The sequence below is a fragment of the Bos mutus genome, chromosome 4 (assembly GCF_027580195.1).
Source record: "Bos mutus isolate GX-2022 chromosome 4, NWIPB_WYAK_1.1, whole genome shotgun sequence".
Classification (NCBI taxonomy): domain Eukaryota; kingdom Metazoa; phylum Chordata; class Mammalia; order Artiodactyla; family Bovidae; genus Bos; species Bos mutus.
Window position 1 is genome coordinate 27,489,700 of NC_091620.1, and position 72,089 is coordinate 27,561,788.

Sequence of the window (72,089 nt, forward strand, 5' to 3'; positions counted from 1 at the left end):
TCAGTATGTGAACCATGAAATTCCAGATGTTAAAGCCAGATTTAGAAAAGGCAGAGGAACCAGAGATCAAATTGCCAACATCCATTGGATCACTGGAAAACCAAGAGAGTTCCAGAAAAACATCTACTTCTGCTTTATTGACTATGCCAAAGCCTTTGACTATGTGGATACAGCAAACTGTGGAAAATTCTTCAAGAGATGGAAATACCAGACCACCTGACCTGTCTCCTGAGAAATCTATATGCAGGTCAAGAAGTATCAGTTAGAACTGGACATGGAACAACAGACTGGTTCCAAACTTGGGTGAGGAGTACATCAAGGCTGTATATTGTCACCTTGCTTATTTAACTTACATGCAGAGTACATATGTGAAATGCTGGGCTACATGAAGCACAAGCTGGAATCAAGATTGCCAGAAATATCAAAAACCTCGGATATGCAGATGATACCACCCTTATGGCAGAACGTGAAAAACTGAAGAGCCTCTTGATGAAAATGAAAGAGGAGAGTGAAAAAGTTGGCTTAAAGCTCAACATTCAGAAAATGAAGATCATGGCATCCGGTCCCATCACTTCATGGGAAATAGATGGGGAAACAGTGGAAAAAGTGGCTGACTTTATTTTTTTGGGCTCCAAAATCACTGCAGATGGTGATTGCAGCCATTAAGTTAAAAGACGCTTGCTCCTTAGAAGAAAAACTATGACCAACCTAGACAGCATATTAAAAAGCAGAGACATTACTTTGCCAACAAAGGTCCATCTAGTCAAAGCTATGGTTTTTCCAGTAGTCATGTATGGATGTGAGAGTTGGGACTCTAAAGAAAGTTGAGCGCCGAAGAATTGATGCTTTTGAACTGTGGTGTTGGAGAAGACTCTTGAGAGTCCCTTGGACTGCAAGGAGATCCAACCAGTCCATTCTTAGGGAAATCAGTCCTGAATAATATCCACTGGAAGGACTGATGCTGAAGCTGAAACTCCAATCCTTTGACCACCTGACTCATTGTGAAGAAGTGACTCATTTGAAAAGACCCTGATGTTGGGAAAGATTGAAAGTGGGAGGAGAAGGGGATGACAGAGGATGAGGTGGTTGGATAGCATCATCCACTCGATGGACATGAGTTTGAGTATACTCCGGGAGTTGGTGATGGACAGGGAAGCCTGGCATGCTGCAGTCCATGGGGTCTAAGAGTCCAACATGACTGAGCAACTGAACTGAATCATTCTGTGCCTCAGTTTCTCCCCCTGAAGAATGGAGGATAACAAAATCTCATTGGATTGTTGATACAATTAAATGACCTCATGCCTGAGCCTAAAACATTACTCAAAACATATCAGATACTAATATTGTTATTTTATAAAGGGAATGATCTAGGTTCTAGACTCAGTTCTGTTACTATGTGACCTTCAGAAAATCAGTTAACCTCTCTGGGTTTCAGTTTTCTATCTATAAAGTAAGGAATGTTACTAAATAATTTCCATGGCTTCATCTTTAAAATTCTATGATTCAGTGTGTTCAATATTTGTTTTACCCATATGCACATTCCAATTTTGTCTATAATTCTAATTTTTCAGAATATTTAAAACTTATTCTATTAGCAAACAATTTTGAGGACTCTCTAGTGATGGCCATTTTGAAATATAAACATCTTTAATTCACATCTGGTCAGCAAACATTTGTAACTTTCACATATCTGAAGTAATGCCTTTTCATGTTTATGAAAATGTAGAATTGTATATTCATTTTTAAGCCCATGATAAATTTGCTTATTAAAGTAGATCTCCCAAAATTAAAATATTTCACCTCAAATTTTACCAAAGATCTCGTGTTAAATAAAACAAAAATTCCACTGTTAAGGGTCACATTATAAATTTTTTTCTATTGTTTTGCGTAAGCATATTCCTCTGTGGCTCAGTGGTAAAGAAATCACCTGCAGTGCCAGAGCTGCAGGAGATGCAGATTCCCTTCTTGGGTCAGGAAGATTGGAGGAGGCCATGGCAACCTGCTCCAGTATTCTTGCCTAGAGAATCCCATGGACAGAGGAGCCTTGTGGGAAACAGTTCCTTGGGTTGCAAAGAATTGGACAGGACTGACCAACCTAGATAGCATGTTAAAAAGCAGAGACGTTACTTTGCCAACAAAGGTCCATCTAGTCAAGGCTATGGTTTTTCCAGTGGTCACGTATGGATGCAAGAGTTGGACTGTGAAGAAAGCTGAGTGCCCAAGAATTGATGCTTATGAACTGTGGTGTTGGAGAAGACTCTTGAGAGTCCCTTGGACTGCAAGGAGATCCAACCAGCCCATTCTAAAGGAGATCAGCCCTGGAATTTCTTTGGAAGGAATGATGCTAAAGCTGAAACTCCAGTACTTTGGCCACCTCATGCGAAGAGTTGACTCATTGGAAAAGACTCTGATGCTGGGAGGGATTGGGGGCAGGAGGAGGGGACGACAGAGGATGAGATGGCTGGATGGCATCACCGACTCAATGGACATGAGTTTGAGTGAACTCTGGGAGTTGGTGATGGACAGGGAGGCCTGGCATGCTGCAATTCATGGGGTTGCAAAGAGTCGGACACGACTGAGTGACTGAAATGAACTGAAGAGACTTAGCATGAAAATATTAGAAAAATATTTTATTGGTTGTATGACAAACACTATCATGTGGGTGCAGCTTATTTTACTTTTAGAAATTGTGGCATTTCATTTTTAATTGGGATAATAGTTGCTTTACAATGTTGTGTTAGCTTCTGCCATATAACAACCAAGTGAATCAGCTATGTGTGTGTGTATATATATATATACCCACATATCCCCTCTTGGACCGCCCTCACCAACACCTAGATGCATTTCATTTTAGTTTGATGTTTTGTATTGCTTGACAATGGGACAGATAAAAATGACCAAACATACTAAAGTGACCAGTTAAGTGTGCAGAATGAACAGGTGGAATTCCTTTTTAAAAAGATCATTTTTGTATCATTTTCCTGTCACCCGTATTATTAGGCTGCTAAAATCACTCAGACCTATGCAAATGCTCCATTCAGTGTATTTACAGTAACACATTTATTACTGGACCTAATACAAACTCTGAATTTTGAAAATAGATTTCAGTCACTCGTTTGTTCTTCCAAAATACATCAGAACCTGTCTACTAAACGTTTTCACGGATCCGAAAACCAGCAACTTAATCATGAAAGTTTTCAGTGGATCGTGGGGGAGGGCGGGTGATTTTTTAAATGGACTTTTTCTTTCTTAAAATTTTCATTTTTGTTTCTGGAGCCGGGGAGAAGGCGGGGGAGGCGGCTCTCCCACCCCCGAGCACCCGCACACCGGGTTGCAGAATTTGACAGACCACTGCGATCCTGGGGGGTTTTCCAAGCAGGATAAGCGCCTAAGAGAAGAAAAAGTGAGTACTGCCCACGTGACCCAACTTCACCTTCAGATGCCAGACGCCGAGCGCAGCTGCGATCAATACCGATCTTCCCGGACTAGACTGTTTTCCTCCCAGAGACCTGATAAAGCTCTGAGAGGCACACTTCGGAAATTGCTGGGTTAGGAAAAAAAAAAAAAGTTCCACTTGTACCCTTTATAAATGAGCTGACAACTTTTTCGGAATCACCACGATTTACGGCTTACGCATTTGCGAAACCTCTTCCTACAGTTCTTTCCCCTTCTTTTCCAAGCCTCCCGGTTTCGGTTCCACCGAAGAAAGAAAAGCGATAGCAACAGTTTGGTTGCCCAGCAGCCCGTCTCCCGGGCCCAACCACTGCACCAGCGGCCTCGCACCTCTTGGCCCGCGAAGCCCAGGACTTCGGCTCCCCGTCCGCCGGAGACGTTTGAGAGAGCCGCGGGTCGGAGACACCCGGCTGTCGGCCCCCCGCCACCAGCCCGGTCTCCCTCTCCTTGCCCAGCCGCCGCGCGTCGCCTCTCCACCGGCGGGGGCGCCGGGCCGGGCGCATGCGCGCGACGCTCCCGGGCGTGCCGGCCACACTCCCCCCACCCACTCTGAGAGCTTGTCACTTCCTGCCCTCGCCCCATCTCCGTCCGGGGTCAGTCACTCGCTCCCTGTCGCTGCCGGAGAGTCTCTGCTTCCCCCTTCCTACTCGCTCCGCGGCGGTAGCTCAGGCTCTTTGGGGAGGGGGAGACCGAGAAAGCGAGAGACTGACTTAATAAAGTTTCCTGAAACAACAACTACTACCAACAAGGGCCCAAGGTGGGGGGAAACCCCCATCCTTCCCCGCCCCTCTCCAAAAGCCTGAGGGACCGTTGCAGGTGGAGCGACGCTGGGGGGAGCCGGGCTCCGGCGGCAGCCGTTGCCCGGGCGAGGGGCGCCTCAGCTCCTGCCGTCTTCGGGTTCCAGCTCCTTCGGTGGCGGCAGCAGCGGCTGCGGGGCGGTTCCTCCTGTCAACTGCCTGCGCCCGCGCGCCGCCCGCCCGCCCAGTTCCACAGCGCGGAGGGACGCCGTGAGCCGCCGCGTCGCCTCGGGCCGCGGAGGGACGTGGTGAGCTGTGGCGCTTCCGCGTCAGCGCCGGCGGGGACTCTTTGGGAGCGCGTCGGGCCCGAACCCCGGTCCCTTCGCGCGGTTCGCCAAGGCTGCGCCAGGTGGGGCCCGAAGCCGCCTCCCACGCCAGGCTGTCCCCGCGGCCGCCCGGCCTGCTCTCCTTCCTTCCGCCCGCCCGCCGGCCCGCCCCAGGAGTTCAGTAAGTTGGGCGCACTTGGTTGGGGGACCGGGGCTCTGCCAGGGAGACCCCAGCGCACGTGCGTAGCGGGAGGGCCGGTGTGGGCCGGGCGCCGGCGGGAGCAACCCCTCGGCTGCCGCCGCGCCCCAGCCCCGCGGGCCCCGGCGCTGGCCGTGCCCGCTGCGCACCGCGCCTCCATCTCCGCGCGCGCCCGCCCGGGAAGGCGAGGCCGCCGTCGCCGCCCGCGCAGCCGGCCAGGCCCTCGCCCTGCGCTGCGCGCCCGGGGCTGCGTTTCCGGGTAGGGCGATGAACCTGTGCGGGAGTTCGGGCTGGTGAAGCCTTCGTGCGTTTTTATTTTTCAGTTGGAGAGGAAGGTACAGGGCGCTGAAGGGGAAGCGAAGGGTGGGTGAAGGGAACGTTTCTGGAAAATGCAGCGAGAGCCCCCCCAGGAAGTTCAGGGCGAGTGACGGGTTTGTGCTTCTTTCAACAGCCAAGCCGCAATGAAGAGCTTCTTACAGTGAAAGGAAAGTAGGTCGCGCCCACTGAAAATGCCTTTAAGGGACAAATACTGTCAGACTGACCACCATCATCACGGATGCTGTGAACCAGGTATACCCCTTTCTTCTCCAGTGTCTTCGGTCTCCATCAGAGCCACTCTGCTCTCTGTTTTCTTTTCTTCCTCCCCAAGAAGTCATTCCTAACTAAACAGGCTATAATTTCCCCCAGCATAAAACCAGTTATGAAGCTAAAAGCTTGTACAAACAAGAGGTCTCCCTTGCTTGATCCCTTCAAAAAAGTACTGCAGGTGTCACCTTAAATCTTTTCCACAAGATCAATTACTCAATCCCTTTTCCTTCCCTTTCAAGGTAGTTTGTAGCTAGTAGTATACCCTCATGCTCTGTGAATGGGTAAAACTGAAGAGAAAGGAAAAAATAGGTAGTATTAGAATACTAGCATTTATTTTAATGAAACTTTTAAAAACTAGAAATTTCTTCTGCTTAAATAGTGTTGAAAGAGAATAATGCTTAAACCTAAGAATGAGGTTTAAGCTCATTAGTTTGGGCTAAGGAAAGTTTGTCGAAGTGCGACCTCTTAAAGATCATGGACAGAACACAGGATTGCAAAATCTGATTATTTAAGATAAATATTTTTAGGATATTGTTCAGAGGGATATTTTTTGACTATGAAACTAAAAAGGTGTTTTGGGAATCTCACAAGGAGTATTAGAACACTAAGAAAACGTGATATATAAACTATTGATAGTTTTTCTGCTTATTAGAAGTTTGTGCATTATTACAAACATTTAGAGGTACAGCTTAAAAAGAGAATCCTTGAATACACACTGTCACTAAACCAAATAAAGGCTGTTCTGTTAAGTTCAAAGGCAGTTGTTGAGCATTATTTTTGATATAAAAGTTCCAAGTCTTTTTAGTACTTTTGCTTGTTCCTTGTTGGAGTATTTTAACTGCACCCAGTACTTGGTTTTGTCACAGTGAGGTTCATTTAGAGTACATTTTGATTAGTGGGGAAAAAATGGTGGTGTTAAAGGGGAAGAACTTCTATTTTCTGGAAACTTTCGTACATGTTAGAATAAAATTTGTATTATAATCCTATCCCCACCAATTTGCTGAAAATAACAACCTCTGCTAATAAAACAGGCAATCCCAGAGTGGAATCCAGTGTTTATTCAATTGCTCCCTGATCTGCCTACCTTTCATCCTCCTTTCTGCTGCACATTTTATTTGAAGTGAATATATATCCCTTATGTTTTACCAATTGTTGAATGGATTTTGCTAGTTTTGAAGTAGAAAACTGTGAATGACTTCTTATACTTCCACTCTTCCCCGCCCCCCCGTCTTTTTATTCCATTTTTTTTGAGAAGTCGTTTAAGTTGAATTAGTTAATTAAATCATATTAAAGCTTGTTGCTTAGGAAGAAATGTATTTTGTCATTCATTTCTTTCTTTGACAAGTCTTTATTGAGCACCAGTTAGGTGCTAGGCACTGTTCAAGACAACGGGGATATAAGTGGTGAACACAACAGATAAGCGCACTCCTTCACGGAACCTTTGAGTGGAAAGAGATGGATGTAAATAAGTACATGGATAAAGTAATTTGTGACCATACCTTATTTAGTGTATTCTGATAAAGTTTTCTAGATACTTTAAAGATATTTTCCAGAGATGAACTTTTAAATTTGTGTTGAAACTTGTGCTTCTTCTCCTCCCTCATTAACACAAAGTCAGATAAGTCGCTTTAATTTTAAAAATTCAGCTTTATTTTGCCAGAAACTTTTCCCATGCAGTTTATTTTTCAGACTGTTAGGTCAAAAGTGGTTGGTATTTCTTTGCTTTCTTAGTTAGAAGTAAGCACTTTCTGAGGGTTTAGTTCGTTGGAAAGGTAGAAGTGTAACTTATGAGGTAGTTTTAATTGTCATTATTTCACAGGAAGATAATGGACCAAGTGAGAGGATGTTTCCAGTATTGAGAGGAATAGGAATGGTACTTTTAAAAGAGGTTGCTCTCAGATGGAGGGAAGAAGGTGAAGTTATGTTTATGAAGTTCTTTTAATGAACTCTGCGGAGAAATCTGTCCTTTTGAATTATGAATAGTAGGTGAGTTCCTGAATGAGAGAGAGCAGTGTGTTTCTGGGGAGGTCTTAGTACGCTGGATCAATTTGTAGTGAGTGGTGGTGTTATAAGCCTATCAGTGTATGTAAAGTATATTCTTAGTTATGCTTTAAGAAAGTTTTTCTGTTAGAGAAATTTTCAAACATTCAAAGGTAGAATGCTTTAGGAACCTTACGTAACCAACACACAGCTCCATCAGTTATCAGTATGTGAGTACGTGGACAGTTGCTTTTGATCTGTATTCTCCCCTCACCACAGTTCCCTTCTCTATCCTCCAACTGCTTCCCCACTCACTATTAGTTGTAAGCAAATCTCAGACATCTTAGGTTGAAGAATATCTTAAGAGGCTTGTTTTAAGGGAGGAGAGACTCTTAATGCAAGTAGGTGATTCTGGGAAGTGTGTTCTTGGAAGGATGTAAAGAAAGATGTTAACCTCTGAGACATTGGGGTTTTTGGCTGGAGGGAGGTGCTGTTTTTTTTCCTTAATGGTCATGTGACCTGCTCTTGGGAGGCATGATAGGATATGCAAGAAATTTTATAAAATATTGACATACAAAGTTTTTTAGGATTGAGATTATGTTTTCAAATGAAGAAAGAAATGGGACCTACACAGATGTGTATACCAGGTGGATATGTCCACTCATAACAAAAGTAACCCTGGGGTTATTTTGAATGGTGTCTCAGGATGTGTATGTATTCTGGTGGTACCAGTGATGGTGGTGGGTAACAAAATTTTGCTCTAGCTTTAAAATGGTGTTGTCATGTGGAAGTGGAAATTAGTGGAAGGTTTCTGGAGCGTGTACCTAAATGAGGAAAGGGATTGCTGAAGAGAAGTTTCCATTTTTTTCTCATATTTCTCCCTTATTTATTACTCTTTTTTCATTCTTGCTTTACAGAATTCTTGCCAGTTGGAGAGTCAGACCTTGGGACTTTTTAAAATTGTGTAATTTCCATCCTATCTTTTATTAGTTTTTGTAATCAGTTATTGGTTGTTAGAATGTACAAATACTAGAAAGAGATTCATCAAATCCAAATGATATCATCACTCTATTTACAAACATTTGCTGCTGTTTCTCTAAGGGGTTGAATTCTACTTCTCTTAGATTTTGAAAAAGATTTTTCATTTTTGGTGTCAGGAAAGCAGTTGACTTGTAGATGATGTTAATGGTGATAAAACATTTATTGAGTCTTTACTGTATTCCAGGCTCTGATTTAACCAGGAACCTGCATTAGCTAATATAATCCTCACACAACTCTATGATTTAGATACTTTTAATATTCACATTTTGGAGATAAGAATAGAGAAATCAAAGAGTGTAATTTACCCTAGCTGTATCTAGTAAATGGCAAAAAAGGAGTTTCAGCACAGTCAGTCCAGGTCTGGAATCTTTCCTTAACCACTGCGGTTAGTGCCAATGTTAGATGTTCTCAAAATGAGTTGTATTTGTGTGTATGTTTTTTAAAATACCCCCAGAGTGTCTCTTAAAATTGGGAAAATTTTGCTTAATGGAATGATTTGTTCCTGAGACACAGTTTTTCCTGTTTGTGTACACTGAACTTAAGAGTTGAAGCCTAGAAGAGAATCTAAGGGTGTGTCTATACACATAGCACAGCAGGCTTTATCCCCCTTATCAGACAGTTAAGAGCTTTCCAGGCCCAGGCCCTGAAGCAGTAGCAGCACCCATTACTGAAGTAACCCTCCTTATCTTCTCAGCACTGAGCAGATGATGGTAAAACATCATCTGGGTAAAGATGGTAAAACATTATAACATACTGAAAAAAGAAGTGGTTAAAATGACTGCTTTTTCTCCACCACAACTGTCTCTACCTGATGTCTAATGGAAAACTCAGTTTTCTTTTTCAGTTACCTTGTTTCTTATTACTATAACCTTACTTATTATATATTTATACTAATAATCTGAGTGTTGGCAAGCAGGGATGATGTAGACCTCTGTATATTTACAATGGGAATATTATTTTTACTTACTATAAGAAATGCATTCTTTCTAAAATGCATACTTCCAAAAGCCTGGGCTAGTGAAGTGTGAGGCAGAAAGTGAAAATCACCTCTATAAACCTGATCCAACAGAAAGAACCTTTGTTAAGTTTTCTTGGTATCCCACTGTCCCACCAGACATTTTGTGTTTATATTAGCATTTATACATAAACACACATATACATTAAATTTATTTCTGTAGCTATTGAAATATATATTAGTAAATTTGATATCGTATTTTATAACCTGCTTGTGTTGCTTAACAATGTATTATTGACATCCTTTGTTGTCAGTACATGTAGGTCTTGCTCATGCTGTGTAATAGCCGTGAGAGATTCTGTTGTATGGATATTTCATAGTTTATTTAGTCTGGTTCCTTCTGAGCGACTTCTAAGTTGTTTGAAATTTTTCTCAATTATTTATAGTGCTGCAGAGTGCTGCAGTGAACATTCTTATACATCTGTAGTTGTGCACTTGACCAGTTCTTTCCTTAGGCAGTAGTTTTTGAGTTTTGCTCTCATAATTGCCAGAGAGCTGTACTAGATTGTCTGGAGAGTTTTGGAATGGTTTATGAGGGGTGGCAAGGCTATTATTGCCCTAGAATTTTGGTTAAATGTAGTCGCTCTTCTTCAAGGGGAATAAAAAGGCAAATATGACTAATATGTACTAAATAACACCAAAATAGATCTTTGCAGTTGAACTTAATGCATAGGAGGCTTAGTTTTACCTTGAATTGAGAAAAATTGTAGTTATATGTTTACCATTATTTTATTTTGCCTTAAAGCTAATGGTGAAATATGTACAAAAAAGTGTGATTGTCATTTAACATGATTATAGCAAACCATTGTTTTACTTCAATAGTAAATGATTTGAATAACCCTTTTTTGTGGGGATTGGGGTGGGTATTTGTCTTCCATGTAGTTTATATCCTGGAACCTGGAGATGCTCCTTTGTTACAGCAACCACTACAGACATCCAAATCTGGTATTCAGCAAATAATTGAGTGCTTTCGATCAGGTATGAATGTTTTAGGATGTATTTTCAATCTTCACCTTAAAATTACCTAGAAATCCTTAGAAATAATTTTTAAAAAATGAAATATATACATTGATTTTCTTTATAATATACTTTTGTCATTTTAAAAAAGTGGACGAGTAAATATTGCTTGATTAGAAATTCTTTTTCAGTACTATATTATTATATACTAATTTAAAAAGTGTTCAGAATGATTTAAAGAAATATGTGGTATATTTACTGGTAAAGTGTCTCTTAAAGATTCATTGTTATTTTTTGGCATGTTCTTTATAAACTCTCAGAAGACAGTACTAAATTATACGAGGTCTTTATGAGCTTTGGCAGGGTAGATTATTTACTCGGAATGTCTGAGATGTCTCTTGTTCTAGATTAATTACTGTATCATCTCTGTTTATGTAACTCACCATCTCCTACCTAACCCTGGAGTTTCACTGTCTTTAGTAGAGCATGTGATAGAAAAAAGACTTACTCTAGCCCTGATATCTTCACATATATTTGTTTAGCTTTTCTTTCCATTATATTACTATAATAATGGATATATAATAAGTATATTTGTGCAGTTACAATCCAGCACTCTAAAATAGGTATTGCTCACTAAGTATAAGTGGTTGAGAACTATTAGAAGTCCTACCAGTAAGGTCTTAGGTTGTTGTGATTCTTATATCCGCTTGTCCACCACTTGTGGATTTGGCTTCTTTGACATTATAGGGTATTAAATAAAGTATGAACTAGCAAACGCACGTGACTGATGGACACCTAAGTGACGGATATCCTAAGTTTAAGGATTAGAATACCTTTTGTTATTATTTTAAAGGTTACTATATCTTAATGAAAAAATTCTGAGATTCAGAGAATTTATATGAAGCCACTTGTATTGATGAGAAATTTTTTAAGATATTTATTTTTAAATCATTTTAAAGAGAAATAGTATACATTTGATTTATTTTAGGATTCTAAAAAATAGATTGTTCCTTTAAGTTAATTTCTGACTCTTGAGAGTCATTTCTTAACACTTTTCATCTGTAATCCTCATGGCGTTGCTTTTATGTATTTAAATCAGTATTTCATGTATGCTATAACAAATACCTGTGCTCATGCTGGATGGTGGTATAACATATTTTATTGTGTTTTTTTATTGCCTTTTACTTTTGATAATTGCCCTTGGTTAATGGAAATAACTAATAGGTCAAATTCTCCTATGGTAAATACAGTTAAAATTTTACTAATTAGAGGCAACATTTAAGTATGTTTCTGGCATAACAGGAAAATGGTTAGTTTTTAATTGCAGTAAGAGTTTCTGTTAGCTACTTTTAGTACAGAGATAAAAATTCTTTTTGTTCTTTCTCATATCATGGAAATGAAGATAATAACTTCACACTTAGTTATATTCTTCGCCTTAGGTTTCTTTTTTAAAAATTTGCAATTTGAAATTTTACTGTATCAGTTTATTACAATGTTATTTGATTAAGAAGTTAAAATTGTTTCATTTATTTGTGCTTTATCTTGAAAAAAAATTCCTTTTCAACAAGATCTTGTACCCCAAATATATATATTTTTTAACCTTGGAAGGTGAATATTTAAAAATGAAATTATTTGTTTTCTCACTGCGCTGTTGTTGTATTGGTTTTCTGTGTTTGCCATTTCTTTACTAAGATTAAGGAAGGGACTGTGAAATGGATAATGTGCTCTTTCTAAAATGTCTCTGGCAAATTTGCCTTCTGAGCTTTTTTTTTAACAAATTTTGAAAATACTATAAATTCTAAGTACTCAATTATTTAAATTAGAGATGGTTTAGAAATACGCTAAATGGTACAAAGAAACTAATTTTGGATTAAAAAAGACTGTTTTACTTCACTAGTGTATCTCATAGCTAAGTAATTCTGATTTCCTGAGGATAGTAATCTCTTACATATCTGGATAATCTCAGGTCTCCTAAGGTAGCTCTTCTTTAGCACAGAGGTATTTAAGCCTCTGCTGACTGAAACCTTGGGAGGATGAGGTAGAAGTTTGGACCACATGACAGGGTCTAAGATACCTTGTCATTTTGAGACTTGTAGGTTTCTCCCAAGCAGCCCCTCAGTGACTAATCTCTTTCTAGGCTGTTTCCATAATGGCTTGGTTACACACATTTCATTTAAAGAGCTATAGTGGTGTTTTGTATCTGACAGATAATTGAAGATAGAACTTTGAAGTCATGCTTTTGCTCTTGTTAACATTCAGAAGCTCAGCCAGGTTGTGCAGTAATGATGTGTTAGGATATCTCTTAATCTTCAAGCTCAGATAGTTGTCTTCAACTCCTGTATCAGCTCTGTTTAAGGGATTTGTGGTCTCCTGCCTATACCGGGCTCTCTGTGACCTGGTATTAATTCCTACCTAAGCTGGAAGTTCATAAAAGGCTGAGGAAGGAGTTGACTTAACTTTTTAGGTCCACCAGCCTCATGTGTGCTGTACTGATTGGTTGTACTGACTGCTTGACCAGTTTTGACTCATTTTCTTTGCTTCCTACTTCAGCTTTTGCTTTGGACTCTTTCTCTGGCTTTAAATTACAAATACTTCTTGACTTGTAATCTCTACTTTTATCTGCTTGACTTAAAAGTTAATCTGAATAGACTTCTTTTTGGACTAGGTAATATATGTATGTGTGCGTGCTAAGTGGCTTTAGTCATGTCCAATTCTTTGCAACCCTATGGACTATAGCCCACCAGGCTCTGTGCATAGAATTTCCCAGGCAAGAATACTGGAGTGGGTTGCCATTTCCTATTTCAGGGGATCTTCCGATCCAAGAATCGAACCAGTGTCTCCTGCATTGCAGGCAGACTCTGCCAACTGAACCACCTGGGAAGTCCTATGTAATATATACCTGTGGCTTAAAAATAATAATACAGAGATATGAAAGGATATACAGAAATATAGAAATAAGTATCTTTGCTCAGATAGTACTAATAACATGGTTTGTGTCTTCTTCCAGAGACCCTCTACCCATATATGAGAATATATCCCTTAACTTTCTTCCTGATACAAGTGGTAGCTGACTGGGTATTTAGGTATCTTTGGCTTTAAACAGTACATTCTACTGTTGTTTTGACATCTGTCCATATATAAATATCCTATATTTTTTAGAAGGCTGTCTGTTTTGCACCTACCTACAGCTTTTCTACTCTGAAATCTCTGATGCTTGGGTGACTTGAGACAGGCTGTTTGCTCTGAAGCCAGGATTCAGGTACTACCTGGACTATTCCCTGCCTTTTGCTTGAGCTTTTCTGTAGTTCTGTCAGTACTTCTAGGATCATGTCAGTGACTTTTTGTCTTCCAATTTTCCCTCCTTTCTATTAACTTTAAAAAAAAAAATTGAAGGTGAAATATAGTTGATTTATATTGTTATGTTAGTTTCTGGTATACAGCAAAGTGATTCAGTTATATATATGTGTATATATGTATATTCATTCTTTATCATATTCCTTTCCAGTTTGATTTATTATAGGATATTGAATATAATTCCCTGTGCTATACAATAGGATCTTGTTTATCCATTCTTTATATAATAGTTTGTATCTGCTAGTCCCGAACTCCAAATCCATTCCTCCCTCTGTTAACTTTTATTTTAGCTTCCTTCTTTTCCCATCCTCTCTGCCCAAACTAAAACAAAATTTTAAATAACAAAAAGATGTATTTCCATAACATATATAAAAATTGATTTAATTGAAATTAATATTCTTTCTTCGTCTCATAGTCTTCTGGTAGAGGCAAAGAAGCTGTGGTATGCCGTAAGGTTAGAGACAGAAAAATGGGAAGAGGGGAGGATTGTTCAGTATTCAAAACTGGCCCTTAATATGAAGTTGGCATCTTTTTTTTGAGTTTTTGAAATATATCTCTTTTTACAATATTATACAATTGACTTGAACAGCATAGGTGTGAACTGCATAGGTCCACTTTTTGTGGATTTTTTTCGGTAGTAAATATTACAGTACCAGATGATCCTTGGTTGATTGGGTTGAATCCCAGGATGCAGAACTGAAGATATGAAGAAAGGGAGTATAAGGAGGACTGTAAGTTATATGTGGATTTTTGACTGCATGGAGAGTTGGCATCCCTAACTCCTGCATTCCTTCAAAGGTCAACTGTATTATAGAAAAAGACACTACCTATAGAATACACTACTACGATGTGCAAGAAACAGTGTCTTTTTTGAATCTTAGGGAGGAGTAAATTATAGTGAAAAGTGAGAATTGGCTTTGTGTGATGTTTGCTATTGTCGTTATCTAACTAAATTTTAAGTTTGGTCTTTAGTTTCTTAGAGATTTTGTTTGTTTTTTACTGCTAAAGTGACATTTCTCTGAGTTAATGTAAACTGTGACTGGATGGTGATGCCCAAGTCCTGATTCTGTAAGCAAAAGCTTGGGATCAAAGTATGACTTATCAGAGGTACATATCTGCTGTATTACATGATGGATTTTTTTGCTTTTAGTTGATACATAGCAATTGTAGGAAATTTAAAATCAGATTGCATATTTTGGGGATAGATAAGAAAAATGTAGCTTTATTTTATTTGTTATTACATTCATCTTCAAAGCATCTCACCTGAGGCTGTGTTCCTAGGAGAGCAGCCATTCGTGTTGGTTTGGGAATTTCTCAAGGGCATAGATCATATCCTTCACTTTCATGTCTTCAGTGAATAACATTATACCTGGTATTTAATAGGTGTTCAATAAATGTGTGTTAGACTAAACAAATGTTTCACCAGATAGGCACTAAAATAATTTCATTCTGCTTATAAATTTATTGTAGCATGTTGCAGTGTTCATAATTAACTTAGTAATTTTTTTTTTAACCAACCCTTGTAGGTAGTGGTTTTAAGAGAACAATTTTGAAGTTTTCTTATATTAAGGATGGATGATCAGTTAGAAATTCCCTTCATACTGGTCTTGGAATTCAGCAGGTGTGACAGGAATTACAGATTTGCTTGCAGTGCTGGGAATGATATTGTGGTTCAACAGTCATCCTAAAGAAACTGAGTTCATGTGTGAATCAACAATAAAGCATACAGTATACTATTTAAAAACTGTTACTGATGCAACTTAAAACCGTTATTGCTGCAACTGATATGTTGTTCATTGAATGACCAACATATCAGTATATTAAGGGAGAAGAGGAAAGCTTCTCTTTGTTTGGGCTTCCCTGATGAGCTGGCTCTGATGGTAAAACATCTGCCTGCAGTGTGGGACACCCAGGTTCAATCCCTGGCTTGGGAAGATCCCCTGGAGAAGGAAATGGCAACCCACTCCAGTACTCTTGCCTGGAAATTCCCACGGACAGAGGAGCCTGGTAGGCTACAGTCCATGGGGTCACAAAGAGGCTGGACTGAGAGACTTCACTTTCATTTTGTCTTAACTAAACAACTTATATTTTATTAAAAGATGTGGATACTATTTTTGAATGTAAACTATGCTACAGCCTCTTCAGAGGATTGTCTCTTAGCACAGAAGAGTTAGAATTAATATTATGTTACGTCAAGCATCTGACATATAACCTAATGTGAAATTGAATACTGATTCTTTTTGAAAAAAAATTTTTTTTAAACGTTTATATCAGTATATACAGTGTATTTTACTTTAATTGCTAGCACAGGATTAAACCTTCGATGAGGTTTAAATTTTATTGAGCGCGCATTATGTGTGAGAATCTGAAATGTTCATTAATTAGTTACAGGCGTCAAAAGCCTTCTCTTTGGAGGGCTGGTTTCTCAAAAGATACTGAATTGATGATCTACGAAACGGTTTGTAAGTAGTATGTAGTGATTTCTAAGATGATTTAAAAACCTAAGGTGAGAAAGAGAGTTATCAATATAGGAAAAGGAATAATTAGCAGTAAGGCAGCACGGCTCTCTTTCTCTCAGGATTAAAGAGTTGTGGAGGAATTTTTGTTGCTGTCTGGGTGAACTTTGGTTGCTGTCTTGTCTCTTTTTTCAGGTTGTAGTAGGTTTTAACTATTGGCAGAGGCACAGTTGGTTGGCTGTGTCAAACTGTTAGTGAGCAAAGCAATCAGAAAATGGTAGCTGATTAGAATAAAGCCATTATGTCCCCATGGGAAACCAACAAAACCTTAAATGGTAACTGAAACCAACTTAAGGAATAACTTTTACCTGTGTTTATGAAATGAGGGCACATCTTATTTTTCTCATTTGTAATACATATAAGCAGAATTGGAAAATCACTCAGGTCGCATTTTTGACTTTCTGGTTAACTTTATACAGACTTTTAAAAAAATTTATAGGGAAGATTTTCTTAAACCTAGAGAGAGCTCACAAGTATGTCTAACAAATGCCCATCAGGCGTGGTCCTGAAAGCTGTGAATACAGTGGTGAACACCAAAGGTATCTTTTCTGCCCTCTTAGAGTTTCCAGTTTAATGGAGATAAAAGTAACTAATCACAAAATAGTGAGATAATATAGTATAGGTGTACAGGGTACTCCAGGAGTATAGGGGAAGAATTCTTAACAGGAAACAGGAGGGGTCTGAGAAGGCTTCCTGGATGAAATGACACCTAACCTGGAATCTGAAGGATTATTAGAAGTGGGCCACACCAGGGAAATAGGGAGAATGTCATAGGCAGAGAGAAGGAAACATAGAAGGCGTGAACAGTGAGAGAATTTGGTGAATCCAAGGACCTGAAAGAAATTTGGTTTGCTTGGATCAGCACAACTGTGTTTGTGTGTGTGTGTGTGTGCATAAGTGGTGTGAGGGTGGTAGAGTATTTTTTGTGATCTGATAATTAAGATTAATTAGTCAAGGTTAGAATCAAATACCTTTTTTTTTTCTTATGGTTGATTGAGATAACCTGGTAGATGATACCTGATTTAGGGATGCAGTCTTAAGTTTTCACAAGTAACGTTTTTTATGTATAATTTCATGTTGTACTTTCTAGTCATAGCTAAACCTCGTTCAGATTGTTTCTGTGTCCTTCAATCCTTTTAAACAGTGTAGTATCTTTAAAGGCAGAATTGAATTTGTAGTATGGGTCTAGCTGGTTTTTTAATTTAGGATTAAAATATGCAAAATTTTCCCATGTTTTCTTCTGTCTGGTAATACACTCACCTATACTTACTAAGAATTATATGTAGATCAGTTACACAGGTTTATCTAAAGTGTTTTTTATCATCAGCCTACCTCTCATAGTTTGTCCGTCACTTATAAGGTTAACTATGAACTAAATATATTAGCAGTTTATTGCCAATATATTTTGTAATGTGAAATAGACTAGAGAAGTGTACGTGTGTGTGTGAACTTACTTTTACACAATGAATAATATCACAGTTATCTTCTGAATCTTTTAAAATATATGTTTTCTGGTTTTGTGGTAGTATGATCTGGTGAAATAAACTTTGAATTGGATTTAGGAAGTGGTAGAAATTATTTCATTATATATATATTTTTTCCTCAGTAGAAATCTGGATTTATAATTTAATTCTTCTGGAATTTAGGTTCATATTTTCTTTCATATTCTCCGAGATAGGTTTGGTTTGTTTCATAAGATGAATAAACCAAAGTGCACACAGCTTTAAGGTCACACAGCTAGATGATATCAGAATTGGAATCTCTAAAGACTTAGTAAAGTTATGATAATGTGGTAATCTTTTTGCAATAAAAATTTGAAGGCTAACGTCTTCAAAATGATGATAAAATGCAACATGATGAAAATTAAAAATTAAAGGTAAACAAATTGCAAAAGATTGAATCAGAAATGCTTAACTTTTATGGATCCTACAGTATTAATTATGCTACTGAGATTGTGTTTATTCTCTAGTAGTCCCAGAGCTTAATAGTCACTGTGCATCTGGATAGTCTTCATGGTATTTTTCAGGACTCTTCTGCTTTTTTCCTATTTAATTCAATATTTTTATCCTTTTTTTTTTGAAGAAACTGAAGGCTCATTAATTAGTGAACAGAAATCAATTTTGTCCATTTGCCTGTGTCAAAGACCAGTAGGAAGTAGTGACAAAAGAGGTTCTATTTGTGTTTTATTTTAAATACTTCAGGAGTGCTTGTTGCTGTTTATTTTCTGCCTGCCTTTTGATCTTCGGTCATAATGGTTAGATTCTGTAGATAAGTGGTTTTCTTCAATGAATATTTATTCAGTGTTATTAGAGCTGAGAACTTTGTAACTGTAATAAGACAGGCTTGGTCTTGGCCACTTTGGAATTTATAGTCTAGTGGAAGACAGGCTTTAGTAGTTCTGTGAATATTTAATTAATTGCAATTAGGGTGAGTATTTGAGGGAGAAAGGCTTTGGATAAATTTCTAGTAGTATTAAGACACCTAAGCAAAATTCAAAACCATGGACCAAAGATTCTTTACTGTCCACTAAATGATCATAATCCCATCTTGGCCCAGAACCGCAAGTAGTTTGAGCTGAATTTAAAAAGAAAGGCACAGACAATCTTGTGAGACAGTTTTGACCTTCTTTAAGTAATCAGGGGGAAATGTGTTACTTCATGTTTGCTTCGTAGTACAAAAGAGAGCTGGAAGAACCAGCCAAAAACTTGGGTTGAGGTGGCATTTAATTCTTCTGTACCACTCCAGGTCTGTTGCATCAGAATCTCCAGGAGTGGGTCATGTACATTTTTATTACCAGGTCATTGTGATGATCAAGCAGATATTAGAACCATTGTCAAGACATCCCAGGAGTTGATTGGCTGCTGAATTAGAAAAAGACCATCAGTTTCAGGTGTCCTAACATCCAAGTGATAAAATTTTGCTTAGAATGTAGTTTATATTTTTAAGTTTTTTTTTAAATTTTATTTTATTTTTAAACTTTACAAATTGTATTAGTTTTGCCAAATATCAAAATGAATCTGCCACAGGTATACATGTGTTCCCCATCCTGAACCCTCCTCCCTCCCCATACCATCCCTCTGGGTCGTCCCAGTGCACTAGCCCCAAGCATCCAGTATCGTGCATTTAACCTGGACTGGCAACTCGTTTCATACATGATATTTTACATGTTTCAATGCCTTTCTCCCAAATCTTCCCACCCTCTCCCTCTCCCACAGAGTCCATAAGACTGTTCTATACATCGGTGTCTCTTTTGCTGTCTCGTACACAGGGTTGTTGTTACCATCTTTCTAAATTACATATATATGCGTTAGTATACTGTATTGGTATTTTTCTTTCTGGCTTACTTCACTCTGTATAATAGGCTCCAGTTTCATCCACCTCATTAGAACTGATTCCAATGTATTCTTTTTAATGGCTGAGTAATACTCCATTGTGTATATGTACCACAGCTTTCTTATCCATTCATCTGTTGAATGGCATCTAGGTTGCTTCCATGTCCTGGCTATTATAAACAGTGCTGCGATGAACATTGGGGTACACGTGTCTCTTTCCCTTCTGGTTTCCTCAGTGTGATGCCCAGCAGTGGGATTGCTGGATCATAAGGCAGTTCTATTTCCAGTTTTTTAAGGAATCTCCACACTGTTCTCCATAGTGGCTGTACTAGTTTGCATTCCCACCAACAGTGTAAGAGGGTTCCCTTTTCTCCACACCCTCTCCAGCATTTATTACTTGTAGACTTTTGGATCACAGCCATTCTGACTGGCGTGAAATGGTACCTCATAGTGGTTTTGATTTGCATTTCTCTGATAATGAGTGATGTTGAGCGTCTTTTCATGTGTTTGTTAGCCATCTGTATGTCTTCTTTGGAGAAATGTCTATTTAGTTCTTTGGCCCATTTTTTGATTGGGTCATTTATTTTTCTGGAGTTGAGCTGTAGGAGTTGCTTGTATACTTTTGAGATTAGTTGTTTGTCAGTTGCTTCATTTGCTATTATTTTCTCCCATTCTGAAGGCTGCCTTTTCACCTTGCTAATAGTTTCCTTTGATGTGCAGAAGCTTTTAAGGTTAATTAGGTCCCATTTGTTTATTTTTGCTTTTATTTCCAATATTCTGGGAGGTGGGTCATAGAGGATCCTGCTGTGATGTATGTCGGAGAGTGTTTTGCCTATGTTCTCCTCTAGGAGTTTTATAGTTTCTGGTCTTACGTTTAGATCTTTAATCCATTTTGAGTTTATTTTTGTGTATGGTGTTAGAAAGTGTTCTAGTTTCAAAATAAAAAAAAAAGGGTCATACATTATTGAATTTCTCATCTGCAACATTAAACGCTAGAATATGAGAGGAGAAAAGACAGACAGTCTAATATAAATTATTATTCTTATGTGAAGGCATAAGAAAGAAATAGAATGCATGAACCCCTATGTTCATCACAGCACTATTTACTACAGCCAAGACATGAAAGCAATCTAAATGTCCATCGACAGACGAGCAGATAAAGATGTGCATATATACAGTGGGATATTACCCAGCCTTAAGCAAAAGGGACACAGACGTATAGAACAGTCTTTTGGACTCTGTGGGAGAGGGCGAGGGTGGGATGATTTGGGAGAATGGCATTAAAACATGTATTTTACCATATGTGAAATGGATCACCAGTCCAGGTTCGATGCATGATACAGGGAGCTTGGGGCTAGTGCACTTGGATGACCCAGAGGGATGGTAAGGGGAGGGAAGTGGGAGGGGGGTTCAAGATGGGGAACATGTGTACACTCGTGGAGGATTCATATTGATGGTTGGCAAAACCAATACACTATTGTACAGTAATTAGCCTCCAATTAAAATGAATAAATTTATTAAAAAAAAAAAGAATGTAGTTTATAACTTATTTTTGAGTATAGTGTGGTAGATAACTGGCAGTGCCTGCATTTTGTTTTTAAGGTGTAAAACCACACTTTTGGATTGTCAGCAGTGATTTTCCAGTTTAAAAGTACATTTTAAAGTTACCTTTGTGTTCTCTTTTTTTCCTCAGGAACTAAACAACTTAAGCATATTTTATTAAAAGACGTGGACACTATTTTTGAATGTAAACTATGCCGCAGTCTCTTCAGAGGATTGCCAAATTTAATTACCCATAAAAAATTCTACTGCCCACCAAGTCTGCAGATGGATGACAGTAAGTTGTATTCATATGTTCCTTTATGTGTTTACTGTTTGTTCTTACACTGTAGCTGCACATTCAAATTAGAATGGTATCAGTACCTGGTTACAGATGACTTAGTGATGGTGAACAAAATAAAATACTTGATTCAGTGTCATATATTTGGTTTCTTAGAGATAATTTAATATCTATTTTTTAATATCTGTCATTTGGATTTTGCTAAAGACAAATGAAGTTAGATTTTTACTACGTTTATTTGTATTAAAACATTGGGTATTGTTTTTGAATGTTTATGTGAATTACACCGTTTATATTCAGGATTTTTGTAAATTAAAATATTGATGCTTGATAGGGGTGTTTGTATTTTTACTTCTTAGCAGCTTGTTACCAGATATGACTCACTGTTTACTTAGATTCTTCTTAAGTAAATGAGAAGGTTGAAAATAGAGCAAAGAATGAGTAAATAAATTGATTTTTGGGGTATTGTGGAGAGCACTAAAAATATTTGATAATCTTTCTAATGTTTTCTGGGTCTTGAAGATCAGTTTTATTCTCAGTGAAATTGACTTGATATGTCATTTTATCAGAAATTGGATTGTGTTGCAAGCTAACCTGAAATCTGAAATAGCTTTATGTAATGAAGGCAGGTAGTACGCTAATGAAGTTTTTGTGTAACCAAGTGTTTGTTGAGTTAAGTATATTGTCTGTGTATGATTAAGTTGCAGTATATGTAATGATACTATTTTCTTGCTTTAAAGAGCTAACATAAATTCCGTAAAGTGTTTTATTAAGTCATAGATTACTTTCATTGTTTTTTGTTCAGGGATTTAACTCTTGTGGACTTAACAAAACATAGAAGTTATTTAGTCAGTTTGATATTTCAGTTACATTGTGGACTTTGTGCATTTTTCAACTTTACCTTTTGGGGATGGGAATGGAGTGCAAAACTGCAAATAGCAAAAGTACCACTTTAATTATTAGCATGAAGTGATTTAAAATATAGGAAATAGATGAAACAAAAATTTCATATTTGTCTTGAAGTTTTTCTTGCCCCTGTTAGATTTTACTATACTTCTTTTATCCTTGAGATGTAAATGAAAAGGCAGTCTAGAAATTAGTTTCAAATCTAACCTTGCAATTAAGGAACTAGTAGGAATTTAATTAACTTTCTGGTAGTTATTCTGTGTTAGTCTTTGGTGTGGACTAAAGTTTAGTTGAATTTTAGAGGGAAATAGATAAATGGATTTGCTGATTACTGTATATTCTTCTGTAATACTTATTCTAGAAATACTTCTGTGAAAGTATTCTTCTTACAGACACTACTTTATCCATTTTAAAAAGAAAGATTAGTAGACCAGAAGAATGATAAGTCATTTTTTGATTTCTAAGTGGTTATCAGATTTGATACTGTATTTGTAGCTAGATTTTAGCATTGTATGTAGGAACATAACCAATATTAGTCAACTCTGTTACAATAGAAATGTTAGGTTGCCTACAGACAGAGTAATTATATTGCACAATAAAATAAAACTAGCTCTGTTTTTGGAATTAATTTGTAGTTTTTAATCATTGGTTTAATAGAATTGTGCCATGTTAAGACATGTAATAGGACTGAATTTAACAAACACTTCTATACATCATCATTTATGTTTCTAACTTTTCCTATAAAATCTTTTTCATTTTCCATAAGATGTTCAAATGTCCCCATACAATTAGATTAGATTATTATGGATTAAGTTAATAGGAATGCTGTTATGTTTTCTAAAAAAAAAAAATGATTTTTATACTAACATACTTCATGGTATTTTATCCATCTTGGGTTATGAGAACTTTTGACTTTCCTTTGCTAGCCTAAAAATATGAAGTATTATTTTTATTGTTTGGGATACCCATCTGCTTAAATATTTTATATTAAGGGCCCTTAATATAAAATTATATTAGAAGTAGCTCTTCAGATTGTATCTATTCCTTAACATTTGTGTACCATGATGAGATTTTAAATTAAAGCAAATTTTAATTTAATCAGTACTAGTTTTTTAGCCTCATAAAATACTGAGAAGTAGATAATACTCTTGTAAAAATAAATACAAATTAATAATAAATTTTAAGACAGGTTAATAATACATGTAAAAATATTGGAGGACTAGAGCAGGCTAATTATTTCAGATTAAAATGTTGTTTTTTCCTTAACAGACCTTCCTGATGTAAATGATAAACAAAGCCAAGCCATAAACGACCTCCTAGAAGCCATATATCCAAGTGTGGACAAGCGAGAATACATTATTAAGCTAGAACCTATAGAAACTAATCAGAATGCAGTGTTTCAATATATTTCAAGGACCGATAATCCCACTGAAGTCACAGAGTCAAGCAGTACTCCTGAACAGCCTGAAGTTCAAATACAGGAAACTAGCACTGAACAGTCTAAAACAGTTCCAGTTACAGACACAGAGGTGGAAACTGTAGAGCCCCCTCCTGTTGAAATTGTTGCAGATGACGTTGCACCTCCATCTGATGAACAACCGCAGGAATCACAGGCTGACTTGGAAACTTCTGACAATTCTGATTTTGGTCACCAGTTGATATGTTGTCTTTGTAGAAAAGATTTCAATTCCAGACGAGGTGTTCGTCGTCACATTCGAAAAGTACACAAGAAAAAGATGGAAGAACTAAAAAAGTACATTGAAACACGAAAGAATCCAAACCAGTCCACTAAAGGACGCAGTAAGAATGTTCTAGTTCCATTAAGTAGGAGTTGTCCAGTATGTTATAAATCATTTGCTACAAAAGCGAATGTAAGGAGGCATTTTGATGAAGTTCATAGAGGACTAAGGAGGGATTCAATTACTCCTGATATAGCAACAAAGCCTGGGCAACCTTTGTTCCTGGATTCTGTTTCTCCTAAAAAATCTTTTAAGACTCGAAAACAAAAGTCGTCTTCAAAGGCTGAATACAATTTAACTGCATGCAAATGCCTTCTTTGCAAGAGGAAATATAGTTCACAAATAATGCTTAAAAGACATATGCAAATTGTCCACAAGATAACTCTTTCTGGAACAAACTCTAAAAGAGAGAAAGGCCCCAATAATACTGCCAGCAGTTCAGAAATAAAAGTTAAAGTTGAACCAGCAGATTCTGTAGAATCTTCACCCCCTTCCATTACCCATTCTCCACAGAATGAATTAAAGGGAACAAATCATTCAAATGAAAAAAAGAACACACCGGCAGCACAGAAAAATAAAGTTAAACAAGACTCTGAAAGCCCTAAATCAACTAGTCTGTCTGCTGCAGGTGGCCAGCAAAAAACCAGGAAACCAAAACTTTCAGCTGGCTTTGATTTTAAGCAACTTTACTGTAAACTTTGTAAACGTCAGTTTACTTCGAAACAGAACTTGACTAAACACATTGAATTGCACACAGATGGGAATAACATTTATGTTAAATTCTACAAGTGTCCTCTTTGCACTTATGAAACTCGTCGGAAGCGTGATGTGATACGACATATAACTGTGGTTCATAAAAAGTCATCCCGTTATCTTGGGAAAATAACAGCCAGTTTAGAGATCAGAGCTATAAAAAAGCCCATTGATTTTGTTCTAAATAAAGTGACAAAAAGAGGCCCTTCGAGAGACGAAGCAAAACATAGTGATGCAAAACATGATGGCACTTCTAACTCTCCTAGTAAAAAGTACGAAGTAGCTGATGTTGGTATTGAAGTAAAAGTCACAAAAAACTTCTCTCTTCACAGATGCAATAAATGTGGAAAGGCATTTGCCAAAAAGACTTATCTTGAGCATCATAAGAAAACTCATAAGGCAAATGCTTCCAATTCACCTGAAGGAAACAAAACCAAAGGCCGAAGTACAAGATCTAAGGCTCTTGTCTGGTGAGGAACAGTTAACAGAGTTTTGCTTTATTTCCCCCCATCGAACTAAAACAATCATTTGACCATAATTTATAGCTGGTTCCATTTTAACACGTTTGCTTCCATATATCTTATGGCAATGGGAACTGCAAGAGTAATGTGCATATTGCATTTACCTCTTCAGTGACCTTTATTCCAATGGCTTGGGAACAAAAGTTAACTTCAGAACTTAATCTTCCACAGGACAATGCAATATAGTTATAGATAGATGGCACAGGGTCAGTGATTTCCTCTCAATGTTGTAAAATATATACATTAATATTGGCTTATGTTTACAATAGAAGTCTTCTGTTTAACTAACTTTGCACAGGTTTAATTTGATTCAGTGACTTAGTCTACTAATTAATACATTGTGGGAAAGTTAAGTATATTAGAATGAATTTGTGAAGGCGATAATTATAGGAAAAACGTCTTTTGAGGCACTGTAATTATTGTAAAAATTAATCTGTGATGGCTAAATAAAGTGCTGCACTCAGAAAAAATACAACCCCCAAATTGAATTTAGAACAATTAGCATTTATTATTTACGTTTAACATAGTGCTTCCAGGCAAAGGGGAAAACTCGATAAACAAAAGTTTGGATTATTTTTCCTTTTCCTTGGAAGTATGTATTAGTTACCGTGTTTTAGTTTTGATCTATGGAAAGTGATTGTTTAGGTCCCAGATCCTCTTTATTTTTACCTTTTTGTTTAAATAAACTTTTGGTGATCATTTCAGCATAGTTAATATTATTAAGTAGGTTTTTTTTCTTTTTTTTTATGGTTTTGTGTTGAAAAGTAAAATCCCTATTGGGAAAAAAGAAAATAATATTACTTTTTTAGAGGGTTTTGGAACAAATGTAGATTTTTAAAAAGCAATATAAAATAAGGCGTAGACTCCCTGTACTTGTTTTTGTAAATCTCCCTGTATTTTTAAAGTTTACCTTTAGTACCTGTGTCCCTCGTATTAAGGCATTTAATATATTTAATTAGTATTAAGGTAGTTTTGGATTCAGGTTCTAAAGCAGTATACTTAGTTTGAGTGCTGAGTAGGTTAAATGTTGTGGTTTGACTATCACACATTTTTTTTGTGTGGAAAACTTGAGACGAAACCATTCTTTAGAAGTCATTTATTGTAAAATTCTAAAAATAAGGTTTTATCGGTAAACTCAAAAGTGTTCATTTATTCCCATTTCTCCTCAGATAACTTCAAGTGATGTACGAAAAGGTTTGGAGTTCATTTTTGTGGAAAGACTTTAAATTGGTGTTAGAACCACTAAACATCTTCAGATGGTACTATGAGGAAAAAAAGAAAAAGTTTTGATAAATATATGACTGTAACTGCTGTTTCTGACTAAAATAATAACCATCTAACCACTTGTTTCTAAGGCACTGCCTCTTCCAGCACTTTCAAGTAGCTGTGACATTAAGTACTGTCATCACAATCCATCAACTAACCACCCTTGTGCATTTGGTCTACGTTTTCTACACAAATGGTGCAAATTTTGTTTTCCAACAGTTTGTTGATTAAAGTGATCAACAACCTGAACAAAATATCACCACTAGTGATTTTTAATTAACAAAGACTTTATCTTAGTGATTTTAGTTTTGTTCCACTTCATTTGGCAGAATTTTTATCTGGATTGTACAGATACATAATTTCCTAGTGAGTGTATGTTAGGACCAAAAGATAAATTAATATCAGCACATTATAAATATTTAGCCTGCTAAATATTTGTAATTATTTTTACATCCATTTATTTCTAACTTGTTCTACAGCACTTAAATGTTTGCAAGTTTCATTCTAAAATTTATACTACAGGAAAGTTGCAGCTCATTTTCACCCATGGATCATCACGTTCTTCATTTGTAAACATCTGAGGTTTTTATGAAAATTAAACATTCCCCTGTATTTCTTTAAATTTCATTCAAAGCACTTTAATGATAGATGCAACTTAAATTTTCAGTTTTTTTTTTTAAAGACCGCACATTTACTGATGTTAATATGAAGGCAGTAGTAAATAGCTTACTGAAATTTTATGGATGCAGACAATCCCTGCACAACCACTTCTTACAATATTAGTTTATTTCTTTAAATACTGCTAAAAAAGGAAGATTGGGGTGTAAACCCTGCTTTTTCCCCCTCTCCCAAGTAAAATCTTAGATGACTACTTTAGATAATATTTGATTCCTACTGAAAAATTTAAAAAATAATAAATTTTTGTCCATTTTTGTAATCAAGATTTTAGGGAAAACAGAAGTACATCTATCTTTAATGAAATATTGGGCAGGTTTTTGTGTATCAATATTCTGTATTTTTTAGGGAATACTTTATTTTTAAATAATTTTTAGTAATTTTTGTCAAATTATAATTTTAAAAGGTACAGCAGGAGAATATACCATGTTTTTATATAGGTTCACATGTGAACTTAGGAGGGACCCTGTCCATCTATATACTTTTTATATAAAATTTAAAATGTTGAAGATCCACAAGGTCATAATAAAATGATTTTATAGCTAGAAAAGCATTTACCCTTCCCAGTGCTTTGCACTAAAATATACTGTGAAAGGAAAGTAGAAAGACTGTAACTTGCTGGAAATGTTCTATATTGAATGTACACGTGCTCTTGTTGGAAAAATGTACTATATGTGATGGAAATAAACAAGACTCGAAGTTATTTCAGCTAAATGTGCTTCAGCGAAGGTGCATTGGTTGAAACTTAAATGTTTTATTATCAAATTTAAATTTATTCAGTGACTGAGCGGCTACACTTGAAATTTATCCTGATCGTTTTATTTTTAAGAGTTAGAGTGATAATTTCTCTTTAATTTAAAAACAGATTTACTTTTCCACATATGGAAAACTTGTACTTATAGGTCTAACTTTAATGATTAATAGCATAATATATTTAGGGAACTAAATGTGTAGGTGTTATTTCATTTATAAACCATCTTCATTAGTGGCACATTATTAAACCTGTATGTTTGACTTTTGCAAGGTGTTATCTTTTATGCATTCCTACACACACAAGACATATTCCAAAGATATTTTTCCAGACTTAACTGCCTATAACAAACGGAAAGATAATGAGGATTCCTAAAAACCTTGGGGTAGCTCTTTGCTGCAGCTTCCCATGTGTATGCCAGCCTTTTCCTTTCTACTTTACTTGTTAAATCCTGTAGGGAAGAAAGAGAAATAGCCTGATGCTTGTGGAGCCCAATTGCAGCAATTCCCTTCCTCCACTCACTTGTTTTCACAGGACCATTCACATAGTTTGTCTCCTCAGTCATAACATTAGGGCCACAGAGCAGGAATTTAGGAGGGAGCATCAAGGGTTCCAAGGACTATAAAAAGATTTCATCTGGGTCATAGAGTTAAAACAAAACAAAACAAAACACCACTATGTCAGGACTTGTCCAAATTAGAAGGGCCTGGAGAGATTAAGAATATTTTATCATAGTAGCTAAATTAATGGATCATGGGCGACATAGGAGTTAGAGAACTCAGACCAGTTAAGAAGAGTAGAATGAACACGTAAGAAGTGATTAGAAATTCTTTGTTCTTCGTATTCCTTTCTGGTCTTCATCCTTAACTTTTTGATTTTATTTTGACTCTTGGGCTTTGTCATCTCAAGAGGATCAGGCTTTAGGCTTTTGAGAAAAGGCCTAAGAAATTTGTGCCGGAAGCTTTTTGCATGTAGGCTGTATAAGCAAGTATTTGTGGCACTTTTTGTTGTGGAGTGAGGGGGAGTAGTGGTTAATCAGGTAAAGAACTATCAAGAATGCCTTACTTTAAGATCTATCTCTGGGTACAAATTATCTACCTTTGCTGCTGTTTGATCAACAGTTTTTCTATAGAATTCAACTTACTTCTTCCCTGAAGATATCTTTTACTCCTAAATTATATTGGTGGAAGAGGAAAAACAATAAAAGGTATGGCTTGCACTTCAACTTTTTAAGTTTGTATAGTGCAAGTGAGAACTGGATGAGTATGGCTGACACTAAGCAGGTGGTTTTTTTGTTTATTTTTTTATTTGATCATGATGTGCTACCTGTGGGATTTTAGTTCCCTGACCAGGTTTCAAACCTGGGCCCTTAGCAGTGAGAGTGTGGAGTCCTAACCATTAGACTGCTGTGGAATTCCCTAAGCAGGTGTTGATTGTTTAACATTGCAGATACACTTTGAATTCACAGTAACCATTTTTGCGGTTCATGTCCCTCCCCCCGCCACCCCCACCCTTTCTCCCTGCTTCAAGAACAAAACCTTTTTAAACAGTGTGTACATTCTTAAATAATAATAAATTATCCATCCTTAATTTTTAGCCTAGTTTTATTTATATACACACATAAAGATAGGATTTTGCTCATATATATATATATACACACACACACACACACACACAGACATGTATATAAATTTTGGCTCATGTATATATATACCCCCATATATATAAAATTTGGCTTATGTATATATACACACACCAAATTTTCAGTTGACACCTTGCTTGTATTGTTGAAAAGTACCTTCACTTTAGGAATGTGTATTTGTTACATTGCTTTATGGTCAGTAGGCTGTTCTATTCAGTTTGCTTTAGAGAGCCTATGGATGCAGTGAATTGAAGTGAAGTCGCTCAGTCGTGTCTGACTCTTTGTGACCCCATGGACTGTAGCCTACCAAGCTCCTCTGTCCATGGGATTTTCCAGGCATTAGCACTGGAGTGGATTGCCATTTCCTTCTCCATGGATGCAGTAGTGGGGAAGTTTTATGGTTTTGCTATGGGTTTGAACTTGTGGGTATAGAGAGAGAACTTTCCCAGTAGTTGTTACGGCAAGTAGATATGGAGATACAGGCCCAAGTAAGTATCATTTCCTCCTGTGAAGTAACAAAAGATGTCTTCAAATGGCATGACCACTGAGAAAAATTTGAAATGCTTCTGTAACTGCAGAAATTAGGTCTCCAGATTTCCTGTAGTGGCCTAGAGAAATAATCTAGATCCTTAGGAGTTCTAGAATTTACTTTTCTAGCGGAATCTTTAGATTACCAGGATTATGATTCAGACAGGGTCTTATAGTTGACCTCTTGCTGAGCTGTAAGATATGGGCAGCATGAAGTTGGCTGTGCTGTTAGGCAAAATCCTTTTCTATTCTGTGGTATTCTTTCCCTCTTCTCTGACTTTAAAAGCTAATGGAAACCTCAAGATGGAAGAGGAGTAAGTATCAGCAGTCTTAAGATTGGCTAGTAGTTGTTTCTTTTCTAAGGCATTTGGCCCATGACAGAATTGTAGGGAAAAATGTTTCATTTAAACTGGGCTTCCCTGGTGTTTCAGCAGTAAAGTATCTACCTGCCAGTGCCAGAGATTGGAGGAGGAAATTACAAACCCAGCAGTATTCTTGCCTGGGAAATCCATGGACAGAGACCTGGTGGGCTACAGTCGGTGGAGTCACAAAGAGTTGGACATGACTTAGCAACTAAACAAGAACTTTGGCTTTTCTAACTTCCAGATTCTTTCCTCTTCTCCCTTATAATTTGTTTCTGCACTCTTTTCCTTTGACCTCTTGTGAGCTTCTCATTTCAGTTGAGTTCAGTTGCTCAGTCGTGTCCAACTCTTTGCAACCCCATGAACTACTGCAGCACGCCAGGTTTCCCTGTTTTCCATCACCGACTCCCAGAAACTACTCAAACTCATATCCATCGCATCAGTGATGCCATGCAACCATATCATCCTCTGTCGTCCCCTTCTCCTCCCACCTTCAATCTTCCCCAGCATCAGGGTCTTTTCCAGTGAGTCAGTTCTTTGCATCAGGTGGCCAAAGTATGGGAGTTTCAGCTTCAACATCAGTCCTTCCCATGAATATTCAGGATTAATCTCCTTTAGAATGGATTGGTTGGATCTCCTTGCATTCCAAGGGACTTTCAAGAGTCTTCTCCAACACCACAGTTTAAAAGCATCCATTCTTCGGTGCTTAGCTTTCTTTATAGAGTTCAACTCTCACGTTCATACGAGACTGTTGGAAAAACCATAGCCTTGACTTAGATGGACCTTCGTCGGCAAAGTAGTGTCTCTGCTTTTTAATGCTATCTACGTTGGTCATAACTTTTCTTTGAAGGAGGAAACATCTTTTAATTTCATGGGTGGAGTCACCATCTGCAGTGATTTTGGAGCCCCAAAAAATAAAGTCTGACACTGTTTCCACATGAAAAATAAAAGTCTGACACTGTTTCCCATGAAGTGATGGGGCCAGATGCCATCATCTTTGTTTTTTGAATGTTGAGTTTTAAGCCAACCTTTTCACTCTTCTTTTACCTTCATCAAGAGGCTCTTTAGTTCTTGTTCACTTTCTGCCATAAGGGTGGTGTCATCTGCATATCTGAAGTTAATGATATTTCTCCCGGCAGTCTGATTCCAGGTTATGCTTCATCCAGCCTGGCATTTCACATGATGTACTCTGCATATAAGTTAAATAAGCAGGGTGACAAAATACAGCCTTGACGTACTCCTTTCCCAGTTTGGAACCGGTCTTTGGTTCCATTTCCAGTTCTAACTCTTTTTTCTTGACCTGCATACAGATTTCTCAGGAGGCAGGTCAGTTGGTCTGGTATTCCCATCTCTTGAAGAATTTTCCATAGTTTGTTGTGATCCACACAGTTAAAGGCTTTGGCATAGTCAATAAAGCAGAAGTAGATGGTTTTCTTGGAGAAGGCAATGGCACCCCACTCCAGTACTCTTGCCTGGAAAATCTCATGGACGGAGGAGCCTGGAAGGCTGAGGGTCAGACACAACTGAGTGACTTCACTTTGACTTTTCACTTTCATGCACTGGAGAAAGAAATGGCAACCCACTCCAGTGTTCTTGCCTGGAGAATCCCAGGGATGGGGGAGCCTGGTGGGCTGCCGTCTATGGGGTCGCACAGAGTCGGACACAACTGAAGTGACTTAGCAGCAGCAGCAGCAGATGGTTTTCTGAAACTCTCTTGCTTTTTCGATGATCCAGCAGATGTTGGCAATTTGATCTCTAGTTCCTCTGCCTTTTCTAAATCCAGCTTGAACATCTGGAAATTTGTGGTTCATGTACCGTTGATGCCTGGTTTGGAGAATTTTGAGCATTACTTTGCTAGTGTGTGAGATGAGTGCAATTGTGTGGTAGTTTGAGCATTCTTTGGCATTGCCTTTCTTTGGGATTGGCCCAAAGAAAACTGACCTTTTCCAGTCCTGTGGCCACTACTGAATTTTCCAAATTTGCTTGCATATTGAGTGCAGCACTTTCACAGCATCATCTTTTAGGATTTGAAATAGCTCAACTGGAATTCCATCACCTCCACTAGCTTTGTTCAAAGTGACGCTTCCTAAGGCCCACTTGGCTTTGCATTCCAGGATGTCTGGCTCTAGGTGAGTGATCACACGATCATGGTTATCTGGGTCATGAAGATCTTTTTTGTATAGTTCTTCTGTGTATTCTTGCCACCTCTTAATATCTTCTGCTTCTGTTAGGTCCATGCCATTTCTGTCCTTTATTGTGCCCATCTTTGCATGAAGTTTTCCGTTTGTATCTCTAATATTCTTGAAGAGATCTCTAGTCTTTCCCATTCTATTGTTTTCCTCTATTTCTTTGCATTGAGCACTGAGGAAGGCTTTCTTTATCTCTCCTTGCTATTCTTTGGAACTCTGCATTCAAATGGGTATATCTTTCCTTTTCCCCTTTGCCTTTAGCTTCTCTTTTCAGCTATTTGTAAGGCCTCCTCAGACAACTGTTTTGCCATTTTGCATTTCTTTTGCTTGGGGGTGGTCTTGATCACTGCCTCCTAAACTATGTTCGAACCTCTGTCCACAGTTCTTCAGGCGCTCTATCAGATCTAATCCCTTGAATCTGTTTTTCACTTCCACTGTATTATCATAAGGGATTTGATTTAGGTCATACCTGAATGGTCTAGTGATTTTCTCTACTTTCTTCAATTTAAATCTGAATTTGGCAATAAGGAGTTCATGATCTGAGCCACAGTCTGCTCCTGATCTTGTTTTTGCTGATTGTATGGAGCATCTCCATCTTTGGCTGCAAAGAATATAATCAATCTGATTTTGGTGTTGACCATCTGGTGATGTCCATGTGTAGAGTCTTTTCTTATGTTGTTGGAAGACGGTGTTTGCTACGACCAGTGCATTCTCTTGGCAAAACTCTATTAGCCTTTCCTACTTCATTCTGTACTCCAAGGCCAAATTTGCCTGTTACTCCAAGTATTTCTTGACTTCCTACTTTTGCATTCTAATCCCCTATAATGAGAAAAGCATCTTTTTTGGATGTTAGTCCTAGAAGGTCTTGTAGGTCTTCATATAACTGTTCAGCTTCTTCAGCATTACTGGTCGGGGTATAGACTGAGCTGAGCTTCTAGCTCTTTTCTTTTTTCTCTTCTGGTTAATTAACAGATCATTAGTACTAAGATCGCTAAAACATTTTTTTAAGAAGGTAAGAGGGTGGAAAGAGAGCTCATTTCTTCCTGAATTTTTATCAATCTATACTCAATTTGTCAGGTTTATTATTTTTCAAGCTTCTTTATCTGCATATAATCACCACTGTCATGCCGCAAACGGAGGGGAATTTATTGAATACCGAAGGTGCATCTGCTTCAGACTTGGAGGTTTTACTGCCTGTGCACACTCAGCAGAATTAATTTGCTTGATTGTGTATTTTTAACTACATCTTGATAATTTTGTTTAGTGTCTTGTACGTTTTATATATATACCCAGGCACTATAAGTACATGTTTGATGTTACAATAAGTTACTACTTTTTAGTAGTAGTAAAACCTTTTCCATCTAAATTGTGCTGTCATATACTTTGAGACGTTTGGGTCTTAATCTCCTAAACTTCTGTTATCTCAGTATTGATAGATTTAATTTATTTTAGAAAGTGCCACCAGCACTAAAATGAGAGTTCATAGTAATAAGGAGAATTTCTTAGTATTAGCCAATAGTAATTAGCATTCATGGAGTGCTTACTATATACCAAGTACTTTGTTAATCTTTTACATGCCTGATGCCTGTAATCCACCAACAACTCTATGAAGTAAGAACTGTTCCTTTATTAACATCACTTTACAGAACAGAAAAATAGAAGCTTAGAGAAGGTCCTTGTCATGTTACAGTAATTGTTAGATATGATTGCTATAATGTGAAATTTCACAGTATAAATGTGGGATTTTTTTCATTACCTTGTAAAGTTAAGTTTAAATGAAAATGTTTCCTTAGAAGAGAGTTCATTGCTGTGTATTAGATTTTAGCTGCCGCTTTTGTGTTTAATTGGGAAATGACGACCAACTATATTATTACTTGTTACCAGTTTTCTTCTAATCTGATGTTATTGGCTTATCATTCCTACTTCTATGTTATTCATTTATCTTGAAAAAGGTATTGGTAGTCTTAAACACATTCATTGTAAGTTAGGCTTGTTTTTATAACAACCCATCTGTCCTAAAATTCTCATTAATATCTGTTATATCACACAATATTTTGGTTTTGGGCATATGTGAAATACTGACATGGAGCAAATATTGAGTAACATAGTTGAAAGACTATGAACTAATTATTTAAAAGCAAGTATTTAGTTGTAGAAAGTGGATTCTTCAGGAGAGCATGATTTGGGCCAGGTCGGGAATTGCTTTGGTGAATGTGTCGTGAAGAGAAAAGTAACGGTACTTTTCACAGGTCTTGCCAGTGGTAGTCATTAGTGGAAGTATTCCACGTTTCACCTGAGGCCCAAGAAGTGTTATATTATCTGCTGAGAGATTTCAGTGGCATACCTGCCTGTTACTGATCATGGATTTTTTAACCATAAAATGACAATTTTAGAAATTTTTGTGTATGGGGATAATTGCAATACCAGAGAACCTTTGTCCCTCAGTTTGGATAAACTCTTATATCTTGAACTGCAGATCAAGTGCTAGGGTTACCATTCTTGGGTTGTCTGGCTTCATGACTCTGACAGTCAAATTCTTACGTCAGGTATCTGAGCATATTCCTGATATACAAAACATTGTAATGTTTAAGCAATAGAATGATGTGGTTGAAAAAAATAGCCAAACCCAAACAAACGAATAATCCCACTTTGAATGCTTGAATAACTTGCAGCCTATCTGGGTGTCCTGCTCTATATTAATCTGGTAACACTTTCTGTGTAAGAGTGTGTACTAATGTTATTTTCAGAGGAGAAATTACCAGGGTGAAGCCTAAATGCATAGAACTCTTTATAACCCAGGTTTTGAATATTAGTTAATTCCTTCTATCTGTGGAATTATCTTGAAAAGAAATTAGCTCTGAGAAATGGAACTGTGGCTTTTAGACAGAGTTTCTTTCTAAGCTGTGCAAAAATAATATTTTTAAAAAGTTGAGACTCTTCTTGGCTATACGGATGCTTTGGTAGACCTAAATTCCAAAGTACCTGGTTGTGTCTGGTAGTTTTTATTTTGGATGAGAAGAAAAAGTGAGGAATACTTCTAAGAAAAAAAAAAAAAAAAGCTAAATACTAGAAACATTGTGTGTACAAGTGATTGAATTATATGAAGAAAATAACTTTCGGGGAGAAGAGTTGTTTGTAGTGTTCTTGGGTTTTTGACATATAAATTGTTGGGATCATTCTGTATAAGCTTCTGTAGGAGAGTGGCCATGCCATTTTCATGCCTTTTGCTCATTAGATTATTAACTGAGTTCCTTGGAATCCAACATTTGGACAGTTGTAGATGTTTGAGACTTTCTGAGCTTCATTCTCCTTTCCTTTGAATGGGCAAGCTCTGAGGACATAAGATAGGCTAATGGGATTGTCATAGAGTTAGGCACGAACTCACTTAGTGAAATTTGTGAGTCATCTTCTATATTTATATCCCCAAGTTAAACTTTCCTCACCACGTTTTCATGATTTTCCAATTTATCCTTTCTTTGCCTGCCTATCCTTTCTTTGCCTGACTAGCTACCTGTTGTTCCTTATGATTGTAAGTGGACAAAATCACTTATTTGCCTTGAAATTTGGATACATAAAAAAATATAACAGAGGAAGAAACTTTTAAAGGAGATGGTTTTGTTGCCTTTATCTGCCCTGGATCTCTTTTCGGTTCTAAGTGTATAATTATAATGATACGAATTGTTAATTTGTAAGGTTTAAGATACTTCTTTGAAGGTCATTTCTTTCGGAGACAGTTAACTGGAGCTAAAGAACACAATGTCTTCAAACCACAGATTCTGCAAGATGGAAGTGAGACCCAGCCACCACTCAATTTGCCAGGTCATCTGATTGCACATGTGTGACCCTTTATAAAGCATCATGCTACTCTTTTTATTGTTGGAAGCACAGAGTTTTAAAATTGATCCATAGCTGGTAAAGAGAGGTTTCTTTGAGAGCATTGTGGGGATAAGAGAGAAATGGCTCGGCCTTAAGAGAGTCTAGGAATAATCGTATAGACTGGCTTCACCATGTAGATTTCAACTAAGTACTAGAGAAACCAGGAAAAAGTAATGCAACTCTAATGACTGGGTGTTACCCTCTTAGCAGCAGGAGTATGGCTTCTCGGCTGCTATTAGCCCTTCTCAGACTCTGCTTTTACCTTAAAAAAAAAAAAAAAAAACCTTTTACCTCATTTGGTATCTTAGTGTAGTACATAACTGCCTCATTACTTCTGCTGCTTGTCTTCTCTGTGTTTTTCAGCTACTTTCCCTCTCCATATAGCTTGAATTTAGCCTGCTAAAAGAGACAATCTGGTTCCATTAGCTGCATTTTTGTTGGGCAGATCTCCCATGCCAGGCCTGTTTGTGGGTTGCTGGCCATACTTTTGCTGTTCCTGGGAACGTTGGTCCTGCTGTTGGTGATTGTGATAGCAGAGTCAGTGCCATAAAACATGGCCCTGGACCCAGTAAAGGGGAGTTTTTGGTGCCAGTCTTCTAAAAGAGGGATCAGTATTTCACTTTCGGAATGTTATAACCTTTCCAGTCTACGTGATTTTCTTCCACTTTAAAGGTTATAGAATTAAAGGTAACCTGTGGGCTTGATTATTTGTTAATATAGCATCAACAATCCTTTCCATGCTGAGAAAAATGTGAGAAAAATGTGAGAAGAGTTCTCTGATCAGCACCTGCAGTTCCTTTCCTGAACTGGTGCTGTTGCCATCTTTGGCTTTGTAGATTCAGAGACAGCCTGGAGTTTCCACTCAAAAAGAGCCATTCCATTTCCTGTAACAGCATATTAGGCCGTTCTGTCAGTTGCTGTGATTTTCCAGACACCCACAATTATGCTGCACAATTTGAGTTGGTGATTTAGTGAATCCTTAAAGTACTGCTTCTGCTCTTGTATTTTCCACATTTGGGCATACTCTGCAATAGCTGCTTTATATCGTCTCATTCATTCCTTCAACGACAGGCACTACTGAGTGTCATCATGTGTCTGGCACCATTTCCTTCTGGGAAAACAGAATCACACAGTGGTTAAAGCATGGATTTTCAAGAATCAGGCATACTGGAGTTCAAGCCATGTCTCCTTTGCTTACTAACTGTAGTTTGGGCAAGTTACTTAGTTTTCCTAAGCTTCAGTTTTTTTGTCTGTAAAATGACGGTATTAGAAACTATAGTATATATAGGTTTGTTGTGGGAATTTATAAAAGTTTAATGATGTATGTAGTATACTTAGCACAATGCCTGGCTCATGAGCTCAATAAATATATGTTAATTCGGTTACAGTGATCACTACAATTGCTGTGAGTTGGCTGCCAAAATACTTTCCAGCACTTGGCAAATAGTTCCTGTTATCTTGCTTTGCCATTTGATATTTGTTGCCTTTTCGTTGGTATTAATCCAACCGTTTAAGAAAAAGTCAGATGTAAAATCTGTGATAAAGTCAAGATGGACAGCGGTTTATTAAGTTAGAGCATATTATTTTATGGGTGGCTTATTTTTGGCAGCAGCTTTTGCTAATTGTTCAAGAAATTGTTAAACTTTTTGATATAATTTTGCTTCTTTGTGATTAATATCTTATAGAACAAAGCATAATTTTTAGTAGCAAAACTCAGAACAGCTTTCAGTTTTATTATTTATTGTAAACATTAGGCTATGGGTACAAGAACATATTCTGAGTTTACAAGTAAGAATTACATCTTGTCTTTGATTCACTGATGCCTCCCAGTGTGCCTGGCATATAATTGGTGCTAAGAGAATGTTGAAGGAAGGAAAGAAGGAAAGCAGGAACATTACATCAGTTATTTTCAGGCTTATTTTAGTCCACAATATGTCTTTGCTTGTAAGTTTATTTTCCTGTTACCTCATCTTCTAATCTATATAGCTTCTCTACCTGTGTATTTCTCTTTGTTTCTGTTACTGATGGCTTCTGTTTCCTGACTTTTTTATTTGACCCTCCTAACTTCTGCTATTCGGAGAAGGTAGTGGCACTCCACTACAGTACTCTTGCCTGGAAAATCCCATGGACGGAGAAGCCTGGTAGGCTCCAGTCCATGGGGTAGCTAAGAGTAGGGAACGACTAAGCGACTTCATTTTGACTTTTCACTTGCATGCACTGGAGAAGGAAATGGCAACCCACTGCAGTATTCTTGCCTGGAGAATCCCAGGGATGGGGGAGCCTGATGGGCTGCTGTCTATGGGGTTGCACAGAGTCGGACACGACTGAAGCGACTTAGCAGCAGCAGCAGCAACTTCTGCCGTTGCTACTAAGTAATGGTGACAGGTTCAGTTTCATGGGAGTGCTGTATTGACTGTGTACCCTAACAAATGGTCTATAATCAATTCCGCACTGTATGGATGTACATTTAGTGACTTTTTGATAATTTTTTTAAAGATTTGCCTTGGTTTAATTCATGTCTATGGAATTCTGTGAAATGCAGTTCACATTTCACTTTTAGATTCCACTCCCAAATGTAAACAAAGTATACAGTTGTTGATCGCCTCTCCTTTTATTTATGTTATCTTAGGAATTAGAATTAGTTATTTCAGTTATCCGATTCTCACATCTCTTCTTCAGAACTTTTACCTTGTTCTTAAAGCCTTCAGCCCTATTTTTCTTCCTTAATAAGAGGCAGCCTTGCCTATATCATGGCAAAAGTAGGAAACATTTCTTTACTCTCCCCTTTGGCATCACAGTTTTTTTTTGTCTTCTGTCTTTGGTTCTTTGAAGGAAGACGTGTTCTTCCTTTCCAAACTTAACACTTCTACCTTTGCCAGTCAGTCTTCCTCAAACCTTTCTCCAGCAACCCTTCTCTCTGTCCTCCTCTCCACTTCTATCTTCCTTTCCCCAAACTTCTCCCCTTTGACCTACAAACATGGCCCAAATCCCTTTTAGTCAGTAAGTGAACTTCCCCTCCAGACTATCTTCAGTCTAGTTACTGCCATCTGTTCCTCTTTACTTTCACTGTCAAACTTCCATTAAATTCAGTTCAGTCTCTCAGTCGTGTCCAACTCTTTGCAACCCCATGGACTGCAGCACACCAAGCTTCCCTGTCCATCACCAACTCCCGGAGCTTACTCAAACTCCTGTCCCTCGAGTCGGTGATGCTATCCAACCATCTCATCCTCTGTCATCCCCTTCTCCTCCTGCCTTCAATCTTTCCCAGCATCAGAGTCTTTTCAAATGAGTCATTTCTTCACATCAGGTGGCCAAAGTATTAGAGTTTCAGCTTCAGCATCAGTCCTTTCAACAAATATTCAGGACTGATTACCTTTAGGATTGCCTGGTTGGATCTGCTTGCAGTAAAAGGGACTCTAAAGAATCTTTCTCAACACCAGTTCAAAAGCATCAATTGTTTGTCACTCAGCTTTCTTTAGAGCCCAACACTCATCCGTATGTGACTACTGGAAAAACCATAGCTTTGATTAGACGAACCTTTGTTGGCAAAGCAATGTCTCTTCTTTTTAATATGCTATCTAGGTTGGTCATAGCTTTTCTTCCAAGGAGCAAGCATCTTTTAATTTCATGGCTAAAGTCACCATCTGCAGTGATTTTAGAGCCCAGAAAAATAAAGTCAGCCACTTTCCATTGTTTCCCCATCTATTTTCCATGAAGTGATGGGATTGGATGCCATGATCTTAGTTTTCTGAATGTTGAGTTTTAAGCCAAATTTTTCACTCTCCTCTTTTACTTTCATCAAGAGGCTCTTTAGTTCTTCTTCACTTTCTGCCATAACAATGGTGTCATCTGCATATCTAAAGTTATTGATATTTCTCCCAGCAATCTTGATTCCAGCTTGTGCTTCATCCAGCCTGGTGTTTCGAATGATGTACTCTGCATATAAGTTAAATAAGCAGGGTGACAATATATAGCCTTGACATACTCCTTTCCTGATTTGGAACCAGTCTGTTGTTCCATGTCTAGTTCTAACTGTTACTTCTTGACCTGCGTACAGATTTCTCAAGAAGCAGGTCAGGTGGTCTGGTATTCCCATCTCTTGAAGAATTTTCCAGTTTGTTGTGATCCACACAGTCAAAGGCTTTGGCATAGTCAGTAAGCAGAAGTAGATGTTTTTCTGGAACTCTCTTGGTTTTCCTCTGCCTTTTCTAAATCTAGCTTGAACATCTAGAAGTTAACAATTCACGTACTGTTGAAGCCTGGCCTGGAGAATTTTGAGCGTTACTTTACTAGCGTGTGAGATGAGTGCAGTTGTCCGGTAGTTTGGTTTTCTTAAACTTCCATTAGGCTCTCAGAATACTTTAGCACTAATTTCACTACTGTAGTTGCCTATTTTGTTGTCTCCCCTCTCTGTCAAACTCTCAGGAGACCTGTGCCTTGGTCATCATTGATTCTCCAGCGCCTAGGGCAGTTCCTGGTACATAGTAGGCATTCAGCAAATATTTATTGAATGAATGACAATATTGAGCCATACCTATACCCTTCACGTGTGAATCATCTGTAGTTTTTTCCTACCCCTACATTTCTGTTGAAAGTTCACTTGAAGGGCATCAGTGACCACATAAATGCTAAACCTAATGCCTTCTTGCTTCCCATTGTACTTGATCCCTCTATGACCGTTGTGAAAAGTGAAAGTTGTTCAATAGTGTCCGAGTCTTTGTGACCCCATGGACTGTATAGTTCATGGAATTCTCCAGGCCAGGATACTGGAGTGGGGAGCCTTTCTCCTCTCCAGGGGATCCCCAACCCAGGGATAAAACCCAGGTCTCCTGCACTGCAGACAGATTCTTTACCAGCTAAGCCACAAGGAAAGCCCCTATGACCATTAATGCTTAGAAAAATTTACGATTCCAACATTTTCATGGTCACTTATAACTGGATCACTTTGGGCTGGTCTCAGCATGGTATTGCATCCAAAAGAAACAGACAGACTTCCAAAGCTTTGGAAAATGATGAACCTTTTACAGTTTTACAGAAATCTTCTAAGAAGATAGAAAGGTACAGTTACATTAAGCTCAGCAGACTTCATTTAAGTTTTCTCCCATCTCTTCCCAAATCCTCATACAGCTTGGCAGCTTCACTCAACCTCCCTTCTGTAACATTTGCCCCAAAATCTTCTGTAAATTTCCTACCAAAACCTTTTTTTTAAAATATAGGTATAATCTCTTTTTAGAAATTATTTATTTACTTATTTATTTTTGCTTGCACTGGGTCTTCATCGCAGTGCTTGGACTTCTCACCACAGTTGCTTCTCTCATTGTGGAGCACAGGCCCTGGGTGCATGGGCTTCAGTGGTTGTAGCACTTGGGCTCAATGGTTGTGGCGCCCACGCTTTAGTTGCTAGATGCTTGTGGAATCTTCCAGGACTAGGGATCGAACCATGTCCCCTGCATGAGCAGGTGGATTCCTATTCACTGAACCACCAGGGAATCCCCCTACCAAAATCTCTTGTCCACTTTTTTCACCATCTGGTTCTCCTCTTTTTTCTAAGAATGACTCTATTCTTACCAATTTAAATCACTTACCAGTTTACTCACGTTAGCCTCTCAGCTTCTTCCTACTCTTTTCTATAACCTTTTATCTTGTTCAGCATTTCAGAAATCTAGAGGCATTCTCTTGATTTCATTTTTTTTTTTTTGTCCTTACCAGTTTTCTTTGCATGATTTCACTTAATTTTAAAACTTTAGCTCAGACACCGTTTTTTTCGTTGAGTGTATCCTGATCTGGGTTTGGCTGGGTCCCTCTTGTGTGTGCCTATAGTGCCCCATATATAACTAAATTGAAGTTATCTATTTGTGTCTTTAAGCATCTTAAGGACTCTGGAATGTGTGTGTGTGTGTGTGTGTTGCTCATTTGTGTCTGACTCTGCAACATCATGGACTGTAGACTCCTCTGTCCATGGAATTCTCCAGGCAAGAATACTAGAGTGGGTAACCATTCCCTTCTCCAAGGGGTCTTCCTGACCCAGGAATCGAATCTGAGTGTCTTGCATTGCAGGCAGGTTTCTTCACCATCTGAGCCATCAGGGAAGCCCTGGAACATGGTGGATGCTGATAAATATTTATTGAACTAACACTTCTGTGAGTTCTGATTCTTCCTCTCTTGGTACTGACTTTTTATTTTGTTTCTAGGCCTTTAAACATGATCAGACTTTCCTTACTCCTTTTTCTTTGTTTTTGTTTTTTTTTTTTTGTTAATACTCCTTTGCTGATTCCTCTCTCCTAAAGTATCACTTATTACTTCTGTGGAGATGACCCCAGACCTATTTTCTAGTCTAGTGATTCTGATAATTAGACCATTTGTTTTCAAAGTTACATGTCAGGCATCTCCACCTGGATATTTCTCCATATCTTACTTAAAAGCAACAGAAACTCAGTAAACCAAACTTACCTTCTTTTTAAGCTTGTTCCTCCTTTATGTGTTCCCTGTTTCAGTTATTTACACTCCTACCTTCCTGGTAACCTGGGCTAATTAGAATCCTAGGAATTACCTTGACTTCTTTCTGTCTCTTACATACTTTACCTGATCAGTGGTCAGTGTCTGTCCGTCCTGCCTTTGGATGTGTCTCACACTTGGCTTTTCCTTGCCATCTCCACCTTTGGTATTAATAGTTTAGTTAGGACTCCTATCTCTTACCTACACTGCTGCAGTAATCTCTTAACTGACCTCTAATCTGTCTTCCACGCTGCTGTCAGAACTATCTTCGTAAAACACAGACAGCTCTGTTGTTACTATATGTTCACTGCTCAACTAAGTTACTCATTGTCAGGTCTCAGCTTAAATTTCATTTCTAAATAAAGACAGTCTAAAATTATGTCCCTTATAGTTCTGTTTTACATGCCTTCCCATATTGTCAGCTAATACAATTTTTAGTTATGTTTATATTTGTGCATTAGTTTGTTTAGTGTGTGTCTTCCCACTGGAGAGATTTATGTAAGAGACTGGGAGAGTTGTATAGAGCCTGTGCCTAGCACAATGCTTGGGACATTAAAAAAATCTTTGTTGAATGAGTAGATGAATAATAGATAGCTTATCAGTATAGGAAAACAGGAGATAGCAAAGGCAGAAAAGCTTTAGAAGCTTCCTACATTTTCCCGGACCTTGGTCTGTAGTTCTGCCCTTTCTGAAATAATGGGCTTCTCCCTTCTGCCATTTGCATTTATTTCACTAAGGATATGAGTCAACAGTTGCATTACCCCACACTCACGCTAATGCTCATATGACTATAGTTGATTTGGGGACTGTAGGGTGGTGGCAGCTAAGCTTTGTTTACCTGTTATAAATGCATAGGTGGTGCCCTAGCCATGCAGGCAAACAAGTATTTGCTAAGTTGAGTTAACCCAGATTCTTTTTTAGCCTCTTGAGTGATTCAGGCCTTTGTACCACATGTTAATTAAAGTGTTTGTTACTTGAAGGACTAGTTGTATTTTACATGAGGTATTTATTTGCCTGTTAAAGACTAAAGATTTTAATTTAGCAAACTTCTATTGAATGGAAAATGAAAAAATTATTTTAAAATATCCAGAAACAATAAGCAAATTAAACTCCCCTTCCCCATGGAGCCTGTTCAGGTTTCAAAAGTCAAAGAATTTCATAAGTATTCTTCAGATTTCACTGTCTTAGGCTGACTGTATCCATTTCATAGGCATTTTGAGCTCCTGCTTGTGTGAGGCACTGAGTTAGGTGCTAGGACTACAGAGAGAAGAAGTGCAGTTCCTTTTCTCAAGTACTATGAAAGAAGAACACATTATAAGGATACACAGAAGTGGAATTGTAAGGCACACTGGGATTGGTGAGGCTTTTCATAATTCATCCATCCATTTTTAAGTTGAGTTTTGGAAGAGTTAGCTAGGCAAACTTTCCAGGTAGGTACAGAGGACATGAGACCCCATATAAACCAAGGAAAGGAATTACAGCCAAATCAAGAAAGGTCTTATATACCGAGTAGTTTGAATCATACTTTTAAAATTAGGGGTAGCTGCTGAAGGATTTTAAAAACCAGGAGCATCTGATAGCATTGAGGAGACTAAATTGGAGACAGGATAAGGGTAAGACTTACGGTGAAGAAATCAAGCAGAAGCCACATACACTGTATTCATAAATAATACCTTGAATTTATATATTTTGCCTAAAGTTATTATGTAGTTCTGTATTAGTTCCTTAGTTCATATGGTTACAGAATCTCTTGAGAGGATAGTTTTTGTTTTGTTTTGACATTTTTTCATGTAGTAAAGCGCACATCACTTTCAATTACCCAGATCCAACTCACAGTTTTAATCAATGGAAAAGTAGAACTGGCACCACCTGACTTCCTCATTTTGTGCATTTTGGGTGGAGCTGACTCTTGAGTGTGAAGGTTGTGATAGGAAATAATACCAGTTACTTGCAAGAAAATACTGGAAGAGGGTGGCCAAATGTCCTGGAATAGGTATGGTTTTCTCATACTTTAGAACCCTGCCCTGTTGAAAATTGTATCTAGATGCATATTAATCTTAAATTTGAGCCTGTTTGTCACTTTTGATAAATCTTTAGCATGTCATCACTCCTGTAAAGTATTCTATCAAGAAAATGTGGCAACATAATTTTTTTTTTTGCCAAGTTACTATTTAAAATCAGACTATGACTAAAACTAAACTAACTTTATTTTGTTCATGTTTCCATCATCATTTTGCTTATCACACAGATTTTAAGTTCTTTTTCTTCTGTGAATCTGTTCCTCATAGCTCCAGCCCATGGTGACCTCTTTCTCTGTTGAACTCACAACATTTATCTTTTTTCCCCCTCTTTATTCTTTGTTATTAGTGCATTATTATTTAACTACAGGGTTCCCATGATTATACTCTAAACCTACTGAGACTCAAGACTAACAGTTTTGCTCTGCAGCATGTAAGGTTATGAATGAATGGATCATCAGGCCTGTCCCCATTTTCTGTTCTTCAGATGTCAGTGTCCTCTCTTCATGTCCTGTTTTTACTGGTCTAAAGCTTCTATTGCTCTACCCTTGGCTACCCTGGGTCTGCTGGTATCTTGTGTTTATGAAGATTATGAAGGATTTTTAGGAGGTTTTTGGGCCAATTTTAGGGAAATACAGGGGTGATTTTCTAGCTTTTTCCTGCCTCAGAATCCTATTAAAAAGCTTCCACAAAGATTCTACCTCTTTTGTATCAAAATGTTTTGAGAGTTGTGAGTATGTGTGTGTGCATGTATATAAACGGAGGACTAGCCAGATTATGTATTTGTTGGGTGTAGTTTGTGGGATCTCATTTCCCTCAGCAGGGATTGAACCCAAGCCAACAGCAGTAAAAAATCCGGAATCCTAACCACTAGGCCATCAAGAAACTCCCAGGACTAACCAGATTTTTACTTTTGGAACAGAATAAAAAGAAAGAAGACAAATTTTTATCAAGTTCACAAACATAAATTTTCTTCCCAGACTTCCTTACTATGCTGCTTTTGTAGCCTAATGGGAACAGAGCAGGCTGCAAAGTAAGGCTCATAGTTATTTTATTTAGCTATCTGGTATTTACATTTTGTATACACCTTCTTTTGAGCCAGAATTCTCTTGAATTGTAGATGGGAACTCTAGAGATGTAGTTTAACCTCATTTTAAATGGAGAAAACTGAGGTAAGTGATTGCATGAAGTCAATGAAGCAGTCAGGAATAGAGACCAGACATCTCTTAAAGATGATTTTAGTAGATAATAACGTATACATGTTAACAAAGTTAAACAGTACAAAGAGATGTACTGTGAAAGGTAAGTTTTTTTCCTACCCTATCTCTTGGTTCTCGAATTCTCTTCCCATGAGTTAAGAAGTTAGTTTCCAGTCCAGTTTTCTTGGGCTTTCATGATGTTTTATGTGTATATAATCATACAAATGTATATATTCACCTTTACCAAATGGAAGCATACTATACACACTTTTCTGTTCCTGGTGGTTTTTTTTTGCCCCCACTTTTTAGCATTAAGTCTGAAAATTGTAGAACCCATATATTTTTATGCCTTGGTCCATGAACTTTCTTATATAGCCTATCAGACAACTAACTTTAGTTACTGTGAACAAAGTATTATTCTTTACTTTTAGCATATCAGATTGAGTACCTCATGTGCAACATAATGTGTTTCACATTTCTTTCAGAGAGATCATGGTCACTGATTTATTTTATGATAAATATTAAAGTTAAAAAATTAGTGAAATGTGCATAATAATTATTACTGCTAGTTACCAAAAAGAGCTTATTGGGATATTTTCTTTTCTATATGAGAAAGAAATGGTAGGTGAAATTTTCAGGGAAATCATTTACTTTTAAACTTGTGTAAAAACCTGTATGGTATGTTCCAAACAGTTTTATATCTCAGTGCCAGTGATAAGCAGTGGTGCTATAAATATTAAACCACAAATATTCATTTTCTAAATTTAAAAATCTCTAACTTCATATGCTAATCACAGAAATATAGTTTTTCATTTGTTTCTTAAAACAGTTTATATGTCATCTGTATAAAAATATATCCTTAGTTTTGATCATTCACGGTTTTATTTTGGCTAGCTTATCTGTCAGTGCAATTATTGCTTTATTTTTCATACATTAATGGGGCCTGTTAAAACTGCTTGATTTTAGATCTTTTGGACCAAACTGTATCACAGAAGACAAATCCATTGAAAAAAAAAGTGTACCATACCAAGTGTCCATGATAGGGTTCAGAGGCCAAGTGTTTATATTCGATTACTAGTAATCCTGCGTTCTCCCTAAAGATGGCAGTACTTCTCCACATATCATTCACTAATGCTGTTTGAAAATAGTATTAATTATAACTCCATTATTGACTGGAAAAAATCAGACTAAAAGTGTATTTTCATAATGATACCACAGTAGTTAAAATTCAGTAGTAGTACAAATAAAATTGTATCCATGAGGTTCACAGCATTGGTTCAACTTCTGTGTGTGTTATCCTTGACCATGGACACAGGGTCCTAACTGCATTCTGACTTTGGAATTCTTGATGTGATGCTGTGAACATCTTGTCAAAAATTGTGATAAGTCATGTTAGGACCTGGCTGTATTTATTATTAGATCTTTCGCCTCTGGAGATGTTATCAGAAAACAAAAACTGACAAAACACCCCAAACAGAACAAAACCCATAAGTAACTGCCTATTGCATATATTTGTGGACATGAGAAATGTTTTGGTATTTATTCTTCAGTAAAAGTTTGTATGTCCAAGTTCTTGAACATTTACTTTTTGCTTAGGTGACTAGTTCTTTTAATAGATGAAACAGTTACTTATTGGTGCCAGAAAAACAAAAATAAATCTTCAGCCTTCTCTGCTGTAGAAACTAAACTCTAAATTCACAAGGTTCACTGGAACATGGAGAAACAATGCTATATTTTGTTCCTCCTTTTTCCGTTATTCCCATTTCGAATTAAATTGTTCTTGTATGCATGTGTTTGAAATCACATGGCATTGTAATTTGAAGATGGTGAACAGCAAGACAGAGGGCAGGCTAGCTTCCCTGTTAGACCTCACACTTACCTTTGACATGGTCACTGCTTTCTAAAGCTGGTCCTATTGGTTCATCTAGGGCCATTATTGATTCAACTAGCAAGATGACTAGGTGCTTAAGGACTGTGTCATTCTAGCCAGTCTTACAGATAAATATTTAAGTATAAATACCACAATGATGTTGTTGTTTAGTTGCTAAGTCATATCTTAGTGACTGCCTATACTATAGCCTGCCAGGCTCCTCTGTCCGTGGCATTTCCCACGCAAGACTACTGGAGTGGGTTGCCATTTCTTTCCCCAGGAGATCTTCCTGCCCCAGGGATCAAACTTTATCTCCTTGTTGGCCGGTGGGTTCTTTACCACTGAGCCACCTTTGTTGTTCAGTTGCTCAGTCGTGTCTGACTCTTTGCAACTCCATGGTTTGCGGCAGGCCAGGCTTCCTTGTCCTTCACTATCTTTCAGGGTTTGCTCAAACTCCTGTTCATTGGCGCCATCCAACTATCTCATCCTCTGTTGCCCCCTTCTCCTCTTACCCTCTTTCCCAGTATCAGTGTCTTTTCCAATGAGTTAGCTCTTCGCATCAGATGGCCAAAGTATTGGAGCTTCAGCACCAGTCCTTCCAGTGAATATTCAGGATTTATTTCCTTTAGCATTGAATGCTTTGATCTTCTTGCTGTCCAAGGGACTCTCAGGAGTTCTCCAGCACCACAGTTGGAAAACCTCAATTCTTTGGAGCTCAGCCTTCTTTATGGTCCAACTCTCACATCCTTACATGACTACTGGAAAAACCATAGCTTTGACTACATGAACCTTTGTCTCCTGGGAAGCCCAAAATACTGGTTTTTAAGTTTGTCGTGAGATATATCAGGGACACTGACTTCTGTTTATGGTTCAGTGTAATTTTCCCCAATAGACAAATATACATGGAAAACTAATCTGAAGATTTCTTGATGAAGAACATTGAATCAGCTCTTAGTGACCCTTATCTGTAAGCTCTGGTAGTATGATATGTTCAGTTTTCCCATAGGAATATACTTGCCACTCAGACTAGATATTCATCAATTCTCAGAGCAAATTTCTAGTAGACCACAATGCAGACAGATGGCCAGCTTTTGTTTTCTTGATTTCTTTCTCCTTTAGCAAAGTTTTTCTGCATCAGAGTTTAATAAAATTGCACTAATTATGTCAAACAGCCCAATGCCTGGCATACAATAAACGATAATAAGTGTAACTGTTGTTAAGTTCAGGTTACTTTGGTATACTTTTAATGTCAAAGACCATCTTTTGGGCCATTTCTTTGGGTTACTAATCAATCTCATCTTTCACATTTTAAGTTACTTTCATTGTTTAATTTCTTTTTCTTTTAACTCCTTAATTGCATTTATCATTAGTGTTGAATCCATGAGCTAATGAATTAGGCCAATCCCTTTTGGCTCTGTATGATTCTGCTATCGTTTTGTTGTTGACATACTGATACTTTTAAAATTTAAGTTTCTTATTCCAAAATACCCCATTCCCCACAGTTCTTCTGTTTATAATGTGAATCTATTGAAAGAGATAGTCTTCAAGTTACTGCTCAGCATAATTTTGTATCTTGTTTGAATAGATGTAAGTTGTAGGCCTTTCCATCTAATCAGTTTATCTTCATTTCAGATCTGCTTAAATTCTTTTTCATAAAGTTATTTTGAAAGTGGTCTGAATTCTTACAATAGTAGGATGACCATGGGAGTTGGGAGGCATGGTTGGACAAACTAGGGGTAGAGGAACAATGGCGGTAAACTCAACAGTCAACATTGACGTTACGGATCTGGCAAATACAGACTTGAAAAATCAAATTTTGTGTGTGAAAATGAGTACAGAAAGGAATAATTGAGGTCAGTTGATCTGTCACTCCAGCAACAATTGTTGTCAGCTTTTTCCTCTCCATCATTCTGGGGATAAGTTATTCTTTTAAAAATGGCAAAATAGGTTTAGGGAAATTGGAGAAATTGCCACAGCTCTTTCTAATGTTTGTAAAAATACAGATTATAATGCATTTTTGAAACTGGTGGTCTCATGATAATACACATTTTAGGACAGTCATAAATAGAAAAAATTGCAGGAATTCATTAAAAAAAAAAATGGATAGGTCATTTCAGACTGCAGTTAATCAGGGAAAGCTTATTACAATGGCTGAGGGTCTCGAGCATTTGAATACATGAGAGGAGGGAGAGAACATTGTATGTTAGGGAAGTGGAGAGTCAAGTGGTTTGATGTGAAGTTTGTTAAATATGGTCCATGAAAGAGAATTGAGGCTGCTGCCGCCGCCAAGTTGCTTCAGTCGTGTCCGACTCTGTGCAACCCCATAGATGGCAGCCCACCAGGCTCCCCCGTCCCTGGGACTCTCCAGGCAAGAACGCTGGAGTGGGTTGCCATTTCCTTCTCCAATGCATGAAAGTGAAAAGTGAAAGTGAAGTCGCTCAGTCGTGTCTGATTCCTAGTGACCTCATGGTGAATTGGGGCACTGCTTGTCAAATGATATCATTTACTCCAGAGTTGGAAAAAAATGAGCCCCACGCCATTTCCATTCATCATGTAACTGGATAAAACTACTGAAGTCTCTTGGTACATCGGGCTTCACATTTTCATGTGCTCTCTCATGTCATCACAAATTTCATTTTAGGACTCTTTGGAAATTGGAAAGGCTGTCAACATCTTCAAAATAATCTCTCTCCCCTACTGTCTGATAATTACTCAAATGGCAGAAAAAGTTTGATAGCACTCAGAGGTCAGATGTGCACCTGTGACATCAGGCATGCATCATGGTTTTCCTTCTCTGATGAGGAGGGGATAGCCACGTGTCATTGGAAGGGATAGCCATGCCTCATTACTTTCCATGTCAGCAGCTGTTACCACCTTTCCAAGAGGTATTGCCAAGAGATGGGAACAGAATATGATGTTTTTTCTCTACTAGACAGAAATTTGCTGCCTTTCCAGAGGTCTTAATTGAAATTGAAGGCAGAGGAAATAATGGGACTTGACTTTGGCTTGAAACTCTGGGAGGAATTTAGTGTTCTAGTACACAGGCTGCCTTAATCTGACAAAGCATTCTATGGAATTCGGCTTTGGTTCTGTGTACCTTTGTGAGTCAAGGAATTCAACACTTATGGCCATGGAGAATAAAGTTACAATTGATTATCAAAGGTTATCTATGTGTTACTATGTCAAAGACCATATTAGAATTTCAAATCAAGCCAGGTTTTTACTGAGATTTACTATTGAGCTGTTAAAATTTTAAAATTTCTTTCAGGAAGTCACTATTTTTCCTGCAAGAAAGGATGAAGGAGGGATTCCTTTCTTTGTAAATATTGCTTTTTCTATATTGCTTATGTTCAGGAAATCAGTTTCTAGTGCAGTGAAGTATATGGTGTATGTATGCATTTCTGTGCATGCTTCTGGAAGACAAAGTCCATGTCTAATCAGAATCTCACTAGTCTTTGACTCCCCTGAAAGATTAAGAACTAATAACTTCGCTAGTGTGGAAACAATGGGATGCTCTGGATGAATCTGAGCAAAGGAATGACAGGAAATTAGAAAGCTCATCTGAAGAATAATGAGATGAAAAGCTTTGGCAGGACTGAAGGGTGATTTAGGGATTCAGGTTAGCCTTAGGGTTGGAGTTATCTGAATAATCTGAAGGTAATTTTCTAGATAGAGCTTTTCAAAGGAAGGAATCTCAAATTATCTTTTTTTTTTTTTTTTTTTGAGCACAGTGCTTGAGACATAACAGACACTCAAAAATTTTGAATTGAAATTGCTGTACAACACACCAGATGAAAGTTGGATGATAGCATCAAAAATAAATGTTCTTCTGTCTTATCTGCATTTAATCCTGCTATGTTAAATCATTTGGTGTAAAATAAGGATTTTGGAGAGACACTGCTTTATAAAAAGTTCATACACACTTTTTGTTCAGCAGTTGGTTAACACAAATTTTTGGCCACTTAGTATTTGTTCTTTCTGTATGTTTTATTTCTGATAATTTTTTAAAATTCTACAAAAATGAGTGTCTCTAGACATGATTGTTTTATCCCATACCTACCTACAGAGGGAAGGAAAAACTTGCAGGGTGGTGTGGTTGATTAGATCATCCTCTGGTTAAGCAACATTCCAATAAACAGCTTGGATTTATGAAAATCCAAAATTATGGAAAAATTAAGGAAAATCTCACAAATCTGAGGTCCCTTTGGCCTAAAATATCATTGGAATTTATGTATTAATGGATCTTCTATCAGTTCAATAACAAAGCCTTATAATTCCTTCCATTTGTTATGGTGGTATAAAATTTTATTATCACCCAAAAGATTCCCTTGATGTTAGTAAGAGCTAAAAACTTAAATTTGTTATGACTGGAAAACCAAGATATAAGGTTTTGACTAGTTTATTGTAATACTTTAGTTTTGCTCCCACTAAGTTCCTTCAAGTTGAAGAGCAAGTTATTGAATACATTGTTAAAAAATTGGTATTATCTAAAACATTTGTTCCAAAAGTGTGGTAACTTTTTTTTTTTCCAGCAAACCTTGTGTTCCCAAGTCTGTGGAGATTACAAATCAAATTAGGTTCATTAGAAGCTCAGAAAGTCTTTTTTTTCACCTGAAGTAGGAATACTTAATAAAGGTCTAACTTCACAGAAGACAGTGGTTTTGATTCACTGCATAATGTTTAAGGCATAAACTGCTCTGAAATATTGTGATTTACTCAGAACTTTTGAGGAGGATAAATTACTTCTGTGGAAATCATTCATTCATTCTTAAAATCTTTTGATGTCCATCACTTTGCTACACAATGTAAAACATAATTTTGAATTGGTAGAAAGAATGGGTACATAAGAATAGACTAAGTGCCATTTATTAGGTTACTTGAATTTTTTATTATAAAGATATAATTTGGGAAATATGTAAAGATTACCTGCAGCCTCATCACCTGAAGATAACCACTTAACAGTTTGGAGTGTTTCCATTATTTTATACATGCATGGTGTGTCGTGTATGTATCCACATGTACACACATATGTATACACCCATTCCCACACACCACAAATGAGGATTAAGCTATTTTTTTTATTCTATCTAGTATACCTTTCCATATGAATAGATAGTATATCCCGGTATTCTTTTAATAACAGGTTAGTATCAACTCTTAGAGATGGCTGGATGGCATCACCGACTCGATAGGTGTGAGTTTGAGTGAACTCCGGGAGTTGGTGATGGACAGGGAGGCCTGGCGGGCTGCAATTCATGGGGTCATAAAGAGTCAGACACAACTCAGGACTGAACTGAACTGAATCAACTCTTAAGACTTTAATCTTACTGTTGGTTATAGGATAGTCCCAGTTTTTCTTTAAATTGCTGTTTTATTTTGCCTGTTTTTTGCTGTTGTAGATACTGCAGTGAATACCCCGTATGAAAATTTTGCATGTATTCATTTTTCTGGGTCAAAAGAATTTAAGGGTTTTGATACCTTTTCCTAAATGGCTAAGAACATGTTTAATGACACTTCAGTTGGATGCTGTCTTCCCCTGATGAACACAGGTTTATCTCCTGTGTCTACGACAAACAACCTGTTGGGCGGAAATGGCATCGCGCTGAGTTGGGGTTGGCGGCTCCTTGTATTAGCGGGGAGGCGCCGGCGCGTTCGGCCTGTTTCTAACCCGCGTGTCTTTGTCTCTCTCCCTGGGGATCGCTGCCGCCCGTGCGGGCCGAAGCCTCGGGAAGCCGTCGCCCCGCAGCGCCGCCGCCCTGCGCCCGGCCGCCCCGGGGAGCCGCTGCCCGCCCGCGGGCGCCGTCACCACGCGCCAGGCCGCCGCCAGCTGCCGCGCCAAGCTCCGCGGCGGCGCCGCCCGGGAGCGCCAGCACGCCGCCCGCGGCCTCGGGAAGCCCGCGGCTCCGTGAGCGCCGCCGCCCGGCCGCGCCCGGACGCCGCCGCGCCCCGCGCAGCCCAGTACCTCAGGCCTCGCCCGTCGCGCCTCTCCTCCCGCCGGAGCTCTCAAGTCCACTCGGGCGTCGGCGATCTCCCCGGGGGCCTCAGCTGCCGGCGCCCTGCCGTCACCCCGCGCTTTACCGACCTCTGTCCCACGCAGCCCCTCAGGAGGACCGTGTGCCTTAGGGCTGGCGGGTGCGAGGACTTCCTCATCCCGTCTGCCATAATCCCGGCTTCTTTGAGAATCTTGCCACTGGAGAGTACCATCCTCTTCCCTCCTAATTTGTCGAGTTCCTAGTCATTTCCCTTCATCATTAGTTCTTCAAAGCCTAGTTCCCATTTTAATCTTCTTCACCTCAAATCCCATCATCACAGGCTGGTGACCCGCGCTGTCCAGAGTCTTGTGACCCATACTGTGGTTAAACTTGAATTCCAACCTCCAGTTCCCTCCTTGTAACTTCATACCCAATGACCATTTGTTCCTCTCCGAATCAGCCCTTGCTCCCGGATTCTAATTTGCCATCCCAGGGCATCCTCTACTGGGTTTGCACCGAGATTAGTGCGTCTCCTGGGCTGCTTAGTCTGTGACTGAGCGGAGTCGGGGTGAGATACCAGACTCCTCCAACGAGCAACTTCGGTCTGCGTACTCCTCAGCAACCTGACTGAAACTTTCTTAGAACCGTGCCACATGAGCCTAAGGCTCTTCTTGCCCAACCTCCCTCTCCTTTTCTAGGTGTCAGACTTGCGTTATGGTATGAAGACTGCGCCCTGCTCCTGATTCTTTCCCTCTTTGCTTCACAGATGTCCCCTCAATAAAAGTCTTCTAAGTTAAACCCTGCCTCCGTGTCTGCTTCTAGAAGTGGTTGTTGTTATTCAGGTCGTTTCTGACTCTCTGTGACCCCAGGGACTGCAGCATGTCAGGCTTCTGTGTCCTTCACCATCTCTCAGAGTTTGCTCAAACTCATGTCCATTGAGTCTGTGATGCTATCCAACCATCTCATCCTCTGTCACCCTTCTCCTCCTGCCCTCAATCTTTCCCAGCTTCTAGGAGGACCTGAAGGAGGACCTGAGCTAACACCTTATCCGTCATTCCACTCTGATCACCATCTTCCTATCAGCCTGGATCCCTTGTTCACTGACAATTCATTAACTTCATTTTTCCCACTATTTATCAGCCCTTGTCACTTATTTGTCTAGCCTAGATCCTGTGACCCATCACTATTATCATCCTTGAAATAAAGTCCTCTCAGCAGTCTTGAACTTCAATTTTTTTCAGTTTACTTTCCTGGTAAAATCTCAACTCTGAATGAACCTTACTGTCTGCCTTCCATTGGCCTGACTGCGACAGCTGGACATTTTCTTTAAGGAAATCACAGTTTTACTTTGAATCCTTTATCTCAAACCTCAGATTGGTGCTATTGTTCCTACTATAGCCTCAGTTTCCCACTTCTGTTTATACCTTTTCATCTCTACTCAGAATTTCCCAATCTCCTCCTCCCTGTTTACTTTAAATTTCCCTTGAAAAATAGATGTTACATTCAAAGTCTATCTTCCCAGCACAAGACCCTCCACTCCCAACCCAGCTGCCTTGGTAACCACCAACTTCCTTTTTGTGACTATGGAGGAAGTTTCAAAGGCCACCTCCTCCTCTTGGACTTTGGATCTCAACCCTTCTTGTCTTTACAAGGACTTTTTTCCTTAGGCGTTCCCTTTTCTTCCGTGATGTCAATTTCTGTCTTGAATGAATCATTCTCATGAGCCTGCAAACACGCTCCAGTATTCTTAACCAAACCTTCCCTCAGGCACATCTTTTCCATCTATTAGCCATTTCTCAGCTCTCCTTCGTGACCAAGCTTCTTTAAGGAATTATCCTATAGATTGTCTTCATTTTCTGATCTTCTGTTCAAGTTCACAGTGTGACACCCTCACCCCACTCCTGAAAGTGCCCAGTTAAAGCCACCACCCACTTCCGTGTTGTTGTTCAGTCGTTAAGTCATGTCTGACTCTTTGTGACCCTATGGACTGCAGCAGCCAGGCTTCCCTGTCCTTCACCATCTCCTGGAGTTTCCATATTACCCTATCCAAAAGGATATTTTCCTGTCTTCACCTTGACCACTCCCTGCTTCTTTAAAGATTCTCTCTTCATATTCAAGACTATTCTGTCCAGATTTTCTTCCTGCTTCACTGTTTGCTCCTAATGTTATGCTCTATCTCCTGCCTAACTTTGAAATGTTGACGGTTTTTGTTTTTTTAAAACCTCCTCTGGGTCCCTTTTTTCTTTCTATGTTCTTTCCCAGGAGGATCTTATCAATTGCTATGGATTTAAGTACTGGCTTTATGCTAATAAGTTACAAATTTATGATTCCTACTTTGATCTTTCCTCTAAGTTTTAGACTCACATATCTAATTGCTTGCTTAATTAATATCTTCCTTTGATTGACTCAGATCTTTCAAACTTAACATGTCCCAAATCTAATTCCTCATTCTCACCCCAAACCTGTTTCCCCTGTTACAGTAAAGAGCGTCACCATAAAACCAATTTCTCAAGCCAGAAACCTATGTGTCCTGTTTGATTCTTTTCATCTCTCCCATACATCAAGTAGACCAGCATAATACAACCATTTTGTCCCCCAAATGTACTTTAATGTCTTCTTCTTTTCATTTTCAGTGCCATCACTTAAATCTAATTACTGTTTGTTCTCACTTGATTATTGTGACAGCCAGCCTACCTGTTGTCTCTACTTTCACTCATGACCCATGACCCACTTAAATACATTCTTCATAGAGTGGTGACAATGACCTTACTCCTCAATTGAATTGAGTAAATTGTAAGATAAAATCTAAACCCTTAATCATGACTCACAGAGTCCTGCACAATCTGACCCCTACCTATCTCTCCAACCCTATCTGTGCTCCTCTCTCTCATTGCCCACCATGATGTAGCCACGCTGGTTCCTCCAACATGCTTTTCTGCCCCGCAGGGGCTTAAAGTGAAAGTCGCTCTGTTGTGTCTGACTCTTTGTGATCCCATGGACTATAAAGTCCATGGAATTCTCCAGGCCAGAATACTGGAGTGTGTAGCCTTTCCCTTCTCCAGACTATCTTCCCAGCCAAGGGATCAAACCCAGGTCTCCTGTATTGCAGGTGGTTTCTTTACCAGCTGAGCCACAAGGGAAGCCCCAGGGGCTTAGCAAATGCTGTTATCTCTGCCAACCTGCTCTCCTTGGTTAGTCTCTCCCCAACAACAACCCTTAGATAACTGCTTAAATAAAAAATCTTTAAAAAGGCTTGCCCAGAGCATTGTTTGCAAATAGTGCTCACCTCTCTCCTCCCATTTGTTTTCTCACTTCTTTGTTTCTTTGAATTCCTATCTCGATTTGTACAATTATTTGTTTATTTACTTATTGTGTCTATGTTTCCCATACTGGAATGAATGAAAGAGGCTGTGTCTGGATGTCTAGATTCTTCAACATTGTGTTTCTAGCCTGAAGCACAATACCTGGCACACATTAGGTGAACAATAAATATCTGTTAAAGGAATAAATGAACACATTTGCCAGTTTTTCTGTTGGGAGTTCATTTTTTATTGATTTGTAAGAACTCTATATATTTAAATCACTAACCATTTGTTTATTCAATATGTTGCCAATATTTTGCCCCTTGTCTTATGTGTACCAATTTAATTTGTAGTATCTTTGATATACAGAAATGTTACATTTTTTATTTAGGTAAATCTATTTGTCCTTTCAAGATTTCTGCTTTTGGTGATATGTTTGAAAAGTTTTCTTCCAGCTCAATGTTATATAAATATTTGTCTATTTTTTCTTCATTTTTTTTAGATTTAAATCTTTATTCCAAATGGAATTTATTTTTTGATATAGATGTGATTAAGGCTCTAAATATTTATTTTGTTGTTGCATCATCACTTATTGAAAACTCCCTCTTCTACTGTTTTGAAAATTCTACATTTATCAAAAATTAAATTCTTACATATACTTTGAGTGGGTTCTGGATTTATTATTTATCTGCTTGTTTTTTGGGGGGAGGGGTATCCTTCTATATTCCTGAACTATGTTTTAATTATTGTCATTTTGTAATTTGCTTTATTGTGTGATTAACTTTTTAATGGAGTAAGCATTATTCTTCTTATTCAAAATAGTTTCAGCTATATTTGTGCTTTTATTCTTCCAGATAAACTTTAGTTATAGTTTGCTCGGTTTCCAAAAGAAACTGGCATTTTATTTAGAATTGCTTTAACCTCATAGATTAATTAGGGGAAAATGCCCATTGTTGTAATAGTTATTTTGCCATTCAGGAACTTGTCACATGTCAGGATTATTGAAAGCTTCCTATATATTTTTTCAGCAATTTTGTAGGTGGTGCGTGTTTCCTGTTAATTGTATCATTAGATATTTTATGTCTTAGTTTGGATCATTTTCCTGTTATGTTTTATAACTGGTTGCTCCTTGTTGGGTCAGGCTATTGATTTCTGTAATTGGTAAATTTTCTGTACTCTTTCATTAATTTTTCTAGTTGATTCTCTTCTAAGTAGACAATCACTTGAAGTATACTAAATAGTGATTTTCTCTCTTTATAATATTAATACCTCACATGTTATATGATGGTATTAATGTTAATTTTGTTCTTATTCCTGACTTTTTAGGAATACCATTAATATTTTACCAGCTTTTAATGTTAGCTGTTTGATTGAAATAAAGGTCTTTATCAGGCTAAAGAAGTGGTTTCCTGGTTCAAGTACTCTAAGCATTTTGTTGGAAGTTGTTGCTGAATTATATTAAATGTATTCTGGGCAACAAGAGATGATCATGTGGCCTATTGTTATAATAAATTACATTAATAGATTTTCTTAATATTGGATTATTTCTGTATGAGATGTATCCTGTTTCATTACAGTGGGTTTGTTTTCTTCTTTCAGTATAATACTGTTGAATTCAGCTCCTTAAATTTTAATTAGAATAATTGCATTTATATTCATGAATATGTTTGGACTAAAGCTTTGCATTTTTAAATTGTGTCGTAAATAGGCTCAGAAAAGTCTTGTTCCGTGCTCTAGATTAGTATAGAGTGTAAGAATCTATTCTTTGACGATTTGGAGGAATTTACCTACCACACTGTTTAGGCCCCAAACTTTTTTCAGGGTAAGTGAGTGGAAGATAACTCTCTTAAAAATTTTAAGTTTTCTTCTATGGTTTAGGTTTAGACAGGTTAACTACTATTTCTTATCAAATTTAAAAAATAGCAACTTTAAAGCAAATCATGCATTTTTATAGAATTTAACAGTTTACCAGTCTTCTACATATAATCTTACACTTGAAAATATTTTTCTCTATGTTTATAGTTATAGCTCTTTTCTCATTTCTAATCTTTTTAGTTGCATTTTCTTTCTTTTATTAGACTTGATGGTCTTCTAAAGGAACCAACATTTAATTATTTTTTCTATTTTCTACATCATTAATATAACTTTAATCTTTTAAAATTCCTTCTTTATTCTTAAGTTTATTTTGTTGTTTTCAGAATGTTTCTTTTTAATTAATGACTTAGTTCATTGATTTTTATTTCTTTCTTATTTAATAATAGGACATATAAGGTTATACACCTCTGAACAGAGCTTTGACTGCATCCTAAAGGTTTTGGTAATAGTTCTTAATTGTTGCTATTTTAAAAATAATAGATTATAATTGTTTTTATTTTGTTTTGACTGGTGTTATTTAGGATAGTATTGTGAGGTTTTGTTATTGTTAACCCTGATTTTTTTAAATAAAGAATAAATTTATTAATATTTATGTTGCTAATTCAATAAAGAGGCAATTTTGTTTCAAAAAAGTGAAATTACCCTTGAAGTTGAGTTACCTCAAGTTATACGCAAGCATTATCTAGAGTTCTTTGTTATGAGATCCTACTAATTGCACTGACTAGTGGTGACTATACTAGCTACTGACAACAGGGATTTGGTATGCCATTAGAGTCAATAATTTACTGGAACTGTGATTTATATATAATATTCTATTTATTCATAAAGGCAAAAAAGAGCTTTAATCATGTTTATTGCCTCAAAAATCCTCAGGTAATATGAAACTTAAATGATCATCTAAAAATTAGAAAAACTCATTATCAAAGTTTATGAAATCAGGAAGGATCTGAGAATTGTGAACAAGGAGTTTGAAAATTTTGGCATTGGAACAAGTTTTCTTTTAGATTTGGAAAGATTGGTTTTAAAAATATTTATTTTTATACTTACAAATGTAATTCATATACATTAAATAAAATAAAGATCACTTATAACTCTGTCACTCAGTAAAACACTGCTAACATTTTGTTATATTTTCTTCTAGGATTGTTTCTGTATATCCCTCTTTCATTCTATCTTCCATTGGATAGAATTGGGCTCATATTCTTTTGCATCCTGGTTTTGTTTTTTAGTTATTATTTGTTAGCATTTCCCAGTGCTTTAAGGAAGTGGAAATGGTTAGGAATTAATTTATTTCAGTATTAGTAACATAAGGATTGGACTCTTCTTGCTGTGGTTTCTACTGCCCAAGACTACTTGCTTCTAAGCCTGGTTCTTAAAGAGTCATCTAATAATCTTCCATTTAATTATTTTATTTCTGTCATTGGCACTCAAGAACTCTGACTGATATGGTGATTTTCTTTTATTTGATTCATAGCATTTTCAGAATTCTAGTGCCAAGAAATATATTATGCGTGTGTGTACAGGTGTGCACACAAATGCACACACACCTAGGCACACACACACCTATATAAGTTTACTTGCTTATTTTGTATTCACAGACCACATTCTTATATTAAAGCTTCTGAGAAGTTCTGCATTAAAAATTTGCTTTAAGAATCTGCCTTTCAGACATTTCATTACAGAATACTGTACTTTTTTCTAGTAGAACTGGTAATTTCTTAAAATAGAACTTCAGGAAGCACTGATTTTGTTTATTAACTTAGCAGCAGCTTGATGGCCCTTTCTCTTGGTTTCCATTTGTCAGTATTAGTTGAATTAATACTGATTGAGCATATCGAATAAGTTTCTTTTCTGGAGCCTCTTCTTGTGTGCTGAGAAGTTAGTTCCAGCAATACCTAACAATTTGATTTTAAGATTACCATCAGACCCAGGTAAGAGAGACCCTTGCTTTGGGACCCACTCTTTACATGGCCCTGCTCTGGCCCTCTTTCAGTCACTTTTGAAGAGTCTGTGGATCTAAGGGAATATGCCCACCTGAACCTTGAGCACTCTTCTTTAGACTGCATTCTGGGTGCCTGGGACCCAGGATTCTCAATCTAAACAGCCTCACCTTCTGGAGCCTCTTCTAGTCCATCCTATCATGCCACTTGAGTTCTCTTAGGCCTAAAGGATGGTGAAAGGGTGGCTATTTGAAGGGTGTGACAGCTTGGTTCTGCAGACGGGAGTCCACATCGGTGTATGTGGGGCCCCTCACAGTGTGGGATGCAGCTGGGGTATGGTATAAGGACCAGTTATGATTAGGCTACCATGTTCCAGTATGGGACACTGAGGAATCCAAGGATTCTTACCTTGAATGTAGCCTTCCAGGAAATTATGAGGGCATATATGTGGGCATAGAGCAACAGAAGTCTTTTAATAGTTTGTTGGTGTGGTTTGTAACTTTGAAAATATTTGGATGTAGGATACTTCTACTTTTCTCTTGTCCTGGCCCTGTGAATATTAGGAGTGAGATTGGTGCTCAGATGGCTACAAGCAAAAGTTACAATCCTGGGGGCAGTGGCACTTGGAAAGTCTTGGGGCCTCAGAGGAAAGTGGCAGGAGGGTGACACTTGGTGATAGAACCCAGGGAAGTAACTATATATATATATATAGTTAGATGATAGGTAAGTGTGTATATATATGTATATATATATATATATACACACACATATAGATAGATAGATAGATAAATGCAAGCATTATCTATCTATATATATAGTTAGATGATAGATAGGTAGATAGATAGTTAGGTTGATAGATAAAACCTGGCTTCCCTGGTGGCTCAGATGATAAAGAATCTGCCTCTTGGGCAAGAGACCTGGATTCGATCACTGGGTTGGAAAGATCCCCTGGAGAAGGGAATGGCAGCCCACTCCAGTATTCTTGCCTGGGAAATCCCATGGACAGAAGAGTCTGGTGGGCTTCAGTCCATGGGATGGCAAAGAGTTGGACACAACTGAATGAGTTTCACTTTTCACTAGGACCTCATGGAGCCTGAAAGTTTAGCATGAAGCAACAGAGCCTTCTGTATTTGAATGAAATACAAATTAGATAATGAGTGTCTTAGCAGTGGCCATGGGTCACAGTGAGTTAAAGACTAGAGTCTAAGTCCTAGGCTTTCCAGAGGCCTCCAGAATTTTGTACTCTAACAGCCTTGCAAAAACATGACTGATTTTTTCCCCCTCACACTAGTGAGTGAAAAGTTCAGAATCAGATTGAATTTTACTTAGAAAATTAAAGTAATAGTACCATCTCTTATACCCGAATGTGGTGGTATGAGTCACACTACTGCAGTATGTGCAAAATGGTACAGAAAGAAGCATGGACTGTCTTGGAAGTGTGAAACAGAGGAACCTCCCTTGGTCTGGAAGTTCAGATTAAGTTCTTGGAAGCAGTAACATTTAGCTGAGCAATGGACAGTGAGCAGAGTTTTCAGGGACAGATTCAAGGGAGAGGGAAAAAGGGCATTGGAAGCAGGAGGGAAGGCTGTATGGGGAGGTTGGAAGTTGGAGAGGACACGATGAATTAGCATTGAATAAAGGTCTGTATGGTGTGGGAGTTGAAAGCAAGAAGGACACTGTAATCAGATAAGACAGGAGAGGAATTCCGAGGCCTGATCACACAGGGCTCTCTAAACCATGTTGTGAACTTCAGGAAAACAGCAGACCATGGTTTCTATCTTCAATGAACTCAAGGTCTAGTGAAGAAAAAAGTCTAGTAAAACAATAATGAAAAACAAAGAGGTAGTGTGAAGGTGTTCATCACTTAGTGGTGTCCAAATCTTCGGGAGCCCATGGACTGTAGCCCACCAGGTTCTTCAGTCCATGGGATTCTGCAGGCAAGAATACTGGAGTGCACTGCCATTCCCTTCTCCAAGGGATCTTCCTGATCCAAGGATTGAACCCAAGTCTCCCGCATTGCAGGAGGATTCTTTTACCATCTGAGCCACCAGGGAAGCTTACTTAAAAAGAGGTAAGTGCTACACTAAAGATACGCTCACTGTTACCTGGCATCCTCGGAAAAGGAGCATCTTAATTATTGCTGAGTGAATCAGAGAAGGATTTTTCAAGGCTTTGAGTGTTTGAGTTGCAACTGAAAGTTTGGAAGCTTTCCTGGTAAACAAAGGGAAGGGAAAGGAAGAGAAAGCGAACAGCAAGGGCGAAGACATGGGGTTAGGAACCATTCATATGGACGGAATTAGGCTGCATGCCTCATTAAGAGCTTGGATGTTTTCCTCTGTATGATGTCAAGTCTTTAAAGACTTATGAGTTAAGACTGGGCATGATTAGAAAGATCAGTCCAAGGACGATGAGGAGGATGAGTTTGAGGGACATGAAACTGGTACGGGGGACGTGGTAAAAATTTGTTGCCATAATACAGGAGAGAAGTAGAACTCCTGAAAAAGAGAATTTGTGGTGGGGTCGGGGGAAGATCAAGGGATGTTTTGGACGTGGAAGGAACCAACTGGTTTTCCCAAATCTTTGTGCCTTACTCTCACCTTAGCTTCACCACCAGTATGTTAAAAATGGGCCAATCTGTGAAAGAAAGGAATCTGATGACTCAATTACAGTAATGTATCAATGACTGATAACAGCTGGGTATCCCTTCTCAGAGGACTTTGAATTTAAAAGAATATGTATGAGAGTTCCCTGGTGGTCTAGTGGTTAGGATCTGGTACTTTTACTGCTATGGCCCAAGTTCAATCCCTGGTTAGGGAACTGAGATCCTGCAAACAGTGTGGGGAAAAAAAAATCTGAAAAAGAATGAATATATATGTGTATAACTGAATCAGTTTGCTGTACATGTGAAACTAGCACAATATTGTTAATCAACTATGGCCCAATAAATTAAAAAAAAAGAATACTTTGGAATGGCAATGGATGTGGAATGATGGACTTCAGATGCTTTGGATCTTGGCAGGGAGGTATTTAGTGGGTGGGAAAAGGAAAAAGAATTTCCTTGCTTCTCTTACCACAGTGGTTCTCAACTAGGGACAATTTTGCCCTTCAGCAGACATTTGGCTGTGTCTGGAGACATTTTTGGCTGTCACAATTTGGGTGGGAGTGCTAGGGATTAGAGATTAGGTAGAAATGTTGCTAAAATACACAGGAGAATTCCCCTCCCCACCCTAAAACAAAAAATTACCCAGCTCAATAGGCAATGTAGCCAGGGTTGAGAAACCTTGCCTTAAACCATGACATGAGTGACTCTATATTAAGACTTGCTCTATCTCTGAGTTACATAATTATTAGATTGAACAATCATGACTCCAGGGATGAAACCATAAAGTGGCTTCTATTCTTGTCAACTCTTCCTTTAAAATGGTTCCATGGGGCTTGTCCTGGCCTTGGCCTTGAATGAAAACTTGGGCCCATCTCATGAATTTTCTGGTCACTGGAATACAATGAAAAATGTCTTTTATTCACTTTAAACCACAGAGTATATTCTAAATTTAGTAATTAGAATGTCTCAGTTTAGTCGCTCAGTCATGTCCGACTCTTTGCGACCCCATGAATCGCAGCATGCCAGGCCTCCCTGTCCATCACCATCTCCTGGAGTTCACTCAAACTCACGTCCATCGAGTCAGTGATGCCATCCAGTCATCTCATCCTCTGTCGTCCCCTTCTCCTCCTGCCCCCAATCCCTCCCAGCATCAGGGTCTTTTCAAATGAGTCAACTCTTTGCATGAGGTGGCCAAAGTACTGGAGTTTCAGCTTTAGCATCATTCCTTCCAAAGAACACCCAGGGCTGATCTCCTTTAGAATTGACTGGTTGGATCTCCTTGCACTCCAAGGGACTCTCAAGCATCTTCTCCAACACCACAGTTCAAAAGCATCAATTCTTTGGCGCTCAGCTGTCTTCACAGTCCAACTCTCACATCCATACATGAGTACTGGAAAAACCATAGCCTTGACTAGATGGGCCTTTGTTGGCAAAGTAATGTCTAATTAGAATGTCTAGTCCCTTGTAATAATCAAAATTTCAAGCTTGATTTAAAAGGACGAGGATGTGGCAGGCTTCTGTCCCCTTTCCTGTTAGTGGTCCTACCCCCCCCACCCCAAAGCTTGTATAGCCTTGGGGTTGGAATATGGGGTAGAGAAAGGGAGACGGGACTGGGACAGTTCTTAGTGAACTAATAGTGCTGTAAACTGGTGTGGTGCTCACTGGAGTGCCTGGCAAGTGTTTACAGCTGATTCTAGCTCCTTGGAGATTTCCAGGGTCCCTTTCATTTGGAATTCCCCTCTGTAAGTCATGCACTTTCCTCTGGTCATGGCTTTTTGAAAAATCTGTGATGAAGAACTAGGATTTTGTGTGTATGTGAAAGAAAGAGAAAGAGAACAAAAACAGCAATTTTCAATTATTTCCCATCTGCTAGTCTGAGTGAACTCCGGGAGTTGGTGATGGACAGGGAGGCCTGGTGTGCTGCGACTCATGGGGTCGCAAAGAGTCGGACACAACTGAGCGACTGAACTGAACTGAACTGAATAGACGTAATAGTTTTGAAATATATGATAAACATGAATTGGTAGTAAAATGAAAAAAAAAACATGCAAAATATAAAGCTGCATTTTAAATAATCACATTCTGCAACACAAAATTACTCTGTCAAACTGCTACAAAATTTTCCTTAAAGCTTACTTTCAATTTCTGTCCTTTTTCAACATTACAGACTGCGTTCCAGCACCAGTCCTCAGACCGAAGAGCACTAATCTAACTTATTTCTTATTCCTTCCATTGTGCCTGGGAAATGCGACATTTGACTTCTTCCTTCTGAGGCTTCCTCCCCTCATGCTACCTGAATATTCTCTCTCTCTCACTCACTTTGCTCAGTCATCCGGCCAATGGAAGACACGAGGCATCAACTGCTCTGACTTGGTCTTGGAGCACAGATTGCTTAGTGGGGCTGCCTCTGCCTGCTCACCTCCTGGCCACTAGCCCACAGGCACTCCCCAGGTGGGGTCAACAAAATTGAGAGCCCTCCATCCCCAACCCCCTATAAGATATACAGACCTGATCCCCAGAACTCGTGAGTATAATTGCTTTATGTGGCAAAAAGGACCATGTCAAGGGGGATGATTAAATTAAGGATCTTCTCATGGGAAGATTATTTTGCATTCTCCAGGTGGGCCCAGTGTTGTCAGAGGGGTCCTTATAAGTAAAAGAGGAGACAGGAGTGCCTAGTAGGTGGGATGACAGACAGAGGTTGGAGTGATGAACCAAAGAATATGGGAAGCCTTTAGAAGCTGGAACTGACAAGGAAGTTGGTTCTCCTTTAGCGTCTCCAGAAAGAACACAGTCCTATTGAGACCACATCCCTCCAGAATGGTAAGATAATGAATTGGTGCTGTTTTATTTATTTTTTATTTTGTTCTTTAATAGTATTTACTTGGCTGCATTGGGTCTCAGTTGTGGCATGCTGAATCTTCACTGTGTCTTTCCTGGTGGCGCCCAGACTCTCTAGTTGTGGTGTGAAGGCTCAGTAGTTCCGGTGCAGGGGCTCAGTTGCTCCTGGGCGTGTGGGATCTCAGTTCCCTGACCAGGGATCAAACCCACGTCCCCTGCATCGCAAGGCGGATCCTTAATCACTGAACCACCAGGGAAGTCCCAATTTGTGCTGTTTTAAGCCACTAAGTTTGTGACTGTTAACAGCAGTACTAGAAACTAAAGCAAGCAAGTCAGGCCCCAACTCAGTGCAGCCTGAAACTTGAAGAGGCACATAACTGGATGCTCTCTTTCAAGTCCCTCTGCTTTGACTTGTCATAAGTCAGATTTCTGTTTCATTTTTAAAACAGCATGGTGCTTAAGCGCTTGGCATAATTCCCTTTTCAGCGTCTTCATTGCTTGTTTGTGGAGGAAAGAAAAGGACTAAAGCCTCAACTTGAATGGTAGTGTTTAATGACCAGTTTATCTATTTTGAGCTGAATGAAAAACATTCCCCAAATTACAAACCTTAAATTTCATAATGTTACTTCTATGCCATTCTTTAACAGAGTGAATTATTCCTAACTAAAAGGTCTGTGCAATTAGCAATTTAATTTATTTGATTGCTTTGATAATTTTCTCTGACACTTTTCTTTCATCCAAATACTCTAAAGTGCTTTGTAGAAATTAGATTTCATGCAAATAGTATCATTAATCCTCCTTTGTAGGCTTTTGCTCATAGTGTTAGCAGAAATCTGAAAATGATATATGCAAACCCAAGTTTCTTAGGATAAAACAAGCAGTCTGCCATTGTTTAACTTATCTGGCTTTTCCATATTCTGTGGTATGTGATTGTTTATCATTGTGCATAATAAATCAAACACCTTGGCCTAATGCTAATCTTCTGAAAGTACTTCAGTTATTATATGGTTCTGTTTTTTTTCATCAGTAGGAGCTCTGTTATTTAATGAAGGTAGACTGATGTTCAGAAAGAAAGGACAGTGAAGGCAAGACTTAAAGTTCACAGCCCTCAAATGTTCCTATTTATCCTTTATAACGTAGATATTTGCAGACTAATTAAAATGTAAATGGCACATTAAATTCCATGGAATGCCAGAAATTATTTCTCTTGATTAATTGCCCTGGAAATAACTCTTAAGTAACTGGGTGATCATCCTCTTGAATATAACTATTCCCAGTAGTTGCCCACATCAGCACCATATCATACACATAATATCAAAGAAGACGAATGAAGAATGAAAGATATGTAACTTGAGAAAATCCATGATGAAAGGACTGATTTTATGGCTGAAATGAATGGTTTAGCATAGTCAAACTTAAAAAAAAATGTCATGCTTTCTTTAAAATTTTTTGTTTTAGTCCTCTGGGTTCTCATGTAAGTTGAAAAGATGATAAAAGAACTCAAAGAAGAGAAATGGTTTGCTTTTGAGCTGTCACTGTTCCAGGGCCCCCATTAAAAAAAAAACAAAAAAAAACTCAGTTCATTTTGATTGAATAAGTTAACATAAATGAATGAAAAGAACTGAAGTACAAATGAAAAGAGAGTGTGGTTTAATGGGATAAGCAAGAGACTGGGAAATGGATTGGATACCTAATAGTTTTGGCTACTGACACTAATTTTATCTGTTAACGCTGACTTCTTGGTTGTGCATAAAGCAGAATCCATGGTATTATGGTTGAAGATGGAAAGAAGGCTGATGCTAACAACTGGGAAAAACAAAATGAAACCTTGAATCCATCAGCTAGGGTACTGTTTATATTCCTGTTTTCAAGACTAATCTTTTATTTGTTTTAGGTAATATTTTTTCTAAAATTACTTGCTGCTGCTGCTGCTGCTAAGTTGCTTCAGTCATGTCCAACTCTGTGCGACCCCATAGACGGCAGCCCACCAGGCTTCCCCGTCCCTGGGATTCTCCAGGCAAGAACACTGGAGTGGGTTGCCATTTCCTTCTCCAATGCATGAAAATGAAAAGTGAAAGTGAAGTCGCTCAGTTGCGCCCGACTCTAGCGACCCCATGGACTGAGGCCCACCAGGCTCCTCCGTCCATGGGATTTTCCAGGCAAGAGTACTGGAGTGGGGTGCCATTGCCTTCTCCGAAATTACTTGCTAACATATCTAAATATCTACTAGTAGATTTGTATTTCACATCTTTTTATTGCAGAAATGCACATCATTAATACTTTTCTAGGCTGCCACCAGAAACCACATTTTAAATTGTTCCTTAAATTTAAAATAATTTTCTTTCTTATTAGAAGAATAAATATAACTCTATTAGGGCCCACTGTAATTTCCAGCAGTTTAATTAATATCAACGTAAATTAGTCTTTAAGCTTCAACTTACATTAAATTTATCCCCATTTTAGTTGTATAACAGGAAAGAGAAAATTTTAAAGATAATTTTCACTTATGTGTAAAAATGACCCTTGAAATGACAGCTGAGTCTGCTCTTTTCAGAGAGTATGTAGACTCAGAGGAGATGATCCCTGATACTTCCTGAAATCAGCACCGTTTCTTCCACAGTTCGTTCCTTTTTATGTGTGTGTTCTGTTTTTATGTTACATGTTACACCCTGGCATTGGTGGCTGTAGTGATGTAGTGTCCTTGACTTTGCAGCACACACAGGATCACTGCTTTTCATGCACTCCCCTCATCAATCTTGTGATGTGCTTTGTTGGCACTACATGTTGAGTTTAATTTAAACAAAAAAATGGTTAAAATTATCTTCAAAAACCTTGTCCTCTATAGCATTGCAAAGCCATCAGGTCTATAACAACCAATGAAGGTGGAAGGATAGGCTTATGATGGTTGTCAAGAGATACAACATGAAATTTAGAAGGAAGAGGAAGGGAAAAGTATGATTTCCATGCTTGGAGCCCTTGGGAGTCCAGGATAAACACAAGTATGCTTCACCCAAATGCAGGATGACATAGGTGTTTTCATCAGAGGCTTACTCTGCCAGACTGCTTACATCTGAATCAGAGAGGATATAGCAGCCTGTGCAGTATCTGCTGACAAACTTCTGTGCTCGTGAAGGCTGGCTTCCAAGTCACACTAGAGCAGAGTTCATTGGCATGGACCAGCTCTGTGAAGGCCCAGTGAAGCACAGGTGAGTGGAGAGGAATGGAAAGTGGAGAGGAGAGGAGAGCACTCATGGTCAGCCTGTGCCCTTCACATATGGACATTGCCAGACTCCTTTGGGAACAAAGCTTTTGGGGCTCCAAGGAAGCTGAGGATTGGCGGAGGGGATATTCTCTCTCTCACAGGTACCAAATGATTCCTTGCTTACAATTCAGAAAGCAATAAATTCCATGTGGATGTACATGATAAACATCGTATGGGTTGGATGCTTATAAGAAATAATTATTTCAATAGTTAAAGAAAAATGAAACTCCCAGGCTTGATGGAAGAGGTATATTGGAAAGCTCATGCTGCTACACAGAGAATCCAGCCTATAACAAAGAAACTTAGAGTTTGAAAGAAAAGGTAGGATTGTCCTAAAATCTGTCTCATCTAGAAGAGAGATAAGGTTGCTCAGCTTCCTTGGGACTCAGGAACAGAACTAAATGCAACAGTACACACTCAATTCTCCATAAAATTTTTTTGTGTTGAGATGAAACATTTTCTGATCAAGAAAAAAAAATGTTACTCTATGATTTAGCATGGTAAAGTCATTATGTACAGAGAAAGGCACAGACTCAGAGCGATAGGACATATGTTTGATATCAGTCAACCAGGTAGTCATTGTTGGAGGAATAACTGCAATTCTGTATTTTCTTGCAAAGCAAAATCTAGTGTACCTAAGAGAGGAAGTCCCTTAGGAGAGGACTAAGCAGATGAAGCTATGGTATCTTTCTTCCTCAGATACGTGCAGAAGGACTATGTACTACAGGCCAAGCAAAACCCCTGAAGGCAGAAGAATCCCAGCGTTTCAGATGAGTGATAGAATTTGAAAGCAATGAGTGAAGCTGGTGAGGTCAGTCATGCCTGGTGTGGTCCTATCGTTAAGGCATCAAACATAAGTTTATTAGAAATTTCTTCCTGTCTTTGAACTGACTTGCCTTAACGTCCAGCAACATGTGATTTTTGTCAAGTGAGAATAATTAAACTACTAGTTTAGTCAAAGTGGTAATGCTAATAAAATGCAGGTGTTCTTTGATCATCTCAAAATTATATTGTCAAAGCAAGTGTGCTATAAAATATCAAGATCCAGTGACCACAGCTTACTTGGCACCTGCCTCTAAGTATAAAAATAATTCTTTTAGTAAGTGTAAGATAACAATTCCAAATGATAAGAAAGCAGCATTATTTGTTTCTTGTTGTTGCTGAGTTGCTAACTCACGTCCAACTGTTTGTGACCCCATAGAGTAGCCCGCCAGGCTCCTCTGTCCATGAGGTTTCCCAGAAAAGAATACTGGAGTAGGTTACCATTTCCTTCTTGGTAATACATATAAGAGTGGCACCTTAGGTTCTGAGAAATGCGCTCATTTTTCTGGAATCGGAGTCTCACACAGTATCAGGCACCCAGTGAGAGGTGTTGACTGACTGGAAGAATGAATGGTGCAGTGGCCTCCAGAACTGGATACGCTTTTCACGGGCACTCAGGTGGGTTCCCTGGGACTCTGTGGATTCCTATGAAGCTTTGAATTTGCTCCAGTTATTTCACATGCTAACCTAAGAGGACTTGTGCATCTCATGGGAGGAGACATAGTTAAGCAGAAGGAGAGGCAGTAACTCCTATTGTGAAATCTTTTTCCATCCCACAGCCAGCCTTGGGACGTGGTACAGCAGAGAGGTTAAAACCATGGGCACAAGAAAAAAAAAGAAGAGTGAAAAAAAAAATGGGCATCAGAGTCAGACAGTATGGGCGTGCCAATGATGGTACGTGGCCTTGATGGAGTGACTGTCTTTGTCTCAGTTGTTTCATCTATAAAATGATAATAATAAAGGAATTTCTATACTATGGGGTCATGAGCTTAGCACAGCATCTGGCACCTAATAGATGTCCAGTGAATAGTGCTATTGTGATGTTAAAGACAGAAAGAAATGACTGTTGCCCTTCCTTATAGGAGAGGAAAGTGGACGGAAAACCATGTAAATTAAGTTTGATCACCAGAAAGGCTAAAACCATAAAACCTGTAACACCAAAGGTCAGTGAGCATATCAAGCAACAAGAAATTTCTTAAGTTCATTGTTGTTGGGAGTGTGAAGTGGTTCAGTTACTTTGGAAAAAAAAATCTAGCAGTTTCTTATAAAATTAAACATACATCTACCCAATGACCCAGAAATATCATTCCTAGTTATTTACCTAAGGGAAATAAATATATCTATC

At 38.2% G+C, this 72,089-nt stretch overlaps 1 protein-coding gene and 1 non-coding gene across 3 annotated transcripts; both read left to right on the forward strand.

The window, feature by feature from the left end:
* Positions 1 to 4,038: 4,038 nt before the first annotated feature.
* Positions 4,039 to 54,119, forward strand: ZNF800 (zinc finger protein 800). 2 transcript variants are annotated; one of them, XM_070369276.1, is made up of 6 exons: positions 4,039 to 4,697; positions 5,167 to 5,285; positions 10,222 to 10,317; positions 21,192 to 21,335; positions 23,514 to 25,206; positions 53,851 to 54,119. In XM_070369276.1, exons 2-6 carry the CDS (start codon positions 5,225 to 5,227, stop codon positions 54,035 to 54,037), a joined length of 2,181 nt encoding a protein of 726 aa, XP_070225377.1. In that variant the 5' UTR covers positions 4,039 to 4,697; positions 5,167 to 5,224; the 3' UTR covers positions 54,038 to 54,119. The 2 variants fall into 2 exon arrangements, with proteins under 2 accessions (XP_070225377.1, XP_070225378.1); XM_070369277.1 differs by lacking the exon at positions 53,851 to 54,119 and adding an exon at positions 26,427 to 52,994.
* A 9,843-nt stretch (positions 54,120 to 63,962) lies between these two features.
* TRNAK-UUU (transfer RNA lysine (anticodon UUU)) lies at positions 63,963 to 64,034 on the forward strand. The gene has a single exon. It is a non-coding gene; the product is annotated as a tRNA-Lys (tRNA).
* Positions 64,035 to 72,089: the final 8,055 nt, after the last annotated feature.

Bases quoted from the DNA above. Each gene is read 5' to 3' on its own strand.
- ZNF800 (XM_070369276.1), top strand. From the start codon at position 5,225: ATGCCTTTAAGGGACAAATACTGTCAGACTGACCACCATCATCACGGA. The intron at 5,286-10,221 runs GTATACCCCTTT...TCTTCCATGTAG, and splicing joins TCACGGATGCTGTGAACCAG to TTTATATCCTGGAACCTGGA. The intron at 25,207-53,850 runs GTGAGGAACAGT...TGCGGGCCGAAG, and splicing joins AGATCTAAGGCTCTTGTCTG to CCTCGGGAAGCCGTCGCCCC.